Below are 71,200 nucleotides of genomic sequence, written 5' to 3'. Positions count from 1 at the left end.
TCCAAGGGCAGCACGGTGGCCTAGTGGTTAGCACAGCTGCCTCACGGCGCTGAGGTCCCAGGTTCGATCCCGGCTCTGGGTCACTGTCCGTGTGGAGTTTGCACATTCTCCCCGTGTCTGCGTGGGTTTCGCCCCCACAACCCAAAAATGTGCAGAGTAGGTGGATTGGCCACACGAAATTGCCCCCTTAATTGGAAAAAATAATTGGATAATCTAAATTTATAAAAAAAAAAAGATGGACTGACTTCCAGCTCCAGAACACCTCAGAACCTCTACTAATCTCCAGTATAATTGGAAAATTTTCCTTCAATGATTTAATCTATTTCTGGAAAGTAATGACATGACCGTTGCGCAAATTATCGCAAAATTTGAAGAAGTGTGAAGAGTCAGTCTGGTGAGATGCTCGAAAGACTTAAATTTCATAATAGGTGCCAGAGATTTGGAGAATCAATCATTTATTTTATTGCAGACCTCCAGGTACTAGCACAAGGCTGTAATTATGCTGATCTCAGAGATGCTATGATAATAGATCAATTAATTTACGGACTATCTGATAAAACATTAGTGAAAGAACTTTCACAACAACAGTATCTAACTCTAGAAATCGCGATTAAACAGTGGGTAGTGCATGAACACAAAATAAATCAGTACCTTCAATTTATGCAAAGAAAAAACTTACCACGAGGCAGAGGCAGGATCTCACTCGATGCAACAGCACTTTCTGATTGGCAGCCATCTTGAGAGAGAGCGTTCCAACCAATACGCACATGAGCACTTCTCAGATTTAAAAACGGCAAAATACACTTGCATGCAGTTGCGAAAAGAGTGCACAGTCAAGGAAGTTCGGACGGCACATGCGCAATCGATTCCTCGCTTTACGTCACCAGCGTCATGATGTCAGAGGACCCGGACCACGCCCACTTAAAAGGGAAATGCTCGAAAATTGCAAAAAATAAATTTAAAGCGACAAAACACAAACTTTTTTCCTCGAACGACAGAATGAAGCCCGAGCCTCCACCCACAGTTAAAGATTACCTCCGCAGCACCCTGGAACAATCAGTTTGCAACACCCAAAGAGGAGAGCACAATTACAAATCCAAAGTAAAAAGAGAGGATTTGTTCATTGATGATTACTACTGAGATGATGAGTTCCTCATTGGACATAGAAATACCAGTGACAAATCCGAAATGAAAAGAGATGATTTGTTCATTGAAGACTACTGCTCAGACATGGATGAGTTATTCGGAATTGATGGTCATTGCAACAGCACCACGGTTGAAAAGCTCAACACGAATCTTCTCAGGGTAGATGAATCCAATACCCTGATCGTCGATACATTGGATGACAGCAATATCCAAGAATAAGGCGATGCCACGCAGAGAGCACAAATGGACTCCACAGAGAGAACACTGCACGACTCCACAGAGAGAGCGATGAAAGACTCCACAGAGAGAGCAATACAGGCCTCCACGGCGACAGACTCCAGAATGGAAACAATTAAAGACTCCAGAGCGACAACCGTGCACGAAGAAGACTATGAAGGTCTATGCACCTTATCTGATCAACCAGCAGCAGACTATGAAAGTCTACTCAGCTCATTTAACCGGCAAGAAGACACTGAATGTCTATCCACTGTGTGTGAAAACAGTGATAAAGTGATCACACCCGACATACAGAGTTTGCAGGATCGCAGTGAGACTGACAGATCTCAGCTCGTCTATACAGAAGCACAGAGTAGGACTACTCTTGGATCTTGAGACCACGTCAATTGAAATCTTGAAGATTTTGACTCCAGAAGAGGAGCACCAAGAAATCAAAGGTGATTCAAATGAACCAGAAATAACTCCTGAAAAGGAGCATAAAGTGATCACAGATGATTGAAATGTACCGGAAATGTCTCCAGCAGAGGGGCACCAAGGAAACAAAGGAGTGCAATCAAATCCACCACAAATGACTGACGTCATGAACATCAATACAACATCTCAGAATTCTCAAAAGGAACGCTCAATGTAACAGACACCACAAAGGACACTGACGCCAATAACTGTGACAATTATTCAAATTGTCCACACGGAACACTCATTGAGTGAAACAAGAAGCACAACAACAACACAAACTACAAGAACACAAAAACAACAAGAAGCAAAACAATGACAAGAGTACAAACATGCCATGGCATGACAAAGAATCTCACAAATTCACATTTGCTCCACAACAAACAAGCAAACCAGCTTTCAAGAAGGATGACATACAGAATCAATACCACACACAAGAAAAAGTCCAGGTCAGATGACAAAGATGACATACAGAATCAAGACCACATGCACAGGAAAAAGTCCAGGTCAGACGACAAAGATGACATACAGAATCAATACCACAAACACAAGAAAAAGTCCAGGTCAGACAACAAAGATGTAGCACAGCATCGCTACCACAAGCATAGAAAACAAAAAAGTATAAATCAGACAACAAAGTGATTTGAACGTTCAAACATCTCATTGCTGACTTCTGGGTTACTTAAACACAGGAACACTGATGACGTTCACAAAGATATAACAACATCAACATCACCACTTCAACAACAGAAGAAGAAAGCAACTCAACCGAATAAATTCATGAAGTTTGGACTCACAGACTCTTTTTTTATTGAGATTGGACTCATAGATATTAATTGGCTTTGTATAATCATCATTATCATCACAAATAGTACACAGCATTATTTGTCTACCTGCCTCAAGAAAACTGCATCCATTAGCAAGTTTGCAGATGATACTAAGATTGGTGGAGTTGCAGATAGCGAGTTGGACTGTCAGAGAATACAACAAAATATAGATAGATTGGAGAGTTGGGCAGAGAAATGGCAGATGGAGTTCAATCCAGGCAAATGCGAGGTGATGCATTTTGGAAGATCAAATTCAAGAGCGGACTATATGGTCAATGGAAGGGTCTTGGGGAAAATTGATGTGCAGAGAGATCTGGGAGTTCAGGTCCATTGTACCCTGAAGGTGGCAACGCAGGTTGATAGAGTGGTTCAGAAGGCATACAGCATGCTTGCCTTCATCGGACGGGGTATTGAGTACAAGAGTTGGCAGGTCATGTTACAGTTGTATAGGACTTTGGTTCGGCCACATTTGAAATACTGCATGCAGTTCTGGTCGCCACATTACCAGAAGGATGTGGATGCCTTGGAGAGGGTGCAGAGGAGGTTCACCAGGATGTTGCCTGGTATGGAGGGTGCTAGCTATGAAGAAAGGTTGAGTAGATTAGGATTGTTTTCATTGGAAAGACGGAGGTTGAGGGGGGACCTGATTGAGGTCTACAAAATTATCAGAGGTATGGACAGGGTGGATAGCAACAAGCTTTTCCCAAGAGTGTGGGTGTCAGTTACAAGGGGGGTCATGATTTCAAGGTGAGAGGGGGAAAGTTTAAGGGAGATGTGCGTGGAAAGTTTTTTACGCAGAGGGTGGTGGGTGCCTGGAACGCTTTACCAGCGGAGGTGGTAGAGGCGGGCACGATAGCATCATTTAAGAAGCTTCTAGACAGGTATATGAATGGGCGGGAACAGAGGGAAGTAGACCTTGGAAAATAGGAGACAGGTTCAGATAAAGGATCTGGATCGCCGCAGGCTGGGAGGGCCGAAGGGCCTGTTCCTGTGCTGTAATTTTCTTTGTTATTATGTTTGTTCAATTTTCTTTACAACATACAGAAAATATGTAACACAAGAAAAAAGGCTGGATGTAGTGATTTCTGTATGCGCATGTACACAAGGGGTCAATGTATAATCAGCAGCACCACATGATCACTAGAGGGCCAGACCAACAGGGATACAAAAAGCAACCACATTGTGTCTCCCTCAGTCTCTCTCTCTCTCGCGCTTACTCGCTCTCTCTCTCGGGTGCACTGTGATCAGGGTAATATTAGAATACTACAGACAGTTAGTGGAGTTACATATAGTTACTGTTGTTGGATGTTGTTAACCTTATCATTAGTATCAAAGTTAAAGTAAAGAACTCATGCACTTGCTGTTATAGTTACTGAATAAACCTTTATTGTAACTGGACAAGTTAGAGTCTTCTTCATCACCATCAGCCAAGGATTGAGTAGCACTGGTTACCTATCACACAGGTAGCTAGAAATGGAAAGAGACCGAAGAGGGGGCCAGAAGGCCCACCCGCCCAACAAAGCCATATTAAATAATCTTTATTAGTGCCGCAAGTACGCTTACATTAACACTGCAATGCAATTACCTAGTCACCACACTCCGGCACCTGTTCGCTACACGGATGGAGAATTCAGGATGTCTAATTCACCTAACAAGCACGACTTTCGTGACTTGTGGGAGGAAACCGAGCATCCGGAATAAAATCACGCAGACACGAGGAGAACGTGCAGATTCTGCATAGACAGTGACCCAATCTGAGAATCGAACCCAGGACCCTGGCAGTGTGAAGAAACAGTGCTAACCACTGTGCTGCGAATAATATGGCCAACAGTAACAAAACTATACATCGAACTGTCTCGTTCACCTATTGTACAATGTACAGATGTAAAAATTGAGTAAAGTAATATAAAAGGGGCAGGGGAGTTGGTGATGGGTAAGGGGGGGGGGGGGGGTAGGGACTTGGGGGTTCCCTCCAATGTTTGGCTTTTGTAAATTGTATCTGGTCTACACAGACGTGTTTATTTTGTATTGTATAAAATGAGAAACCTGAATAAAAACATTTTTTTTTTAAATCTGTCATTTTGGGTGAGTTTGGCAGAGAATCTCTCCCGTTTTTTTCAGTGAGAACCGCAATGGTATTTACCCAAACTTAGAGCATGATCTTACCAAAAACAAAGCGTTACTTCTGGGCACCTTGGCACTGCCGGCCTGGCAGTATCCATGCCAGCACCACCTGGGCACCCTGGCAGTGCCAGGCTGATGACGAGGTGGCAGTGCCAGGGTAGCCAAGTGGCACTGTCAGGGTGCAAGGCTGGTAGTGCAAAGGTGCCCAGGTGGCATCAGTGCTAGGGTGCCACCCTGTCCAGTTACCTGGGGCGGGTCACTGATCGCCTGTGAGATCCCCGCCCACCCTCCCCAAGTGCTGTTCGACCTGTCCCCGTTTGTGGGCCCCACATCTCCCACCCACAGGCAATTTCACTCTCCCCCACCCCACCCCAACCAAATGAGGTCACTCGGCTATGGGGTAGCTGAGGGACCCTCCTTTTCATGCCTCTTTTGAGCCCCACCCCTCCATTTCAGAACCCCCCCCCCCATTACCCCTCCCCAGCCCCAACCATTAGGCGATCTATTCATTTTTTTTTTTAAATAATTTTTATTGAGATTTTCAAAAACATATCAAAAACAGAAAATAACAACAAGAATACAGTATTAACAACAACAAAAAGAAAAACACACTAACCCCCAAAACCAACCCCCCCCCCCCCCCCCCCCCCCCCAGTAACTACAAAAAGAAGAAATAGATAAACACCCGGCCAATTCAATAAACATATATACACATTTCTCCCTTCCCCCGAAACAAACCCCCCCCCCCCCCCCTCTCCCTTCCTCCCCCCCCCCCCCCTCCCCCGGGTTGCTGCTGCTGCCGGCCTGTTTTCCTACTGTTCTGCCAGGAAGTCGAAGAAAGGCTGCCACCGCCCAAAGAACCCCTGTACTGATCCCCTCAGGGCAAATTTCACCTTCTCCACTTTGATGAACCCCGCCATATCATTGATCCAGGCCTCCATGCTTGGGGGCCTCGCATCCTTCCATTGAAACAAGATCCTCTGCCGGGCTACTAGGGACGCAAAGGCCAGATCGGCCTCTTTCACCTCCTGCACTCCCTCCTCCACTGCAACCCCAAAAATTGCGAGTCCCCAGCCTGGCTTGACCCTGGATCCTACCACCCTCGACACCGTCCTTGCTACCCTCTTCCAAAACTCCCCCAGCGCTGGGCATGCCCAGAACATATGGGCGTGGTTCGCTGGGCTCCCCGAGCACCTAGCACACCTGTCCTCGCCCCCGAAAAACCGACTCATCCTCGTCCCAGTCATGTGGGCCCTGTGCAGCACCTTGAACTGTATGAGGCTAAGCCTCACACAGGAAGAGGAGGAATTCACTCTTTCCAGGGCATCCGCCCACGTCCCCTCCTCGATCTCCTCACCCAGCTCCTCCTCCCATTTACCCTTCAGCTCCTCCACCGAGACCTCATGCACCTCCTGCATGACGTGGTACACGTCCGAAATTGTCCCCCCTCCAACCCACACCCCCGAGAGCACCCTGTCCCGTACCCCACGTGGGGGCAGCAGAGGGAACCCCTCCACCTGCCGCCTGGAAAACGCCCTAACCTGCATGTACCTAAACATGTTCCCCGGGGGGAGCCCAAACTTCCCCTCTAACGCACCCAGGCTCGCAAACCTCCAATCCACAAACAGGTCCCTCAACCTCCTAATACCTACCCTGTGCCAGCCCAGAAACCCGCCATCGATGCTCCCTGGAACAAACCGGTGGTTCCCCCGTTTCGGGGACTCCATCGCGCCCCCCATATCCCCACTATGCCGTCTCCGTTGCCCCCAAATTTGAGGGTAGCCACCACCACCGGGCACGTGGTATACCTCGATGGAGGGAGCGGCAACGGTGCCGTTACCAGCGCCTCCAGGCTCGTGTCCACGCAGGACGCCATCTCCATCCTCTTCCATGCTGCCCCTGCCCCGTCCATTACCCACTTACGCACCATCGCTGCATTGGCAGCCCAATAGTACCCACAGAGGTTGGGCAATGCCAGCCCCCCCCCCCCCCCATCCCTGCCCCGCTCCAAAAACACGCTTCTCACCCTCGGAGTCCCATGCGGCCATACAAATCCCGTAATACTCCTGTTGACCCTCCTAAAAAAGGCCTTCGGGATAAGGATGGGGAGGCACTGGAACAGGAACAAAAACCTTGGGAGCACCATCATCTTGACTGACTGCACCCTGCCCGACAGCGGCAACATGTCCCATCTTTTGAACTCCTCCTCCATTTGCTCCACCAGCCTAGTGAGGTTAAGCTTGTGAAGGGCCCCCCAGCTCCTAACCACCTGGACTCCCAGGTACCTAAAGCTCCACCCCGCCCTTTTCAGCGGGAGCCTACCAATCCCCTCCTCTTGATCCCCCGGGTGCACAACGAACAGCTCACTCTTACCCAGGTTGAGCTTGTACCCAGAAAAGCCCCCAAATTCCCTAAGGATCTGCATCACCTCCGGCATTCCCCCCCACTGGATCTGCCACATAAAGCAACAAGTCATCTGCGTATAATGACACTCGCTGCTCCTCCCCACCCTGCACCAGACCCCTCCAATTCCTCGACTCCCTCAACGCCATGGCCAGGGTTTCAATTGCCAACACAAAGAGCAAAGGGGACAGGGGACACCCCTTCCTCGTCCCCCGGTACAACCCAAAGTACTTCGATCTCCTCCTATTCGTGGCTACGCTCGCCATCAGGGCCTCATATAGCAGCCTCACCCAACGAACAAACCCCTCCCCGAACCCAAACCTTTCCAGCACCTCCCACAAGTACCCCCACTCAACCCTATCAAAGGCCTTCTCCGCGTCTAATGCTACCACTATCTCCGCCTCCCCTTCTACCGCCGGCTTCATTATAACATTCAGAAGCCTACGTATATTGGTGTTCAGCTGCCTTCCCTTCACAAACCCCGTCTGGTCCTCATGAATGACCCCCGGCACACAGTCCTCTATCCTTGTGGCCAAGATCTTCGCCAACAGCTTGGCATCCACATTTAACAACGAGATCAGCCTATATGATCCACACTGTAGGGGGTCCTTGTCCCGTTTAAGGATCAAGGAAATCAGCGCCCGTGACATAGTCGGGGGCAAAGCCCCCCCCCCGCCCTCCCTTGCCTCGTTATAGGTCCTAACCAACAGGGGGCCCAACAGGTCTGTATACATTTTGTAAAATTCGACCGGAAACCCATCCGGCCCCGGCGCCTTCCCCGACTGCATGCTGCCTATCCCTTTGACCAGCTCCTCCAGCTCAATCGGCAGCCCCAGCCCCTCCACCTGTCCCTCCTCCACCTTCGGAAATCTCAGCCTATCCAAAAAGGTCCACCGTGGGCTCGGACCGGTAAAATACCCCATAAAAGTCCCTGAAGACCCCATTAATGTCTACCCCCCTTCGCACCACATTGCCTCCCCTATCCGTCACTCCACCAATCTCCCTGGCCGCCTCTCGCTTATGTAGCTGGTGCGCCAGCATCCTACTCGCCTTCTCCCCATATTCGTACACCGCTCCCTGTGCATTCCTCCACTGAGCTTCCGCCTTTCCGGTGGTCAGCAAGTCGAACTTGGCCTGAAGGTTACGCCGCTCCCTCAGCAATCCCTCCTCCGGAGCCTCTGCGTACCTCCTGTCGACCCTCACCATCTCCCCCACCAACCTCTCCCTCTCTCTTTGCTCTCCCCTCTCCCTATGGTCTCGGATGGAAATCAACTCCCCTCTAATCACCGCCTTCAATGCCTCCCAAACCGTCCCCAGCCGGACCTCCCCATTATCATTGGCCTCTAAGTACCTCTTGATACACCCCCGAACCCTCCCGCCCACCTTCTCATCCGCCAGCAGCCCCACCTCCAGGCGCCGGAGCGGGCGCTGGTCCCTCTCCTCCCCCAGCTCACCCAGTGCGGGGCATGGTCCAAAATGACTATGGCCGAATACTCGGCATCCTCCACCCTCAAAATCAGCCCCCTGCTCAGGACAAAAAAAATCGATCTGGGAATAGGCTTCATGCACGTGGGAAAAAAATGAATACTCCCTGGCCCTCGGCCTAGCGAACCTCCAAGGATCCACCCCTCCCATCTGGTCCATAAACCCCCTCAACACCTTAGCCGCCGCGGACCTCCTGCCCGTCCTGGACATGGATCGATCCAATGGGGATCCCCCCCCAATATCAGGCCCCCCGTCTCTAGATCCGGAATGCGGCCCAGCATGCGCCGCATAAAACCCGTATCGTCCCAATTTGGGGCATAGACATTCACCAGCACCACACGCTCCCCTTGCAACTTGCCGCTCACCATCACATACCTCCCTCAACTGTCAGCCACCACCTTTGACGCCTCAAATTACACCCTTTTTCCGATCAGAATCGCCACCCCCCCCGATTTTTTGCATCCAGCCCTGAATGAAACACCTGGCCTACCCAGCCCTTCCTCAATCGAACCTGATCCGCCACCTTCAGGTGCGCCTCCTGGAGCATAGCCATGTCCGCCTTCAGCCCCTTCAGGTGCGTAAACACCCGGGCCCGTTTGACCGGCCCATTCAGCCCCCTCACATTCCAAGTTATCAGCCGGATCAGAGGGCTCCCTGCCCCCCTCCCCTGCCGACTAGCCATAACCCGTCCCCTGCCCGCCCCAGGCCAGTGCCCCCCGCTCGGCCCGTTCCCCACGGCAGCAAACCCTCACCCCGGCCCCCCCGGCATACTCCAGCTCCTTCCTGGCCATTTCAGCAGCAACCTGGTACCCCCCCTTCCCCCCCCTCCCGCCCCCCAGTCTAGGACCCCTCCCAGCAGCGTTACTCCCTCCGTAGCACTCCCGTGAGCCAGCTAACTTCAGCTGACCCCGGCGACTCCCGCCACACCTCCGGCCCCTCCCAACGTGGGGCTACTCCTCCTCCCCCAGACCCATCAGCAGACCCTCCTCCTCCCCCTCCAGCTCTCGCGCGGGAAAAAAGCCCGCGCTTCTCAGCTCTGACCCCGCCCCCAACCACCCTCAGCGCGGGAAACAGAAGAAGAGCCCGTGCTTTCCCTCTGCCCGACCCCGCCCCCACAAAAAAGACAGCACCCCACCCGCCAAAGAACCAACACACAACCAGCTTAAAACAGCATAAAACAGTATAAAACAGCATAATACAGAGACCCTTCCGACCAAAAGTTAACACAGTTATTTACAAACCCCCGACCCTCAGTCAGAGTCCAACTTCTCAGCCTGCACAAAGGCCCACGCCTCCTCCGGGGACTCAAAATAAAAGTGCCGGTCCTTGAAAGTGACCCACAGACGCGCCGGCTGTAACATGCCAAACTTCACACTCTTTCTGTGGACCACCGCCTTCGTCCGGTTTTACCCGGCCCTCCGCACTCCAGTCCTGGTAGATCCGCACTACCGTGTTCTCCCACTTGCTACTCCGCTCCTTCTTGGCCCACCTAAGCACGCACTCTCGGTCAACGAACAGGTGGAACCGCACCAGCACCGCCCGTGGCGGCTCATTCGGCTTGGGCCTCCTGGCCAGTATTCTATGGGCCCCCTCCAGCTCCAGGGGCCCCTGGAAGGACCCAGCTCCCATCAGCGAGTTCAACAAAACGACCACATAGGCCCCCAGGTCTGACCCCTCCAGCCCCTCAGTGAGGCCCAGGATCCGCAAATATTTCCGCCTCGACCGGATCTCCATCTCCTCGAACCGCTTCTGCCACTTCTTATGGAGCGCCTCGCGCATCTCCAAATTTACCGCGAGGGCCGCGGCCTCATCCTCTCTTTCGGAGGCTTGTTGTCGGAGCTCCCGGATCTGCACCCCCTGGGCTGCCTGCGTCGCCAGCATCTTGTCCGCATTCGCCTTCAGAGAGTCTAACAGCTCCTGAAAACATCGCTGGAGAGTCTCCAGCTGCATCTGCGCCCACTGCCTCCATTCCTCGAGGCCTCTGCCGGCCGCCATCTTGATTCTCTTCCCCCACATTTTCTTAGGCGCTGCCGCCGCTATTTTGCTGGCCCCTCTCCTGGTCAAGACCATAGACCACTGGGGATCCGCTGCAGACACCTTCCCACGTCGGGAACCGTCGAGCAAGTACCGCTGGGGGCCCTTAAAAGAGCCCAAAGGTCCATTCCTGGTGGGAGCTGCCGAATGCTCCCGCATAGCCGCAACCGGAAGTCAGGCGATCTATTCATACCCGCCCTTCATACACCCATCCTTTCATGGGCATGCCCCCCCTCAGGTGCTGACGCTGGCAGTGCCACCCTGGCACCTGAGTGCCCTGGCACTGCATATTTGTCTGGGTGCCAGAGGGAGAGCCAGGGTGCCATCCTGCCCTGTCGCCGACCACCCATGAGTCTCCAATCGCCTGCGAACACCCCCCTCCCCCAGGTGCCATTACGCCTGGGCCCCGTTTCTGTGAACCAGTGCTAAACGGCGCCATGGCGACGTCTCCCAGGCCAGGCTGCCAGTTCCCGGACCTCGGGGGACTTGGGCCCCGCCATATTTAAATGAGCCAAATGGATCATTTGAGATGTATATCCGGATGCTGCCCAGTGAGGGCGAGATCCAGATTGTGACGTCTGACGAGATCTCGCGAGGCGTTCCGAGCGTCGCAAATCTAGCGAGAGGCCTCTTCCCAGGTTTAATGGCCTTGTCACGTCACCGAGTCGGGCACGCCAAAGCCGTTTGATCGTAGCCTCTATTGTCAATACCCACAAATAAACATACTCATTTTATTTTGAGCATTTATAAGAAAATTGTTTTAACATGCTTTCAATCACTTTCCTTATTTCAAGTATTCCATCCTCCATTACCAAGCTCACTGCTTAAATTTAATTCCAACAGTTGCTGTAAGGCTACAATGCCCTTAATGTAGAGGAACAATTTAAGTACTCTGTAGTTACTAATAAAATAAGTCATTTGGATAGTTTTCAAGTAAAAATGTGACCAACAATTTCGGCATGTCCCAAATCTTCTATTTCTTTTCTTTCTTTTTCCTCCTCCTTTCTATTGAATGACAGGATTGAGAAACATCATCTTCACCCGTGGCTGTTGCTTTCTTCTTAGCCTTCTTTCGTTTCTTCTGATCGTCGTCCCAATCCTGCTCATTTTGCTTCTCTGATGACTCATTTACTGCCGAGTACTGTTCAACCTGAACATCTTCTGATTCAACAAATCCTGTCAGCATCTCCTCTGCAGCGTTTTTACTTTATTGGGATTTAATTTTTACTTCTTCGAATAAATTCAAATCATCTCCCTCGAGTTCCTGAACAGCACTGCTTCGATCGATCTCATGCCCTGTTTTTGATTTTTTCAGTTGAGCCATCCTGTTGGCAAAGTACTCCTGCACCGTAATAGAACTAGTCACAGTATTTATTTCCTCTGTGGCACTGGTGGCCTTTGGGTCATCAATAGGCACTAAACAGGCATCGTTCTGAAAAACATGAACATACGGCATTAAACAGACTTGTGCTGGAGACAAAATGCAGTTTAAGTTTCTGCATGACCATGTAGTGAAAATATTACAAAAGGCAAATTATAACTTCCACAAGATTCAATGTGCTTACAGCAACCTATGCCTGGCACATGTAAAGAAATCTTGCTCAAGCATCAGTTTGTTATTTGTATTTAGTTAAGTCAGTAATGATGAACAAGTTCAGTTCTTAAAGGTACAACATGAACAGAAACTTCTGGAAATATTTGGGCAGCACCGGTAGAGAAACAGCGGGGCGATTCTCCAGGCGCATTGCGCCCAGCGCAAATTCTGCAAAGTCGGGAAAATCCCGGGAGAGGCCTGAAAAGGGATTTGCGCCGGGTGTCAATCAATTTCCGATGCTCCTTGACCGCTCCAGATGCCGTGATCAGGTTCGTGCCCAACACCCTTATTTAAATCTGCAGGTTCTGTTTTAAGCCGGATTCTCCTGGTTCCTGGAATTCTCCCACCCGCCGGTGCAATGTGTAGCCAGACTGATGGAGATTAGAAGTGATATCGCTTCTCGGCCTTTTGGCCAAGATCAAGAGCAGCATCTGCTCTGCCTTGTGGCTCAGATCTGGTTTGTCTCACTTGTGGGGACCATGAATTGGATTCAATTTGAATTTGAATTGGTTTTTGGAGCAGGCAAGGAGTTGGATTTGGGGTTCGCCCCTGTCCACAGTCTGAGCCCTCACTTTATAACTCAGTAAAAGTAATTTAAAAAAATGAAGTGATGACCACGCAGATGAGGGTGGGTTCAGAGACCATTGTAGCCCTCAGCTGGTCAGAAACATGGCAGTGCAGTGCCCTGGCACCTTGGCAGTTCTAACACGGGGTGGTGCATTTTGCCATCCCCATAGCGAGCTGTCACTCACCTGGGGGGGTGCTGGTACTGGCAATGGGGCGGTGTGGGGGGCTGAGCGTTTGTCTGAGATCAGATCTTCCTTGAAGAATTGTGCCCCGATCTCGGAGGAGCCGGACCTGCCGCCGTCTTCAGCTCTGCGCCCCCCAATCAGGGTGCAGCTCACCCCAACCTCCAAACAACATTCTAATTGTACGTAGATTGCGATCTGCATTGCGCCAAACCACCCGGCAGGAATTGACCTCGGTTCCCACCAGAGACACACTTAGAAATGTTTTGGGAGAATTGCTCCCGTAGTCAATGTTTCAGGTTGGTAACCTTTTGTTGGGAATTGGAAGACATTAGGAATATAACAAGTTTTAAGGTGCTGGGGAGAGGAGGGGAGAACAGAACAAAAGTCTGTGATAGGTTAGAAGGCAGAAGTGACTAAAATGATAAAAGGGTCAATAATACAAGTTGAAAGGGGACCGGAATTGGATAAGAAACAAAAGATGGGTCGAGAGGAGCTGTAAATTGCAACAGCACGATTATTACCAGCTCCTGCTATCCAAAAAACGAGCAATAATTGTGATCTCAAAATGTTGAACTCCTTATTGAGTCCAGATGGTAAATGCTCATGGGGCGCTATTCTCAGGTTTCTTTGGAGCTTCATTGGAAGAGCATTGGAGACTGAGAACAGAGCCAGAATGGGAATTGAACATAGAAATAATGTTGCACGTCAATATCACTTATCACCAAGTCAGCTCCATTCTGGCATCATCAACAGGGACATCTTTGCCCGAGTAAAATGAGCCCAGCACATTCACCAGTTGCCATGATCAAACAGCACAAAACACGTGATGGAAAGTGTAGTGATGCGACCATCAATTCACTCTGAGACATGAGTTGGAATAAACTGGCTTTAATCGGCTTACAACTGAGCCTGCCTGCGACTGTGCTGAACTGAGGACGGACTCGCAGGACCGCAGCACCTATACTTCCTGAAGGGGGAGGAGCCCTGTACATGCTCCTCATGCTCCTATGCAGGGGGCTCCTGGTTGTCCAATGTTACAATCCCTGTGGGGGAACCAAAAACCAAAATAACCAATTTTTAAATAATTAATTCACAGGATGTGGGCATCGCTAGCCAGCAATTATTGCCATCCCTAATTGTCCTTGTGAGGGTAGTGGCAAGCTGTCTTCTTGCACTGCTGCAGCCCATAAGGAGTAGGTGCACACACTGTACTATTAGGGAGGGAGTTCCAGGATTTTGCCCCAGTTACAGTGAAGGAACGGCGATATCTTTCCAAGTCAGAACGGTGAGTGACTTGGAGGGGGGACTTCCAAGTGGTGATGTTCCCAGGTTACTGCTGCCCTTGTCCTTTTAGATGGTAGTGGTCTTGGGTTTGGAAGCTGCAATCTAAGATGCCATGGTGAGTTCCTGCAGTTCATCTTGTAGATGGTACACACCACTGTTACTGTGCATCGGTGGTGGAAGGAGTGAATATTTGTGGAAGGGATGCCAATCATGCAGGCTGCTTTGTCCTTGATGGTGTCAAGCTTCTTGACTGTCGTTGGAGCTGCATTCATCCAGGTAAGGGGAAAGCATTCCATCACATTCTCAACTTGTGCCTTGTGGACCGTGGTTCCATTGAATGTCATGGGCAATGGTTAGAATCTCTCTTATTGGGGATGGTCACTTCCTGGCACTTGTGTGGCATGAATGTTACTTGCCACTTGTCACTCCAACCCTGGATATTTTCCAGGTCTTTTTGCATTTGGACATGGACTGTTTCATTATCTGAGGAGTCACAAATGGAGTTGAACATTGTGAAATCACCAACAGACATCTCCACTTCTGACCTGTCTGTCACTGTCTGTGCGGGGTCTGCATGTTCTCCCAGTGTCTTCGTAGGTTTCCTCCGGGTGCTCCGGTTTCCTCTCACAAGTCCTGAATGATGTGCTTGATATGTGATTTGGACATTCTGAATTCTCCCTCAGTGTACCCGAACAGGTGCCGGAATGTGGCGACTAGGGGATTTTCACAGTAACTTCATTGCACTGTTTATGTAACCTTGCGTGTGACAATGAAGATTTTATTACTATTCCTGCCAAACTGGACAAGTTCACATTTTACCACATTACACTCCATCTGCCAATTGTTTTACCCACGCATCCAACCGGCCTATATCCCTTTACAAACTCTCTACCTCATCTTGACAACTTACTTTCCTTCCTATCTTGGTATCATCAGTAAAGTTAGCTAACATTCATTTTGTCCCTACTAGGAACATGGGAAGACTTTTTTGTCAAAATTGCCGAGAATGGTTGGGGCAAATTTCCATTCGAGATTTTCAAGGAGTATTCTCCTACCTAAACCTCAGAAACAGTGCGCATGACATCTGCATTTCATTAAGAATGTTCTCACTGAAACCTGCCACCTGCACCAGCCGCAACTGCAGCCACAGAGCAGGGCCAGAGGCTGTGAAGGTGTCTGTGGCCATGAACCCGTGTCAGCTCCTTCCAGATTGGAGATGGAGGTTTTTGTAACATCTCACAATTTGCTATCACTAGTTTTGTAAGGAAGGTCACTGACACTCTTATTCATTGAGTCATAGAGTTTTACAGCAAAGAAAAAGGCCCTTCGGCCCTTCATGACAGTGATGGCCATCAAGCACATTCAAGCACCAATCTATTCTAATCCCATCTTCCAGTACTTGGTCCTTAGCCTTGTACACTATGGCTCATCTGAATGCTTCTTAAATGTTGAGTGTTCTCGCCTCTATCACCCTTTCAGTCAGTAAGATCCACAATCACAACATCCTCTGGATCAAAAGATTTTTCCTCAAATCCCCTCCAAATATCCTGATCCATAAATCTATGCCCCTGGTTGGACTCTACTGAGGGGAAAGGCTTCTTCCTATCTACCTTCTGTGCTTCATAATTGTGTTCATCTCAACCACGTCCACTCTCAGCCTTCTCTGCTCTAAGAAATCCCAGCCTAACAAGACTCAGAAAACATACTTAACTCTGTAAACAGGGGCATTGAGTACAAAAACAAGGCAATCATGCAAAATCTTCACAATTCACCGGTTAGGCTTCAGGAGTATTGTAAGATATTCTGGTCAACACATTTTTGGAAGGATACGAAGACACTGGTAAGTTTACCAGGATGGTACCTATCTTGGTGCCATCAGTAAAGTTAGCTAACATACATTTTGTCCCTACTTCGGAATAGAGGGGACCTCAGTTGTGTGGAGTATGAAGAATGTAGGAATTTCAGATATATTATATATGTTTGGTGCAGTAAGGGTTAAAAGCCTGGGATCGTGTGTGACTACTGCAGTTATGTTTTTAAGAATCCTCATTTGAAAGTCAGCTTGGGTTTTTGGAGCCAGAGGTGCAATTAAAGCATCATAAAAGTTTGGGTTAATGGAATGTTATTTTCTATTCAGAAGGTTCCCTGGAGCGTAGATATTTAGAGGCACTGTGTTCAGCTTAGTGAGATTATGTAGTTAATGGGAGCCAGGGGTTAAAGCAATCAGATGTTAAGGTTTTCAGTGTTAGCTTTTGGCTGGAAGTTGAGCCGAGAAGGTTTCTGAAGAAATACAGTCAGAGATTCTGCATTACTCTGACAGGGTGTCAGGTCTCTTTCTTTCAAACAGTCTCAAAAGATCTCTCTTTCACAAAGTGGAGTATCCAAGACAACTCTATATAGCAAGCATTCCTGAGTGCTCACTGTATTTAAAAATGGATTGTGACCTGAGATAGTTTTGTTGTTTGAGTGGAAATAAAGATAGCAGTTAAGGGTTATTGTGTCACTGTATTAATTAGCATTGTTTAAGGGATAATTGTAAGATAATGTCTTTTTTCATGGTGTCACGGTAGCACAGTGGTTCGCACTGTTGCTTCACAGCACCACGTTTCCAGGTTCGGTTCCCGGCTTGGGTCACTGTCTGTGCGGAGTCTGCACATTCGTCCCGTGTCGGCGTTGGTTTCCTCCAGGTGCTGAAAGATGTGCGGATAGGTAATTTGGACATTCTGAATTCCCCCTCCGTGTACCCGAACAAGCGCCGGAGTGTGGCGACTGGCGCATTTTCACAGCAACTTCATTAACTTACATTAAATAGGTTAATGTAAGCCTACTTGTGACAATAAGAAAGATTATTATTATTGTTTGGACAGTGCCCTTATCAGGAGTGGCCCCTTTTAAATTTTGTCCCTGAGTTTGTTTCTTTTAGTATAATTAGCTGATTGACCTCAAAAGAGTTCAGGTGAGTACAGGTTGTGAGTATAAAAGGTGCTGCTCCCTGGTGGATGGGATGGTTCAGTTGTTTGGTATCATGGGGGATTTTGGAGTGAGAGCTTTGTTCCCAGTGCTGGTGTTAGTTGGAGTTGTTTGTTCCTCTGATACTTGGCAACAGTTTCGAGGCCAGAGGTTTCCATGGAGCAGAGTCAAAGCCACCTCTGTGCCTCAGAGAGTCCCTCTTCCTCCCTTTGGTTCCCATTTCCGTGTGTCTGAGGGTCAAAGTGTGTCTCCACTGCGGACTGTGATGGTGCAGTGTGCAGAGGACAAGCTGTTGGTCAGGGTCCAGCTGGATTTATTTGGAACCAGGCACCTGGTTAAAGCTGCTGACCTGACCCTGGGGGCAGCAGGCTGTCGGCCAAGCAGGATCTACTCTCAGAACCACACTGTCCTCTTTGACTATGGGCTCCATGAGTGTGGCAGCAAATTGCAGGTAATGTCAAACCTCAACTCTGGCTCTAAGCTTAGGCTGGAGATTGGGCTGCATTCTTTCTTCCAACACTTGGTGAGATGTCATTGATATTGAGGATACTGGTCTCCTATGTCTTTAAACCCCCAAACTAGCTTTCTATTCTGGATTGTTCTTTGCTTCCACTGGTCTGAGTCTCTTCAACCCCATTGGTCTGGAAGCTTTCCTTTGGTTCCTCTGAGCTTTTCCTCTTGTTGATTTTCAGCTCTATTTCCCCCTCATTCACATCAATTGAACTGGGGGTTAAGTTTCAGTCCAGTTTAATCCAATTGGGTTGGGTGTTAATGAATGGAATGGGAATTCTGATGGATTGGACCAAACAGAAAATCCACACTTCCCATTTTCCCAGTCATTGGAATCAATGGGGCCCTGGATTGAAACTGTTCAATTTCCAGGCTCCATATTATTAACTTGTGGCTCCTTTTTCTGTTAACTGAAGCTGTCCTTTTATTGAATCAATTCTCTGTTAATTTATCCTGGTCTTGTGCTAATTATCTCTTTATATAAATGGCTGGAGGTTGCTGAGCAACACTAATAACAAGATGAGGCTGAACAGCCCCTTCAGCCTGTTCCTCCTTCATTAAGACCAGGGCTGGATTTTCCACAATGCAATTTTTGTTCCAGTTAAGGGGCAATATAATGTGGCCAGTCTACCTAGCCTGCACATAAAATAAAATAGAACAGTACAGCACAGAACAGGCCCTTCGGCCCTCGATGTTGTGCCGAGCAATGATCACCCTACTCAAACCCACGTATCCACCCTATACCTGTAACCCAACAACCCCCCCTTAACCTCACAAGGGCACTACGGGCAATTTAGCATGGCCAATCCACCTAACCCGCACATCTTTGACTGTGGGAGGAAACCGGAGCACCTGGAGGAAACCCACGCACACACTGGGAGGACGTGCAGACTCCGCACAGAGTGACCCAGCCGGGAACTGAACCTGGGACCCTGGAGCTGTGAAGCATTTATGCTAACTACTGTGCTGCCCCTTTTGGGTTGTGGGGGTGAAATCCATTCAAACACAGGGAGAATGTGCAAACTCACTACAGACAGTGACCCAGAGCCAGGATTAAACCTGGGATCTTGGTGCTGTGATGCAGCTGTGCTAACCCCTTTCACCACTGTGCTGCTTTCTGATTCCATTTGTCCTGAATATCCTCAGTGATTGAGCGTTCCCAGCTTTCTGGGATAGATAATTAAAATGATTCATGAACTGCTAAATGAAGAAATTCTTTGTCATTTTTATCCTAAATGATTGACATCCCACTGCATAGACACACCAGCTGGGGCTCAGCAGCCTCTTTGCACTGACCATGTCAATCCCCTTGAGACTTGTATTAATTGGATGGGGTGAGTTCATTGTTAACCCCTGTGTAGAACTTTCTCATTTCAGATCAGTTCTTCATTCCTTAACCTGATGTCTTTCAGATGTCTGGAGATTTCCTGATCTACACCACCCACCTGACCCACAGCCCAGAGTATCATGGATCTGTCATTGTGAGAACGAATGGAGCTGAAGTTCCCATTGAGTGTCGTTACTTTAGGTGAGAATCTTTATTGGATGCCCAATAAGATCCACAGCTGTTGGTGTTCTCTGAAGTTGTCCTAAAATGACTCTGCTGTCTTTCCAGGAAGGGCAATGTGAGCAGTAACCCCATCAGGCCTACCTGGATCCCATTCAGCTCCACCAGGTCTGGAGAAGGACATCTTTTATTCTCTCTGCGCCTAATGAATGGTATGTGATGGGGAGTGATTTCCTGTCTTCACTCACTGGGAGTGACACCCACTGTCTCCAAACCTTGTCCTCTTGTTCTTCAGGTGACTGGCTTACAGAGCGCACTTCCACTGTCTACTACCTGGGTGACCTCATTCACATTGAGGCCTCTGTTTCAATAAGCAACCACATGCCCCTGAAGCTCTACATTGACCGCTGTGTAGCCACATTGAGCCAAGACAAGGATTCTACCCCGGGATACAGCATCATTGACTACAATGGGTAAGGAGCTCTCTGCTTTCTCCAGCTGCTCTCCTCTCACTGGCTTCACTTGATTCACTTCATGTCCCTTTTTAATCTATCTTCAGTTGCCTCCTGGACAGCCAAGCTGAGGACTCCTTTTCAACCTTTGTGTTGCCAAGTGGCGAGCGGGAGACGGACAAGCTCCGGTTTGACCTGGATGCATTCCGTTTCTTTGGAGATGACCGTTCCTTGGTAAGAGGAAACTGATCATTGGGGTCTGTGTTGGGAGGGAGGCATTAAATAACAGTGTTGATGTTTCCCTCAGATTTTCATCACCTGTCACCTGAAAGTAGCTCCAGTGGATCGGAGAGATTCCAGGAACAAAGCTTGTACTTTCCAAAAGATGCAGAATATGTAAGCTCTCGCGCTCTTCTGAGCTTTTGTGAAGAAGTGATGCACAATACAGTTTGTTGACTGATTTTTGTCTTGCTTAGCTGGACCCCATTGGAGGAATCGAGCATTGACATTTGTGCCTGTTGCCGTTTGGGTAACTGTGCCACAAGGGAGCTGCGATTTGGATCCAGAGGAAGGAGAGATCTTGTAGCTGAAGCTGGTAGGATATTGGTCCTCCTAGATGGTTGAGGTTTCCCCTTTCCCCTCGCTAACTGGAATGTTTGATATTGCAGAGAATGAAGTTGGATTGAAGTGGGAGGCTGAGGCTTCACTTGGACCCCTGATCATTCTGGATACTGATGTGACCAACCTGGCAACGGACTCCCTGATTGAGGGAAGGATGCAGGAGAGGTCCCCAAGTGGTGAGTTGGCTAACTGCTGGTTTCCATTTGCCCCTCAGTGTTTCCTTCACTAACCATTGGCTTCTCATTGGTTTGTAGGTGTGGAGTCTGAGGTGGTCCTGATCGTGACCCTGACTGTGACAGCTGTCTCTCTGATCTCTGCTTCATTGATCACCTTGTTCCTGTACAGGAAACGCAATCCAACTCTGTTCACCCAGTGATCAAATTAATTATCAATAAAGCAGTGATTCCTTGTGTCTGGGAGCTGATTGGTCTCTGCATTTGGTTAGTCTGAGTCCATGGAAATAATGACTGGGGTTTGTGCGTTCCAAGAACCACATCTCCTCCTTGAATGGTCATTACTTGAAAGGGTTGTTTCTGTGGGGGCTGTTAATTTTCTGTATTTCAGTCCCCCTCTTTCTCTTCCCACCCCTGTTTGGCCAGAGTGTGACCACAGTGTTGGGGAGGGGATGTGAGCAGGTCTAGGACCTCCTTGTGGAGCTATGCCTGGTGGGTGTTTCTGTCTTCTCTCCCCAGGAGATCACCCGCCTCCTGAAGAGGGGGAACATTGTGTGACTGAGAACTGACGTGCTGATCCCCAGATCTGATCTGGTGCCTGAACTTCATTCAGGTCTCTGATATCTAACTGTTTGCTGGTAAGTGATACAAATAGAATCTGATAACTGCATGGTTTTTAATTGCGGCTAATGGAACGGTAGCCCCTCTGATCTGATTGTTCTGCTTTCAAGCTCTCATCAGGATTTGGGAATCGAAGATTCGAACATCAAAGGAGATAGGTATATACCGCAAGGCAAGAATTATAGCTGGGAGAAAGGTAATTATGATGCTATTCGGCAAGATTTAGGATGTATAGGATGGGGAAGGAAACTGCAGGGGATGGGTACAATCGAAATGTGGAGCTTTTTCAAGGAACAGCTACTGCGTGTCTTGATAAGTATGTACCTGTCAGGCAGGGAGGAAGTTGTCGAGCAAGGGAACTGTGGTTTACTAAGGAAGTTGAAGCACTTGTCAAGAGGAAGAAGGCTTATGTTAGGATGAGACATGAAGGCTCAGTTAGGGCACTTGAGAGTTAGCCAGGAAGGACCAAAAGGGAGTTAAGAAAAGCGAGGAGAGGACACTAAAAGTCGTTGGCGGATAGGATCATGTCCTAAGGCTTTCTATAGATATATCAGGAACAAAAGAATGACTAGAGTAAGATTAGGGCCAATCAAGGATAGTAGTGGAAAGTTGTGTGTGGAATCAGAGGAGATAGGGGAAGCGTTAAATGGATATTTTTCGTCAGTGTTTACACTGGAGAAAGACAATGTTGTCGAGGAGAACACTCTGGTTCAGTCGACCAGGCTAGATGGAATTGAGGTTCAAAAGGAGGAGGTGTTAGCAATTTTAGAAAATGTCAAAATAGATAAGTCCCCTGGGCCAGATGGGATTTATCCTAGGATTCTCTGGGAAGCCAGGGAGGAGATTGCAGAGCCTTTGTCCTTGATCTTTATGTCGACAGGAATAGTGCCGGAAGACTGGAGGATAGCAAATGTTGTCCCCTTGTTCAAGAAGGGGAGTAGAGACAACCCTGGTAATTATAGACCTGTGAGCCTTACTTCGGTTGTGGGTAAAATGTTGGAAAAGGTTATAAGAGATAGGGTTTATAATCATCTTGAAAAGAACAAGTTGATTAGCGATACTCAACACGGTTTTGTGAAGGGTAGGTCATGCCTCACAAACCTTTATTGAGTTTTTTGAGAAGGTGACCAAACAGGTGGATCAGGGTAAAGCTGTTGATGTGGTGTGTATGGATTTCAGTAAGGCGTTTGATAAGGTTCCCCATGGTAGGCTATTGCAGAAAATAAGGAAGTATGGGATTGAAGGTGATTTAGCGGTTTGGATCAGTAATTGGCTAGCTGAAAGAAGACAGAGGGTGGTGGTTGATGGCAAATGTTCATCCTGGAGTTCAGTTACTAGTGGTGTACCGCAAGGATCTGTTTTGGGGCCACTGCTGTTTGTCATTTTTATAAATGACCTGGAAGAGGGTGTAGAAGGATGGGGTAGTAAATTTGCAGATGACACGAAGGTCGGTGGAGTTGTGGATAGTGCTGAAGGATGTTATAGGATACAGAGGGACATAGATAAGCTGCAGAGCTGGGCTGAGAGGTGGCAGATGGAGTTTAATGCAGAAAAGTGTGAGGTGGTTCACTTTGGAAGGAGTAACAAGAATGCAGAGTACTGGAGTAACAAGAATGCAGAGTACTGGGCTAATGGCAAGATTCTTGGTAGTGTAGATGAACCGAGATCTTGGCATCCAGGTACATAAATCCCTGAAAGTTGCCACCCAGGTAAATAGGGCTGTTAAGAAGGCATATGGTGTCCTAGCCTTTATAAGCAGGGGGATTGAGTTTCAGAACCACAAGGTCATGCTGCAGCTGTACATAACTCTGGTGTGGCCACACCTGGAGTACTGCGTGCAGTTCTGGTCACCACATTATAGGAAGGATGTGGAAGCTTTGGAAAGGGTTCAGAGGAGATTTACTAGGATGTTGCCTGGTATGGGGGGAAGGTCTTACGAGGAAAGGCTCGGGGAATTGAGGTTGTTTTCGTTTAGAGAGGAGAAGGCTGAGAGGTGACTTAATAGATAGTCAGAGGGTTAGATAGGGTGGACAGTGGGTCTTTTTCCTCGGATGGTGATGACCAATGCGAGGGGACATAGCTTTAAATTGAGGGGTGATACACATGGGACAGATGTCAGAGGCAGTTTCTTTACTCAGAGAGTAGTAGGGGTGTGGAACTCCCTGCCTGTAACAGTAGTAGACTCACCAACTTTAAGGGCATTTAAGTGGTCACTGGATAGACATATGGATGGAAAATGGAATAGTGTAGGTCAGATAGGCTTCAGATGGTTTCACAGGTCGGCGCAACATCGAGGGCCAAAGGGCCCGTACTGCGCTGTAGTGTTCTATGTTCTATGTACATCTTGTTCTGAGCAGGCTTGATGCTGATTGGCCAGAATGAAGAATGGGGCATAAGAGCTAAGGTTGAATCTTCCTGTATTAAAGATTGAGGCATTGAAGGACTTGGTCGGGTGGGTCTGCAAGAAATAATCCCCTCGTAGGTTATTAAGAACAAGAGCAACTGAACCAGTCCATTTCATCAGGGATAAGATGAGCTTGGATTGACCCTGAAGAGATTGAGGAAGAGGGAGTTGTGATCTGGCTCGGTTCCCAGCTTCGGTCACTGTCTGTCTGTGTAGAGTCTGCACATTCTCTCCATGTCTGTATGGATTTCCTCCGGGTGATCCCGTTTCCTCCCACAGTCCAAACATGTGCAGGTTCAGTGGATTTGTCATGCTAAATTGCTCTGTAGTGTCCAAATATTAGGTGGGATTGCTAGGTTATGGGGTTAGGGTGGAGATGTGGGCTTGTGTAGGATGCTCTTTCAGGAGCTGACGTAGACTTGGATGGGCTGAATGGCCTCCTGCATTGTAAATTCCATGACTGATTTTAAAGAAATTTTAATACTATACCATAATCCCTATTTGTGTGAAATGATTCTTTGAGTGAGTTATCCTTTTCCACTCAGTTGTACAAAATTAAAATAAAATATTGGGTTTCTGTCCAGTATCCAGCCCCTATTGATGTCTGGTCTGACATCAGCATAGAGACTGGAGATGCTGGGATTGTTTTTGGAAATAAGGAAGTTTAACAGAGACCTAGTACACATATTCAAAATAGAGGTTAAAATAGTTTGCTCAAGAACTTGTAGGGAAATGGCGTATGCTTGGTAAAATCTGAAACGCATGATCTGAACTATGAAAGAGCAACTGGATATGTTCTTCAAGGGGTTAATTGAAGGGATAAGGGGAAAATCTGGAGTGGGACAATCTGGGTCGCACTTTCAAAGAAGAAGCACAGGCATGATGAGCAGAATGGCCTTGGTCATAATATGCACACATGCACATCATGAGATACAGACAGCCAATAACACAGGACAGCATACAACCAATCACCAGGCAGAACATTAGAAGGTGGTTTCCCACTATAAAACACACAAGGCATCAACACTTCGCCTCTTTCCACTGGTGCCAACTGTAGTGACAGTCTCGATGTATATATCAGTTAGCACCTTCTACACATGGCTCAGAGCTAGTCATGACTAGTTAATTATAGTAAGCATGCTTAGATTAGTGGAGTGTAAACCCACAGCAAACTGTGCACTGATTAACAAGTTCAATAAAGCATATTGAGTTAACATCACAGTTTGGAGTCTACATTCAAGTACAACTGCATCTAGTTGCAGTCCATGTTACCCAAGGGTGAATAATACGACAGCCTCTTTCTACACAATGGGATTTGATTATTTTAATTGAAATATTTCATTTTTCACTGGTCTGTATTGTTGCCTATCCACTGTATATCTTATGTCATTTTTTGATTGACTCATTAGATAATATAACTTTTCAGGTATGGCAATCCCAAATTCATGGTCAGCAATGCCACAAAACGAGAGATGAGCAAATAGAAATGCCAAAGTTACAATCGAGTTCTTAAATAAATCTTCTGAGCTGAGATGAGCTGTCTAGCGAATGAACCTGCTCTGGCCTAGATTGATACCACACTTGGCTGAGGATTTGATCATCACATTGGCTGAGAGGAGCAGCCCACCAGAATAAAAACTCTCCCCATTCACTGGTTTTCGCAATGGTTAATCATCTATTGCAGTTGGTACAAATTAGTGACAGTGTAGCCACCTCGGATGGCCACTTCCAGATTCCAAAATGGAGGCCTGCAAAGAACACAGGGAAAAATGGTCAGGAACAGGGAAACAAGCAGGTGCAAGGTTTTCTGTATATTAAGACTCGCAAAACCCCAGACAGACCCAAAACCAGCAACCATCTACATATTAATGAGCAATCCCCAGGAACAATTAGATACATTGAAACGATCGGGACCAAACCAGACTCCCTGGCGCCAGGGATCACTAGAGTAGTGATACAGTGCAAGGCTGATAGCACAACTTCCAGTATCTGCACATCCATAGTTAAATGTGGAAGTTCAGAATGAATCCCTGTTTCTCCACAGGGTTTGCTGTCCAAGTTTTATCATTAGGAAGGGGACTTAAATTCTATCAAATACCAAAATCTTTTCAATAAGGCCAAAACTAGTTAAAACGTTGAAATAAATAGTACGATCTAGATCAAGTTACCAGGGAGGGTCATGGAAAAGACTAGAATAAATGTAACATAGCTCTCTCAATTAGGACCTCACTGGTCAGGATCTTAACTCTGAAATGTCAATACCATTGAGAAGATCCAAACCGATCTTCATCCCCAAGGCCTTTATTCAAGGATTAGACAAAATGATTGTGGCGTTTGTGTGGGCAAGAATCCTTAAAAATACACTGCAGAGAAGAAATATGGGAGGCTTAGCCCTTCCGAACCCGCAATACCACCAAAGCCACAGCCGAGAGAGTGAGGGGGTGAGTAAGGGAGCCGAGCAACGAATGGGTGAAATGGAGGAGTCCTCCTGTACAGGAACAACTCTCCCAGCCCCAGCCACGACAGTGCTCCCAACCACCCTGGCAAAGTACACATCCAGCCCAGTGGTGGTAGCCATGTTAAAATCTGGATCGAGATGAGACAGCACGTCGGCTTAACCGGGATGTCCACCATGGCCCACATATGCCGTAACCACAAATTCCCACCAGCCATGCTTGACGCCATTGTTAAGACGTGGCGGCAGACTGGGGGGACGCTAGCGATTTGGGACTTTTACATGGGGGCAGACTCACAACCCTGGACCAGCTGACAGGAAGACTGGAGCTACCGAACGGACAGGAGCTCCAACACTTGCAAATCAAAAACTTTTTCCGCAAGGAGACGGCGAGGTACCCCCGGGCCCTAAGAGACACATTGCTGGAGGAACTGATAGACGTGGACAGTATTGAGAAGGGGAACTGTGGGGACATTTAGGGACAACTGTTAGGAAGGTGAGAACACCATTACATGGAGCAAGACAGACGTGGGAGGACGAACTAGGGACAAACATAGGGTGGGGACTCTGGAGTGAAGCACTGAGCAGGGCGAACTCCACCACCGCTTGCACAAGGCTATGCCTCATGCACTACAAAGTGTTGCACAGATTGCACCTAACCAGAACCCACATGACCAGGTTCTTCCTGGAGGTGGAAGACCAGTGTCAATAGTGCCAGGGAGGCTTGGCAGACAACACCCACAGGTGGGAGGAAGGGGAGCAGCAAGGGACGTACCCAGGGAAAAATCAGTAGGGGACACTGTTGTAGTGATCTCTGTATGTGCATGTACACTAGGGGTTAATGTGTAATCAGCAGCACCACATGATTACTAGAGGGCCGGACCAACAGGGAGATAAAAAGCAACCACATTGTGTCTCCCTCAGTCTCTCTCTCTCTCGGGTGCACTGTGATCAAGGTCATGTTAGAATAGTACATATAGTGGAGTCACATATAGTTACTGTTGTTGGATCGTGTTAACCTTATCACTAGAATCAAAGTTAAAGTAAAGAACTCATGCACTTGTTGTTATAGTTACTCAATAAACCTTTGTTGTTACTGGATGACTTCATCAAGAATCTTCATCAAGATTCAGAAGATCTTGCCATCAACCAAGGATTGAGTATTACTAGTTACCTATCACACAGGTAGCTAGACATGGTACCAGGTGAGTGGCTTTAACAGAACTAGTTAGATAAGGTTAAACAACAAGAGAAAAAAAAATTTGAATAAATATTCGACCACGGAAGGCATCGCAGCATTCGGACATCTCTGGCAAAACAAAAAAACCGGTAAGATGGACTCACTTCCAGCTCCAGAACCTCTGGTAATCTCCAGTATAATTGGAAATTTTTCCTTCAACAATTTAATCTATTTCTGGAAATTAAGGACATGACCGCTGTGCAAATTATCGCAAAATTTGAAGAACACTGTAAGAGTCAGTCTGGTGAGATGCTGGAAAGACTAAAATTTCATAATAGGTGCCAGAGATTTGGAGAATCAATCATTGATTTTATTGCAGACCTCCAGATACTAGCACAAGGCTGTAATTACTTAAACCACTTAAAAGGGAAATGCTCGAAAATTGCAAAAAAGAAATTTAAAGCGACAAAACACAAACATTTTTCCTCCACCCACAGTTAAAGATTACCTCCGCAGCACCCTGGAACAATCAGTTTGCAACACCCAAAGAGGAGAGCACAATTACAAATCCAAAGTAAAAAGAGAGGATTTGTTCATTGATGATTACTACTCAGATGATGAGTTCCTCATTGGACATAGAAATAACAGTGACAAATCCGAAATGAAAATAGATGATTTGTTCATTGAAGACTACTGCTCAGACATGGATGAGTTATTCGGAATGTATGATCATTGCAACAGCAACACGGTTGAAAAGCTCAACACGAATCTTCTCAGGGTAGATGAATCCAATACCATGATCGTCGATACATTGGATGACAGCAATATCCAAGAATAAGGCGATGCCACGCAAAGAGCACAAATCTACTCCACAGAGAGAGCGATGAAAGACTCCACAGAGAGAGCGATACAAGCCTCCACAGCGACAGACTCCAGAATGCAAACAATTAAAGAGCGACAACCGTGCATGAAGGAAACTATGAAGGTCTATCCACCTTATCTGAGCAACCCGCAGCAGACTATGAAAGTCTACCCAGCTCATTTAACCGGCAAGAAGACACTGAATGTCTACCCACTGTGTGTGAAAACAGTGATAAAGTGATCACACTCGACATACAGAGTTTGCAGGGTCGCAGTGAGACTGACAGATCTCAGCTCATCTGGACTGACGCACAGAGTAGGTCTACTCTTGGATCCATTGAGACCACGTCAATTGAAATCTTGAAGATTTTAACTCCAGAAGAGGAGCACCAAGAAATCAAAGGTGATTCAAATGAACCAGAAATAACTCCTGAAGAGGAGCATAAAGAGATCACAGATGATTGAAATGTACCGGAAATGTCTCCAGCAGAGGGGCACCAAGGAAACAAAGAAGAGCAATCAAATCCACCACAAATGACTGACGTTACGAACATCAATACAACATCTCACAATTCTCAAAAGGAACGCTCAATGTAACAGACACCACAAAGGACACTGACGCCAATAACTGTGACAATTACTCAAATTGTCCACACGGAACACACATTGAGTGAAACCAGAAGCACAACAACAACACAAACTACAAGAACAACAAAAACAACAAGAAGCAAAACAATGACAAGAGTACAAACATGCCATGACATGACAAATGAATCTCACAAATTCACATTTGCTCCACAACACACAAGCAAACCAGCTTTCAAGAAGGATGACATACAGAATCAATACCACACACACAAGAAAATGTCCAGGTCAGATGACAAAGATGACATACAGAATCAATACCACATGCACAGGAAAAAGTCGAGGTCAGACATCAAAGATGTAACATAGCATCACTACCACAAGCATAGAAAACAAAAAATTATAAATCAGACAACAAAGTGATTTGAACGTTCAAACATCTCATTGCTGACTTCTTGGTTACTTAAACACAGGAACACTGATGACGTTCACAAAGATATAACATCATCAACATCACCACTTCAACAACAGAAGAAGAAAGCAACTCACCCGAATAAATTCATGAAGTTTGGACTCACAGACTCTTTTTTTATTGAGATTGGACTCATAGATATTAATAGGCTTTGTATCATCATCAATATCATCACAAATAGTACACAGCATTATTTGTCTACCTGTCTCAAGAAAACTGCATCCATTATGTTTGTTCAATTTTCTTTACAACATACAGAAAATATGTAACACAAGAAAAAAGGCTGGATGTAGTGATTTCTGTATGCGCATGTACACAAGGGGTCAATGTATAATCAGCAGCACCACATGATCACTAGAGAGCCGGACCAACAGGGAGATAAAAAGCAACCACATTGTGTCTCCCTCAGTCTCTCTCTCTCTCTCTCTCTCTCTCTCTCGCTTACTCGCTCTCTCTCTCGGGCGCACTGTGATCAGGGTAATATTAGAATACTACAGACAGTTAGTGGAGTTACATATAGTTACTGTTGTTGGATCTTGTTAACCTTATCATTAGTATCAAAGTTAAAGTAAAGAACTCATGCACTTGCTGTTATAGTTACTGAATAAACCTTTATTGTAACTGGACAAGTTAGAGTCTTCTTCATCACCATCAACCAAGGATTGAGTAGCACTGGTTACCTATCACACAGGTAGCTAGAAATGGGAAGAGACCGAAGAGGGGGCCAGAAGGCCCACCCGCCCAACAAAGCCATATTAAATAATCTTTATTAGTGCCGCAAGTACGCTTACATTAACACTGCAATGCAATTACCTAGTCACCACACTCCGACACTTGTTCGCCTCACTGAGGGAGAATTCAGGATGTCTAATTCATCTAACAAGCACGACTTTCAGGACTTGTGGGAGGAAACCGAGCATCCGGAATAAAATCACGCAGACACGAGGAGAACGTGCAGACTCTGCATAGACAGTGACCCAATCTGAAAATCGAACCCGGGACCCTGGCGTTGTGAAGAAACAGTGCTAACCACTGTGCTGCCCATAATATGGCCGACAGTAACAAAACTATACATCGAACTGTCTCGTTCACCTATTGTACAATGTACAGATGTAAAGATTGTGTAAAGTAATATAAAAGGGAAAGGGGAGTTGGTGATGGGTAAGGGGGGGGGGGGTAGGGACTTGGGGGGTTACCTCCAATGTTTGGCTTTTGTAAATTGTATCTGGTTTACACAGACGTGTTTATTTTGTATTGTATAAAATGAGAAACCTGAATAAAAACATTTTTTTTTTAATTCTAAGTGTCATTTTGGATGAGTTTGGCAGAGTATTTCTCACCGTTTTTTTCAGTGAGATCCGCAATGGTATTTACCACTTAGAGCATGATCTCACCAAAAACAAGGCGTTACTTCTGGGCACCTTGGCACTGCCGTCCTGGCAGTATCCCTGCCAGTGCCACCTGGGCACCCTGGCAGTGCCAGGCTGATGACGAGGTGGCAGTGCCAGGGTAGCCAAGTGGCACTGTCGGGGTGCAAGGCTGGTAGTGCAAAGGTGCTTGGGTGGCATCAGTGCCAGGGTGCCACCCTGTCCAGTTACCTGGGTCGGGTCACTGATCGCCTAGTGAGACCCCCGCCCACCATCTCCAAGTGCTGTTCGACCTGTCCCCGTTTGTGGGCCCCACATCTCCCACCCACAAAAATTTCACTCTCCCCCACCCCACCCCAACCAAATGAGGTCACTCGGCTATGGGGTAGCTGAGGGACCCTCATTTTCATGCCTCTTTCAAGCGCCTCACCTCCATTTCAGGACCCCCCCCATTAAACCCCCCCCCCACCGTTAAGCGATCTATTCATACCCGCCCTTCATACACACAAATGCGTTTTCCGCACAAACAGACTGGCCATCCTCGGTGACAGAGTTTCAGATCATCCTCAGTGGCAGAGTAATCGCTTGCAGGGCCTTCCATGTAGGCCAAAGGTGGCGGCTCCCAGGACCCGCACGTGGAGTCGGGGTCCCAAGGTGGCGGCACCCAGGACCCGGACGTGGAGCCGGGGCCCCAAGATGGCGGCGCCCATGGCCCGCACATGGCGTCTGGAGCCCAATATGGCGGCGCCTGTGCGACCCTCGTGGCGGCTGGGGGCAGTGTCAGCGACGTCTGCGGGCCGGTCGGGGCAGCTGGGAGCGCGGGTTGGGAGGATCGTGGGGCCGTTGCGGGAGCCGGGAGGCAGGCCGGAGAGGTTGGTGCGCGACGTGGGGCCTTGGGGGGACCTGGGGGGGGGGCGATCCGCGGTCGCTGCGCGGAACAGCAGCGACCGACTTGGTCTGGCAGACCACCGCGTAGTTGCCCTTCTTCCCGCAGCTCATACACAGAGCGGAGCGGGCCGGGCAGCGCGGGCGGGGGTGCCTGGAGGGACCACAGAAATAGCAGCGGGGCCCCGATAGTTTGTCGGAGCGACCCTCGGCGCAGGCTTGGAGGGGGGTCGGGGTCCACGGAGGATGGGGGTGGCGCGTGCCATGAAGTCCAGGGGGTTGCTGCGCGGCCCAGGGCGTATGCGCGGGCATTCAGGTCAGCAACCTCCAGGGAGGTTGCAAGAGTCCGTGCCTCAGCTAGGCTGAGGGCGTTCTTCTCCAGCAATCGTTGGCGGATAGAAGGGGACTACATGCCAGCAACGTAAGTGGCTCTGATTAAAAGTTCCATGTGCTCAGTCACCGAAACTTGGAGATATGCGCACGTTCTCCCTAGAGCTGCGAGGGCCTGGTAAAGCCCGTCGAGTGACTCACCAGGGAACTGTTGTCTAATAGTCAGGAGATGCCGTGCGTATACTTGACCGTCCGGAGAAAGTGTCCTTTGAGTATCTCCATGACCGCATCAAAGTCGCCTTCGTCCTCGATCATTGCGTAGACCGATATGCCCACGCATGAGTGGAGGATGTGGAGTTTCTGCTCCTTGGTGGGCTTGCCGGCTGCAGTTGTCAGGTAACTATTAAAACACGCCTGCCAGTGTTTAAAGATTGCAGACGGATTTGCAGCATGCGGGCTGGTGCGGAGGCAGTCAGGCTTGATGCGAAGCTCCATTCCAAAATTCTAGCTGATTAAATTGATGTACCATCAATTCGACTCAAGACACAATTAGGATCCGAACTGTGGCTTTAATCAGCTAGTTGTTAGCCCGGTGGTCGACTACAGAGAATGGCCGACCGCCGTGAACTCTGGGTCCTTATACCCCGCCTCGGAGGCGGGGCCTACTTTCCTCTCGACCAATTGGAGAGCAGTCAAGTGACTAGTCCCAACCAATCGGATGAGAGGCACATGACCAGCCAGAGCCAATGGGAAGCCAGTGCTCTGCACCAATGGCAGTGCTCATATCCATACCACCACACCTACCCAGCCCTTCCTCAGTCTAACCTGGTCCGCCACCTTCAGGTGCGTCTCCTGGAGCATAGCCATGTCCGCCTTCAGCCCCTTCAGGTGCGTAAACACCCGGGCCCGTTTGACCGGCCCATTCAGCCCCCTCACATTCCAAGTTATCAGCCAGATCAGAGGGCTCCCTGGCCCCCTCCCCTGCCGACTAGCCATAACCCATCCCCTGCCCGCCCCAGGCCAGTGCCCCCCGCTCGGCCCATTCCCCACGGCGGCAAACCCCCAACCCCGGCCCCCCCTGCATACTCCAGCTCCTTCCTGGCCATTTCAGCAGCAAACTGGTACCGCCCCATCCCCCCCGCACTTCCCCCCCCCCAGTCTAGGACTCCTCCCAGCCACGTTACTCCCTCCGTAGCACTCCCGTGAGCCAGCTAACTTCTGCTGACCCCGGCGACTCCCGCCACACCTCCGATCCCCCCCCAACGTGGGGCTACTCCTCCTCCCCCAGACCCATCAGCAGACCCTCCTCCTCCCCCTCCCGCTCTCGCGCGGGAAAAAAGCCCGCGCTTCTCAGCTCCGACCCCGCCCCCAACCACCCTCAGCGCGGGAAACAGAAGAAGAGCCCGCGCTTTCCCTCTGCCCGACCCCGCCCACGCAAAAAAGACAGCACCCCACCCGCCAAAGAACCAACACACAACCAGCTTAAAACAGCATAAAACAGCTTAAAACAGCTTCAAACAGCATAATACAGAGACCCTTCCGACCAAAAGTTAACACAGTTATTTACAAACCCCCGACCCTCAGTCAGAGTCCAACTTCTCGGCCTGCACAAAGGCCCACGCCTCCTCCGGGGACTCGAAATAATGGTGACAGTCCTTGAAAGTGACCCACAGACGCGCCGGCTGTAACATGCCAAACTTCACACTCTTTCTGTGGAGCACTGCCTTCGTCCGGTTGTACCTGGCCCTCCGCTTAGCCTACTCCACACTCCAGTCCTGGTAGATCCGCACTACCGTGTTCTCCCACTTGCTGCTCCACTCCGCACTCTCGGCCAGCGAACCGGTGGAACCGCACCAGCACCGCCCGTGGCGGCTCATTCGGCTTGGGCCTCCTGGCCAGTATTCTGTGGGCCCCTTCCAGCTCCAGGGGCCCTGGAAAGACCCAGCTCCCATCAGCGAGTTCAACAAAACAACCACATAGGCCCCCAGGTCTGACCCCTCCAGCCCCGCCGTGAGGCTCAGGATCCGCAAATTTTTCCGCCTCGACCGGTTCTCCATCTCCTCGAACCGCTCCTGCCACTTCTTATGGAGCGCCGCATGCATCTCCACCTTTACCGCGAGGGCCGCGGTCTCATCCTTTCTTTCGGAGGCTTGTTGTCGGAGCTCCCGGATCTCCACCCACTGGGCTGCCTGCGTCGCCAGCAGCTTGTCCGCATTCGCCTTCAGCGAGTCTAGCAGCTCCACGTTTATCTCCTGAAAACATCTCTGGAGAGTTTCCTGCTGCACCTGTGCCCACTGCCTCCATTCCTCGAGGCCTCCGTCGGCCGCCATCTTGATTCTCTTCCCCCGCTTTTTCTTAGGCGCTGCCACCGCTATTTTGCTGGCCCCACTCCTGGTCAAGACCATAGACCACTGGGGATCCGCTGCAGACACCTTCCCACGTCGGGAACCGTTGAGCAAGTACCGCTGGGGGCCCTTAAAAGAGCCCAAAGGTCCATTCCTGGCGGGAGCTGCCGAACGTGCAGCTTAGCTCCGCATAGTCGCAACCGGAAGTCAGGCGATCTATTCATACCCGCCCTTCAAGCACCCATCCTTTCATGGGCATGCCCCCCCTCAGGCGCTGACGCTGGCAGTGCCACCCTTGCACCTGAGTGCCATGGCACTGCCAAGTTGCCTGGGTGCCAGAGGGAGAGCCAGGGTGCCATCCTGCCCTGTCGCCGACCACCCATGAGTCTCCAATCGCCTGGGGAACCCCCCGCTTCCCCAGGTGCCGTTACGCCTGGGCCCTGTTTCTGTGGACCAGTGCTAAACGGCGCCATGGCGAAGTCTCCCAGGCCAGGGCTGCTAGTTCCCGGACCTCGGGGGAGTTGGGCCCCGACATATTTAAATGAGCGGAATGGATCATTTGAGATGTATATCCGGATGCCGCCCAGTGAGGGCGAGATCCAGATTGTGAGGCCTCACGCGATCTCGCGAGGCGTTCCGAGCGTCACAAATCTAGCGAGAGGCCTCTTCCCCGATTTAATGGCCTTGTAACATCACCGAGTCCGGGCGCGCCAAAGCCGTTTGATCGTAGCCTCTATTGTCAATACCCACAAATAAACATTCTCATTTTATTTTGCGCATTTATAAGAAAATTGTTTTAACATGCTTTCAATCACTTTCCTTATTTCAAGTATTCCATCCTCCATTACCAAGCTCACTGCTTAAATTTAATTCCAACAGTTGCTGTAAGGCTACAATGCCCTTAACGTAGAGGAACAATTTAAGTACACAGTAATTAGTAATACAATAAGTTATTTGGATAGTTTTCAATTAAAAATGTGACCAACAATTTCGGCATGTCCCAAATCTTCTATTTCTTTTCTTTCTTTTACCTCCTCCTTTCTATTGAATGACAGAATTGAGAAAACCTCTACTTCACCCGTGGCTGTTGCTTTCTTCTTTGTCTTCTTTCGTTTCTTCTGATCCTCGTCCCAATCCTGCTCATTTTGCTTCTCCGACGACTCATTTACTGCCAAGTACTGTTCAACCTGAACCTCTTCCGATTCAACTTCTCCTAAAGGACAAATATTCTGGTTGAGTAACACCGAAGGTTTCGCTCTGCTTTTTCTGGAGTTTCTTTTAGTCTGGTAATTTTCCTTAACTGGGCTGTCTTCTATCAGACCACTATTTAGTTCTCCATCACCTTCACCCTCGACTTGCTTTGTGGGGAGAGACAGTTGGTTGAAGTTACAAATCCTGTCAGCATCTCCTCTGCAGCGTTTTTACTTCGTTTTGGATTTAATTTTTACTTCTTTGAATTAATTCAAATCATCTCCTTCGAGTTCCTGAACAGCACTGCTTCGATCGATCTCATGCCCTGTTTTTGATTTTTTCAGTTGAGCCATCCTGTTGGCAAAGTACTCCTGCATCGTAATAGAACTAGTCACAGTATTTATTTCCTCTGTGGCACTGGTGGCCTTTGGGTCATCAACAGGCACTAAACAGGCATCGTTCTGAAAAACATGAACATACGGCATTAAACATACTTGTGCTGGAGACAAAATGCTGTTTAAGTTTCTGCAAGACCATGAAGTGAAAAGATTGCAGAACACAAATTATAACTTCCACAAGATTCAATGTGCTTACAGCAACCTATGCCTGGCACATGTAAATAAATCTTGCTCAAGCATCAGTCTGTTATTTGTATTTAGTTAAGTCAGTAATGTTGAACAAGTTCAGTTCTTAAATGTACAACATGAACAGAAACTTCTGGAAATATTTGGGCAGCACCGGTAGAGAAACAGCGGGGCGATTCTCCAGCCGCATTGCTCCCAGCGCAAATTCTGCGAACTTGGGAAAATCCCGGGAGAGGCCTGAAAAAGGACTTGCCAATCAATTTCCGATGCTCCTTGACCGCTCCAGATGCCGTGATCGGGTTCATGCCCAACACCCTTATTTAAATCTGCAGGATCTGTTTTAAGCCGGATTCTCCTGGTTCCTGGAATTCTCCCACCAACCGGCGCAATGTGAAGCCAGAGTGATGGAGATCAGGGGCGGCATTCTCCCCTACCCGGCGTGACGGAGGGTCCCGGAGTAGGGGAGTGGCACCAACCACTCAGGGGTCGGGCCTCCCCAAAGGTGGGGAATTCTCCTTTGGGGGCCAGCCCCGCGCCGGAGCTGTTTGCACAAGAAGACCAGCAGGGCTGGCCGAAAGGCTTTCTCCGGTCCGCGCATGCGCTGGCCGCTGACGTCATGCGCTGCTGGCCGAAAGGCTTTCTCCGGTCCGCGCATGCGCTGGCCGCTGACGTCACTGCCGGCGCATGCGCGATGTGGGGTTCTCTTCCGCCTCCGCCATGGCGGAGGCTGTGGTGGACGCGGAAATATATAGTGCAGCCAGGGCACTGGCGCGGACACTGAGGGGGGGGACCCCGATCACGGGCCAGGCCACCGTGGGGGCACCCCCCGGGGTTCGATCGCCTCCCGCCCCCCAGGACCCCGGGGGCCTGCTCGCGCCGCTGAGCCCGCCGTTCCAGAGGTGGTTTAAACCTCGGCGGCGGGAGAGGCCTCCCAGCGGCGGGACCTCAGTGCCCTGGCTGCACTAGTTTCTTCCGCGTCCGCCACGGCCTCCGCCATGGCGGAGGCGGAAGAGAACCCCACATCGCGAATCACCGCAGGGGCCTCTCCGTTCGGAGTGCCGAGGTTCCCGCCACCGCCACTTCCCGGGTGGCGGAGAATCTCTGCCACGGTGGGGGCAGGATTTTAGTCGCCCCCAGGCAATTCTCCGACCCTGCTGGGGGTCGGAGAATATCGCCCCAGAAGTGATATTGCTTCTCGGCCTTTTGGCCAAGATCAAGAGCAGCATCTGCTCTGCCTTGTGGCTCAGATCTGGTTTGTCTCACTTGTGGGGACCATGAATTGGATTCAATTTGAATTTTAATTGGTTTTTGGAGCAGGTAAGGAGTTGGATTAGGGGTTCACCTCTGTCCACACTCTGAGCCCATAAAAAAATGAAGTGATGACCATGCAGATGAGGGTGGGTTCAGAGACCATTTTAGCCCTCAGCTGGTCAGAAACATGGCAGTGCAGTGCCCTGGCACCTTGGCAGTTCTAACACGGGGCGGTGCATTTTGCCATCCCCATAGCGAGCTGTCACTCACCTGGGGAGGGTGCTGGTACTGGCAATGGGGCGGGGTGGGGGGCTGAGAGTTCCTGAGATAAGATCTTCCCAATTATGCAGGCTGCTTTGTCCTGGATGGTGTCAAGCTTCTTGACTGTCTTTGGAGCTGCATTCATCCAGGTAAGTGGAAAGTATTCCATCACATTCCTGACTTGTGCCTTGTGGACGGTGGTGCCATTGAATGTCATGGGGCAATGGTTAGAATCTCTCTTATTGGGGATGGTCACTTCCTGGCACTTGTGTGGCATGAAGGTTACTTGCCACTTGTCATTCCAAGCCTGGATATTTTCCAGGTCTTGTTGCATTTGGTTTTTAAGAATCCTCATTTGAAAGTCAGCTTGGGTTTTTGGAACCAGAGGTGCAATTAAAGCATCATAAAGGTTTGGGTTAATGGAATGTTATTTTCTATTCAGAAGGTTCCCTGGAGCGTAGATATTTAGAGGCACTGTGTTCAGCTTAGTGAGATGATGTAGTTAATGGGAGCCAGGAGTTGAAGCAGTCAGATGTTAAGGCTTTCAGTGTTAGCTTTTGGCTGGAAGTTGAGCCGAGAAGGTTTCTGAAGAAATACAGTCAGAGATTCTGCATTACTCTGACAGGGTGTCAGGTCTCTTTCTTTCAAACAGTCTCAAAAGATCTCTCTTTCACAAAGTCGAGTATCCAAGACAACTCTATATCGCAAGTATTCCTGAGTGCTCACCGTATTTAAAAATGGATTGTGACCTGAGATAATTTTGTTGTTTGAGTGGAAATAAAGATAGCAGTTAAGGGTTATTGTGTCACTGCATTCATTAGCATTGTTTAAGGGATAATTGTAAGCTATTGTCTTGTTTCATGGGGCGTGATTCTCCGCACCCGGGAGAAATCGTGAGGCTGGCGTCAAAAACGGGCGGGTGTGACGCCAGCCTCCGCCCCCCCAACCGGGAACCGATTCTGGTCCCCGGTCGGGGCTAGCATCCCGCGGCCGTGAACTCCGGCATCGCGGGCTTAAAGAATTTCGTTAAGCCCGCTAGCCAGAGTTAGCGACGGCTGACGCGTCAGATGACGTCAGCCGCGCATGCACGTTATCACGCATTTGGACGTTATCACGCATTTGCGTGAAACCCGCGCATGCGCGGGCCGGTATGCCCCTCAGCCGCCCCGCGAATGGATACAGCGGGGCAGCGGAAGGATAAAGAGTGCGTGGGGTAAGTACCCACTGCCCGCGATCGGTGCCCACCGATCGTGGGCCCATGGCACCCTTGGCACGGCCGTGGTACTGCCGTGCCAATCGGTGCCATGGTTCCCCAGATCGGGACTTTACGGCCGTTTTTACGAACGGTCAGACCAGGTGTGTTTGACGTTCATAAAAACGGTCGTAAAGGGCTTGGAATTCGGCCCATCGGCCAGCTAAGAATCGCTGCTCGCAGTAAAAAAACGGCGGGCAGCGATTCGTGTCGGGAGGCGGGCTTGGGGGTGGAGAATAGCGGGAGGGCGTCGGACCAGCGTGGCCGTAAAAATTTACGCCGCCCGCTATTCTCCGCACCGTCGTGAGTGCGGAGAATTGCGCCCTCTGTGTCACGGTTGCATAGTGGTTAGCACTGTTGCTTCACAGCACCACGTTTCCAGGTTCGATTCCCGGCTTGGGTCACTGTCTGTGCGGAGTCTGCACGTTCGTCCCGTGTCGACGTTGGTTTCCTCCAGGTGCCGAAAGATGTGCGGATAGGTAATTTGGACATTCTGAATTCCCCCTCCGTGTACCCGAACAAGCGCCGGAGTGTGGCGACTGGCGCATTTTCACAGCGACTTCATTAACTTACATTAAATAGGTTAATATAAGCCTACTTGTGACAATAAGAAAGATTATTATTATTGTTTGGACAGTGCCCTTATCAGGAGCAGCCCCTTTTAATTTGTCCCTGAGTTTGTTTCTTTTATTATAATTAGCTGATTGACCGAAAAGAGTTCAGGTGAGTACAGGTTGTGAGTATAAAAGGTGCTGCTCCCTGGTGGACAGGATGGTTCAGTTGTTTGGTATCATGGGGGATTTTGGAGTGAGGGCTTTGTTCCCAGTGCTGGTGTTAGTTGGAACTGTTTGTTCCTCTGATACTTGGCAACAGTTTCGAGGCCAGAGGTTTCCATGGAGCAGAGTCAAAGCCACCTCTGTGCCTCAGAGAGTCCCTCTTCCTCCCTTTGGTTCCCATTTCCGTGTGTCTGAGGGTCAAAGTGTGTCTCCACTGCAGACTGTGGTGGTGCAGTGTGCAGAGGACAAGCTGCTGGTCAGGGTCCAGCTGGATTTATTTGGAACCAGGCACCTGGTTAAAGCTGCTGACCTGACCCTGGGGGCAGCAGGCTGTCGGCCAACCAGGATCTACTCTCAGAACCACACTGTCCTCTTTGACTATGGGCTCCACGAGTGTGGCAGCAAATTGCAGGTAATGTCAAACCTCAACTCTGGCTCTAAGCCCTGGCTGGAGATTGTTCTACGCTCTTTATTCCAGCACTTGGTGAGATATCATTGATATTGAGGATACTGGTCTCCTGTGTCTTAAACCCCCAAACTAGCTGGATTGAAACTATTCTTTTTCCAGGCTCCATATTATTGCCAACTTGTGGCTCCTTTTCCTGTTAACTGAAGCTGTCCTTTTATTGAATCAATTCACTGTTAATTGATCCTGGTCTTGTGCTAATGATCTCTCTTTGTTTAAATGGCTGGAGGTTGCTGAGCAACACTAATAACAAGATGAGGCTGAACAGACTCTTCAGCCTGTTCCCCATTCATTAAGACCAGGGCTGGATTTTCCACAATGCAATTCATTTTTGTTCTAGTTGAGGGGCAATTTAATGTGGCCAGTCCACCTACCCTGCACATCTTTTGGGTTGTGGGGGTGAAATCCATGCAAACATGGAGAATGTGCAAACTCACCACAGACACTGACCCAGAGCCAGGATTGAACCTGTGACCTTGGTGCTGTGATGCAGCTGTGCTAACCCCCCTCTGCTACTGTGCTACCCTTTGATTCCATTTGTCCTGAATATCCTCAGTGACTGAGCATTCCCAGCTTTCTGGGATAGATAATTAAAATGATTCATGAGCTGCTAAATGAAGAAATTCTTTGTCATGTTTATCCTAAATGATTGACACCCCACTGCCCCCCCCCCCCCCCCCCCCCCCGCATAGACACTCCATGTGGGGCTCAGCAGCCTCTCTGTGCTGACCATGTCAATCCCCTTGAGACTTGTATTAATTAGATGGGGTGAGTTCATTGTTCACCCCTGTGTAGAACTTTCTCCTTTCAGATCAATTCTTCATTCCTTAACCTGGTGTCTTTCAGATGTCTGGAGATTTCCTGATCTACACCACCCACCTGACCCACAGCCCAGAGTATCATGGATCTGTCATTGTGAGAACGAATGGAGCTGTCGTTCCCATTGAGTGTCGTTACTTTAGGTGAGAATCTTTATTGGATGCTGAATAAGATCCACAGCTGTTGATGTTCTCTGAAGTTGTCCTAAAATGACTCTGCTGTCTTTCCAGGAAGGGCAATGTGAGCAGTAACCCCATCAGGCCTACCTGGATCCCATTCAGCTCCACCAGGTCTGGAGAAGGACATCTTTCATTCTCTCTGCGCCTAATGAATGGTATGTGATGGGGAGTGATTTCCTGTCTTCACTCACTGGGAGTGACACCCACTGTCTCCAACCCTTGTCCTCTTGTTCTTCAGGTGACTGGCTTACAGAGCGCACTTCCACTGTCTACTACCTGGGTGACCTCATTCACATTGAGGCCTCTGTTTCAATGAGCAACCACATGCCCCTGAAGCTCTACATTGACCGCTGTGTAGCTACATTGAGCCCAGACAAGGACTCCACCCCGAGATACAGCATCATTGACTACAGTGGGTAAGGAGCTCTCTGCTTTCTCCAGCTGCTCCCATCTCACTGGCTTCACTTGATTCACTTCATGTCCCTTTTTAATCTATCTTCAGTTGCCTCCTGGACAGTAAAGCTGAGGACTCCTTTTCAACCTTTGTGTTGCCAAGTGGCGAGCGGGAGACGGACAAGCTCCGGTTTGACCTGGATGCATTCCGTTTCTTTGGAGATGACCGTTCGTTGGTAAGAGGAAACTGATCATTGGTGTCTCTGTGTTGGGAGGGAGTCATTAAATAACAACGTGCTGATGTTTCCCTCCAGATTTTCATCACCTGCCACCTGAAAGTAGTTCCAGTGGATCGGAAAGATTCCAAGAACAAAGCTTGTACTTTCCAGAAGATGCAGAATATGTAAGTGTGCGCTCTCTCTCTCTCCGATGGGTTTTTGTGGAGAAGTGATACACAACGCAGTTGGTTGACTGGTATTTTTTTTCACGCTTAGCTGGACCCCATTGGAGGAATCGAGCATTGACATTTGTGCCTGTTGCCATGTGGGTAACTGTGCCACAAGGGAGCTGCGATTTGGATCCAGAGGAAGGAGAGATCTTGTAGCTGAAGCTGGTAGGATATTGATCCTCTAGATGGTGGACGTTTCCCCTTTCCCCTCTCTAACTGGAATGTTTGATATTGCAGAGAATGAAGTTGGATTGAAGTGGGAGGCTGAGGCCTCACTTGGACCCCTGATCATTCTGGATACTGATGTGACCAACCTGGCAACAGACTCCCTGAATGAGGGAAGGATGCAGGAGAGGTCTCCAGGTGGTGAGTTGGCTGACTGCTGGTTTCCATTTTCCCCTCAGTGTTTCCTTCACTAACCATTGGCTTCTCATTGGTTTGTAGGTGTGGAGTCTGAGGTGAATCCTGAGCGTGACCCTGACTGTGACAGCTGTCTCTCTGATCTCTGCGTCATTGATCACCTTGTTCCTGTACAGGAAACGCAATCAAACTCTGTTCACTCGGTGATCCAATTAATTATCAATAAAGCAGTGATCAAATGAATTATCAATAAAGCAGTGATTCCTTGTGTCTGGGAGCTGATTGGTCTCTGTATTTGGTTAGTCTGAGTCCATGGAAATAATGACTGGGGTTTGTGCACCCAAAAGCTGCAAGAACCACATCTCCTTGAATGGTTCTTATTTGAAAGGGCTGTTTCTGTGAGGGCTGTTAATTTTCTGTATTTCAGTCCCCCTCTTTCTCTTCCCACCCCTGTTTGGCCACATTGTGGGGAAGGGGATGTGAGTAGGTCTAGGACCTTCTTGTGGAGCTGGGCCTGGCTGGTGTGGCTGTCTTCTTCTCTCCTTAGGAGATCACCCACCCCCTGAAGAGGGCGATCACTCTATTCCCAGGGTGTTCACCCCCACCCCTCTCGAGAGGGGGAACATTGTGTGACTGTCGAGAACTGACATGGTCTGATCTGGTGCCTGAACTTCATTCAGGTCTCTGATATCTAACTGTTTGCAGGTCAGTGGTACAGATGGAATCTGATAACTGCATGGTTGTTAAACGAGGCTAATGGAACGGTGGCACCTCTGATCTGATTGTTCTGCCTTTCAAGCTCTCCTATCAGGATTTGGGAATTGAAGATTCAAACATCAAAGGAGACATCTTGTTCTGAGCAGGCTTGATGCTGATTGGCCAGAATGAAGAATGGGGCATAAGAGATGAGGTTGAATCTTCCTGTATTAAAGATTGAGGCTGATTGGAGGCATTGAAGGATTTGGTTGGGTGGGTCTGCAAGAAATAACTCCCTCACGGAGTGAAGAACAAGAGCAACTGAACCTGTCCATTTCATTGGGGACAAGATGAGCCTGAAGAGATTGAGGAACAGGGAGAGTCCAAGAGGGATTGTTGTGACCTGGTTCGGTTCCCAGCTTCGGTCACTGTCTGTGCGGACTCCGCACATTCTCCATGTCTGCATGGATTTCCTCCGGGTGATCCAGTTTCCTCCCACAGTCCAAAGATGTGCAGGTTCAGTGGATTTGTCATGCTAAATTGCTCTGTCGTGTCCAAACGTTAGGTGGGATTGCTAGGTTACGGGGCTAGGGTGGAGGTGTGGGCTTGTGTAGGATGCTCTTTCAGGAGCCGACGTAGACTTGGATGGGTTGAATGGCCTCCTTCTGCATTGTAAATTCTATGACTGATTTTAAAGAAATTTTAATACTATACCGTATCCCTATTTGTGTGAAATGATTCTTTGAGTGAGTTATCCTTTTCCACTCAGTTGTACAAAATTAAAATAAAATATTGGGTTTCTGTCCAGTATCCAGCCTCTGTTGATGTCTGGTCTGACATCATAGCGACTGGAGATGCTGGGATTGTTCTTGGGCATAAGGAAGTTTAACAGAGACCTAGTGCACATATTCAAAATAGAGGTTAAAATAGTTTGCTCAAGAACTTGTAGGGAAATGACATATGCTTGGTAAAATCTGAAACGTATGATCTGAACTTTGAAAGAGCAACTGGATATGTTCTTCAAGGGGTTAATTGAAGGGATTAAGGGGAAAATCTGGAGTGGGACAATCTGGGTCGCACTTTCAAACAAGTAGCACAGGCATGATGAGCAGAATGGCCTTGGTCATAATATGCACTCATGTATATAAACAGGCTGTGACAGCCAATAACACACAGGACAGAATACAACCAATCACCAGGCAGAACACTAGAAGGTGGTTTCCCACTACAAAACACACAAGGCATCAACACTTCGCCTCTTTCCACTGGTGCTAACTGTAGTGACAGTCAGGGTGTATATATCAGTTAGCACCTTCTGCACATGGCTCAGAGCTAGTCTTGACTAGTTAATTATAGTAAGCATGCTTAGATTAGTAGAGTGTAAACCCATAGCAAACTGTGCACTGCTTAACAAATTCAATAAAGCATTATTGAATTTGTTAACATCAGTTTGGAGTCTACTTTCAAGTACAACAGACTCCAGTTGCAGTCCATGTTACCCAAGGGTGAATAACACCACAGCCTCTTTCTACACAATGGGATAAGATTATTTTACTTGAAATATTTAATTTTCACTGGAGTTTGTATTGTTGCCTATCCACTGTGTATCTTAAGTCATTTTTTGATTGACTCATTAGATAATGTAACTTTTCAGGTATGGTAATCCCAAATTCATGGTTAGTCAGCAATGCCACAAAACGATAGATGAGCAAATAGAAATGCCAAAGTTACAATCGAGTTCTTAAATAAATCTTCTGAGCTGAGATGAGCTATCTAGCGAATGAACCCGCTCTGATCTAGATTGACACCACACTTGGCTGAGGATTTGATCATCAAATTGGCTGAGAGGAGCAGCCCACCAGAATAAAAGCTCTCCCCTTTCACTGATTTTGGCAATGGTTAATTATCTATTGCAGTTGGTACAAATTAGTGATAGTGTAGCCACCTCGGTTGGCCACTTCCAGATTCCAAAATGGAGGCCTGCAAAGAACACAGGGAAAAGTGGTCAGGCACAGGGAAACAAGCAGGTGCAAGGTTTCCTGTATATTAAGACTTGCAAAACCCCAGACAGAACCGAAACCAGCAACCATCTACATACTAATGAGCATTCCCCAGGAACAATTAGATACATTGAAACGATCGGAACTAAACCAGACTCCCTGGCGCCAGCGGGAGCCAGGACAAAGGAAGGCCAACGGACACATAGGAACCGCCCAGTGATCAGGGAACAGCTCCAGTATTGGAGAAATCGATTCAAGTGATTGGGACTTGGTCGAATTGATTGGGACCAGGCCTGGGGTCCGCCCAAAAGGGTGCGAAACCGCTGGGGGCTATAAAACAGAGCTCCAAGTTCAATTTGTTCTTCTTGGCAGGGTCTCTCAGCAGCTCAAAACAACTCTTGACCGTGACTCTCAACAAGGAGAGACCTGCCCAGCAGCTTCACCAACCAAGTAAGTCTCCAGTCAATGCACGCTTACGAGATAGGCGCTACTAGTCCATACCACCCTGCAGCCTCAGAATCGAACGAAAGGCCAATGTTCCCCTGACCTGGTGGGCCATTTCCAAAGCTATGTATAGGTCTTTTAGTGTTAGAGATAGTCTAGTAAGTAAAGTTGTATGCATGAGTAGTGATTGACTGTGTATAATAAATGTGTTTTGATTTGAAACTTATTAACTGGTGTATTGAGTTATTGATCAGCACTTGGCTTTGAACCTCGTGGTGGTATCAGAAAGATACCTGGCGACTCTAGAGAAAAGGTTATTAAACAGAGCAATTAAGTAAAAGCACAATTAGCAACAACAGGCAAAGCAATGCAAACTGTATATGATCCATTGAAAGCAATGGCCTCACCTTTCTTAGATATATTTATCTATAGTGGCCTAGAATTTGTAACAGTGACAATATCACTATTTGCACCACTACAGTGCAAGGCTGATAGCACAACTTCCAGTATCTGCACATCCGTAGTTAAATGTGGAAGTTCAGAATTAATCCCTGCTTCTTCACAGGGTTTGCTGTCCCAGTTTTATCATTACGAAGGGGACTGAAATTCAATCAAATACCAAAATCTTTTAAAAAGGCCAAAACTAGTTAAAACGTTGAAATAAATAGTACGATCTAGATCAAGTTACCAGGGAGGGTCACAGCAAAGACTAGAATAAATGTAACCTAGCTCTCTCAATTAGGACCTCACTGGTCAGGATCTTAACTCTGAAATTTCAATACCATTGAGAAGATCCAAACCGATCTTCATCCCCAAGGCCTTTTTTCAAGGATTAGACAAAATGATTGTGGCGTTTGTGTGGGCAAGAATCCTTAAAAATACACCTGCAGAGAAGAAATATGGGAGGCCTAGCCCTTCCGAACCCGCAATACCACCAAAGCCACGGCCGAGAGAGTGAGGGGGTGAGAAAGGGAGCCGAGCAAGGAATGGGTGAAAATGGAGGAGTCGTCCTGTACAGGAACAACCCTCCCAGCCCCAGCCACGACAGTGCTCCCAACCACCCTGGCAAAGTACACATCCAGCCAAGTGGTGGTAGCCATGTTAAAATCTGGAACGAGATGAGACAGCACGTCGGCTTAACCGGGATGTCCACCATGGCCCACATATGCCGTAACCACAAATTCCCACCAGCCATGCTTGACGCCATTGTTAAGACGTGGAGACAGGCTGGGGGGACGCTAGCGATTTGGGACATTTACATGGGGGACAGACTCACAACCCTGGACCAGCTGACAGGAAGACTGGAGCTACCGAACGGACAGGAGCTCCAACACTTGCAAATGAAAAACATTTTCCGCAAGGAGACGGCGAAGTACCCCCTGGCCCGGATAGACACATTGCTGGAGGAACTGATAGACGTGGACAGTATTGAGAAGGGGAACTGTGGGGACATTTAGGGACAACTGTTAGGAAGGTGAGAACACTATTACATGGAGCAAGACAGATGTGGGAGGACGAACTAGGGACAGACATAGGGTGGGGACTCTGGAGTGAAGCACTGAGCAGGGCTAACTCCACCACCTCCTGCACAAGGCTAATCCTCATGCAGTACAAAGTGGTGCAGTGAGCGCACCTCACCAGAACCCACATGAACAGGTTCTTCCCGGAGGTGGAAGACCAGTGTGAATGGTGCTATGGAGGCCTGGTGGACCACAGATACAGGTGGGAGGAAGGGGAGCAGCAAGGGAAAAATCAGTAGGTTGTAGTGATCTCTGTATGTGCATGTACACAAGGGGTTAATGTGTAATCAGCAGCACCACATGATCACTAGAGGGCCGGACCAACAGGGAGATAAAAAGCAACCACATTGTGTCTCCCTCAGTCTCTCTCTCTCTCGGGTGCACTGTGATCAGGGTAATGTTAGAATAGTACATATAGTGGAATCACATATAGTTACTGTTGTTGGATCGTGTTAACCTTATCACTAGAATCAAAGTTAAAGTAAAGAACTCATGCACTTGTTGTTATAGTTACTCAATAAACCTTTGTTGTTACTGGATGACTTCATCAAGAACCTTCATCAAGATTCAGAAGATCTTGCCATCAACCAAGGATTGAGTATAACTAGTTACCTATCACACAGGTAGCTAGACATGGTACCAGGTGAGTGGCGTTAACAGAACTAGTTAGATAAGGTTAAAAAACAAGAGAAAAAAATGTGGATAAATGTTCGACCACGGAAGGCATCGCAGCATTCGGACATCTCATAGATGTGATGATAATAGATCAATTAATTTACGGACTATCTGATAAAAATTTAGTGAACAAACTTTCACAACAACAGTATCTAAAACTAGAAATCGCGATTAAACAGTGGGTAGTGCATGAACACAAAATAAATCAGTACCTTCAATTTATGCAAAGAAAAAACGGCGCCAAAATTTACCACCAGGCAGAGGCAGGATCTCACTCGATGCAACAGCACTTTTTGATTGGCAGCCATCTTGAGCGAGAGCGTTCCAACCAATACGCACATGAGCACTTCTCAGATTTAAAAACGGCAAAATACACTTGCATGCAGTTGCGAAAAGAGCGCACAGTCAAGGAAGTTCGGACGGCACATGCGCAATCGATTCCTCGCTTTACGTCACCAGCGTCATGATGTCAGAGGACCTGGACCACGCCCACTTAAAAGGGAAATGCTCGAAAATTGCAAAAAAGAAATTTAAAGCTACAAAACACACATTTATTTCCTCGAACGACAGAATGAAGCCCGAGCCTCCACCCACAGCTAAAGATTACCTCCGCAGCACCCTGGAACAATCAGTTTGCAACACCCAAAGAGGAGAGCACAATGACAAATCCAAAGTAAAAAGAGAGGATTTGTCCATTGATGATTACTACTGAGATGATGAGTTCCTCATTGGACATAGAAATAACAGTGACAAATCCGAAATGAAAATAGATGATTTGTTCATTGAAGACTACTGCTCAGACATGGATGAGCTATTCGGAATTGATGGTCATTGCAACAGCAACACGGTTGAAAAGCTCAACACGAATCTTCTCAGGGTAGGTGAATCCAATACCATGATCGTCGATACATTGGATGACAGCAATATCCAAGAAGAAGGCGATGGAACGCAAAGAGCACAAATCGACTCCACAGAGAGAACACTGCACGACTCCACAGAGAGAGCGATGAAAGACTCCACAGAGAGAGTGATACAAGCCTCCACGGCGACAGACTCCAGAATGGAAACAATTAAAGTGCGACAATCGTGCATGAAGGAAACTATGAAGGTCTATCCACCTTATCTGAGCGACCAGCAGCAGACTATGAAAGTCTACCCAGCTCATTTAACTGGCAAGAAGACACTGAATGTCTACCCACTGTGTGTGAAAACAGTGATAAAGTGATCACACTCGACATACAGAGTTTGCAGGGTCGCAGTGAGACTGACAGATCTCAGCTCGTCTGCACAGACGCACAGAGTAGGTCTACTCTTGGATCCATTGAGACCAGGTCAATTGAAATCTTGAAGATTTTAACTCCAGAAGAGGAGCACCAAGAAATCAAAGGTGATTCAAATGAACCAGAAATATCTCCTGAAGAGGAGCATAAAGAGATCACAGATGATTGAAATGTACCGGAAATGTCTCCAGCAGAGGGGCATCAAGGAAACAAAGAAGTGCAATCAAATCCACCACAAATGACTGACGTCACGAACATCAATACAACATCTCACAATTCTCAAAAGGAACGCTCAATGTAACAGACACCACAAAGGACACTGACGCCAATAACTGTGACAATTACTCAAATTGTCCACACGGAACACTCATTGAGTGAAACCAGAAGCACAACAACAGCACAAACTACAAGAACAACAAAAACAACAAGAAGCAAAACAATGACAAGAGTACAAACATGCCATGGCATGACAAAGAATCTCACAAATTCACATTTGCTCCACAACAAACAAGCAAACCAGCTTTCAAGAAGGATGACATACAGAATCAATACCACAAACACAAGAAAAAGTCCAGGTCAGATGACAAAGATGACATACAGAATCAATACCATATGCACAGGAAAAAGTCGAGGTCAGACAACAAAGATGTAACATAGCATCACTACCACAAGCATAGAAAACAAAAAATTATAAATCAGACAACAAAGTGATTCGAACGTTCAAACATCTCATTGCTGACTTCTTGGTTACTTAAACACAGGAACACTGATGATGCTCACAAAGATATAACAATATCAACATCACCACTTCAACAACAGAAGAAGAAAGCAACTCAACCGAATAAATTCATGACGTTTGGACTCACAGACTCTTTTTTTTATTGAGTTTGGACTCATAGATATTAATTAGCTTTGTATAATCATCAATATCATCACAAATAATACACAGCATTATTTGTCTACCTGTCTCAAGAAAACTGCATCCATTATGTTTGTTCAATTTTATTTACAACATACAGAAAATATGTAACACAAGAAAAAAGGCTGGATGTAGTGATTTCTGTATGCGCATGTACACAAGGGGTCAATGTATAATCAGCAGCACCACATGATCACTAGAGGGCCGGACCTACAGGGATACAAAAAGCAACCACACTGTGTCTCCCTCAGTCTCTCTCTCTCTCTCTCTCTCTCGCTCGCTCTCTCTCTCTCGTTCTCTCTCTCTCTCGCTGACTCGCTCTCTCTCTCGGGCGCACTGTGATCAGGGTAATATTAGAATAGTACAGATAGTTAGTGGAGTTACATATAGTTACTGTTGTTGGATCTTGTTAACCTTATCATTAGTATCAAAGTTAAAGTAAAGAACTCATGCACTTGCTGTTACATTTACTGAATAAACCTTTATTGTAACTGGACAAGTTAGAGTCTTCTTCATCAAGATTGAGAAGACCCCACCATCAACCAAGGATTGAGTAGCACTGGTTACCTATCACACAGGTAGCTAGAAATAGGAAGAGACCGAGAAGGGGCCAGAAGGCCCACCCTCCCAACAAAGCCATATTAAATAATCTTTATTTGTGCCGCAAGTACGCTTACATTAACACTGCAATGCAATTACCTAGTCACCACACTCCGGCACCTGTTCGCTACACGGATGGAGAATTCCGGATGTCTAATTCACCTAACAAGCACGACTTTCGTGACTTGTGGGAGGAAACCGAGCATCCGGAATAAAATCACGCAGACACGAGGAGAACGTGCAGATTCTGCATAGACAGTGACCCAATCTGAGAATTGAACCCAGGACCCTGGCAGTGTGAAGAAACAGTGCTAACCCCTGTGCTGCGAATAATATGGCCAACAGTAACAAAACTATACATCGAACTGTCTCATTCACCTATTGTACAATGTACAGATGTAAAAATTGAGTAAAGTAATATAAAAGGGCAGGGGAGTTGGTGATGGGTAAGGGGGGGGGTAGGGACTTGGGGGTTCCCTCCAATGTTTGGCTTTTGTAAATTGTATCTGGTCTACACAGCCGTGTTTATTTTGTATTGTATAAAATGTGAAACCTGAATAAAAATATATTTTTTTAATTCTCCGTGTCATTTTGGATGAGTTTGGCAGAGAATCTCTCACCGTTTGTTTCAGTGAGAACCGCAATGGTATTTACCCAAACTTAGAGCATGATCTCACCAAAAACAAAGCGTTACTTCTGGGCACGTTGGCACTGCCGGCCTGGCAATATCCCTGCCAGCACCACCTGGGCACCCTGGCAGTGCCAGGCTGATGATGAGGTGGCAGTGCCAGGGTAGCCAAGTGGCACTGTCAGGGTGCAAGGCTGGTAGTGCAAAGGTGCCCAGGTGGCATCAGCGCCAGTTGCCTGGGTAGGGTCACTGATCGCCTGTGAGACCCCTGCACCCCACCCTCAAGTGCTGTTCGACCTGACCCCGTTTGTGGGCCCCACATCCCCCACCCACACGTAATTTCACTCTCCCCCACCCCACCCCAACCAAATGAGGCCACTCGGCTATGGGGTAGCTTAGGGACCGTCCTTTTAATGCCTCTTTCAAGCCCCTCACCTCCATTTCAGGACCCCCCCCATTAACCCCCCCCCCCAACCGTTAAGCGATCTATTCATACCCGCCCTTCGTACACACATCCTTTCATGGGCATGCCCCCCCCCCCCTCAGGCACCGATGCTGGCAGTGGCACCCTGGCACCTGAGTGCCCTGGCACTGCCAAGTTGTCTGGGTGCCAGAGGGAGAGCCAGGGTGACATCCTGCCCTGTCGCCGACCACCCATGAGTCTCCAATCGCCTGGGGAACCACCCCCCCTTCCCCGGGTGCCGTGACGCCTGGCCCCCGTTTCTGTAGACCAGTGCTAAACAGCACCATGGCGACGTCTCCCAGGCCAGGCTGCTAGTTCCTGGACCTCGGGGGAATTGGGCCCCGACATATTTAAATGAGCCGAATTGACCATTTGAGATGTATATCTGGATGCTGCCCATTCCCCGTTGGGTTACGGGTATAGCGTGGGTTTGAGTAGGGTGATCATGGCTCGGCACAACATCGAGGGCCGAAGGGCCTGTTCTGTGCTGTACTGTTCTATGTTCTATGTTCTATGTTCTGAAAAACATGAACATACGGCATTAAACAGACTCGTGCTGGAGACAAAATGCTGTTTAAGTTTCTGCATGACCATGAAGTGAAAAGATTGCAGAACACAAATTATAACTTCGACAAGATTTAATGTGCTTACAGCAACCTATGCCTGGCACAAGTGAAGAAATCTTGCTCAAGCATCAGTCTGTTATTTGTATTTAGTTAAGTCAGTAATGATGAACAAGTTCAGTTCTTAAATGTACAACATGAACAGAAGCTTCTGGAAATATTTGGGCAGCACAGGTAGAGAAGCAGCGGGGCGATTCTCCAGCCGCATTGCTCCCAGCGCAAATTCTGCGAAGTTGGGAAAATCCCGGGAGAGGCCTGAAAAAGGACTTGCTCCGGGTGTCAATCAATTTCCGATGTTCCTTGACCGCTCCAGATGCCGTGATCAGGTTCGTGCCCAACACCCTTATTTAAATCTGCAGGTTCTGTTTTAAGCCGGATTCTCCTGGTTCCTGGAATTCTCCCACCCGTCGTTGCAATGTGTAGCCAGAGTGATGGAGATCAGAAGTGATATCGCTTCTCGGCCTTTTGGCCAAGATCAAGAGCAGCATCTGCTCTGCCTTGTGGCTCAGATCTGGTTTGTCTCACTTGTGGGGACCATGAATTGGATTCAATTTGAATTTGAATTGGTTTTTGGAGCAGGCAAGGAGTTGGATTAGGGGTTCGCCCCTGTCCACACTCTGAGCCCGCGCTTTATAACTCAGTAAAAGTCATTTTAAAAAATAAAGTGATGACCATGCAGATGGGAGTGGGTTTGGAGACCATTGTAGCCCTCAGCTGGTCGGAAACATGACAGCGCAGTGCCCTGGCACCTTGGCAGTTCTAACATGGAATGGTGTATTTGGCCAGCCCCATAGCTCACCGGGGCGGGGGGTTGCTGGTACTGGCAATGGGGCGGGGTGGGGGGTTGAGAGGGGGGGGTGCTGGTACTGGCAATGGGGCGGGGTGGGGGGCTGAGAGTTTTCCTGAGATAAGATCTTCCTTTATGAATGTTGCCCAGATCTCGGAGGAGCCGGACCTGCCGGCGTCTTCAGCTCTGCGTCCCTCAATCAGGGTGCAGCTCACCCCAACCTCCAAATAGGTAGATTACAAACTGCATTGCGCCAAACAACCCGGCAGGAATTGACCTAATTTCCCACCAGAGACACACTTAGAAATTATTTGGGAGAATTGCTCCCGTAGTCAATGTTTCAGGTCGGTAACCTTTTGTTGGGAATTGGAAGACATTAGGAATATAACAAGTTTTAAGGTGGTGGGGAGAGGAGGGGAGAACAGAACAAAAGTCTGTGATAGGTTAGAAGGCAGAAGTGACTAAAATGATAAAAGGGTCAATGGTACAAGTTGAAAGGGGACAGGAATTGGATAAGAAACAAAAGATGGGTCTAGAGGAGCTGTAAATTGCAACAGAACTATTATTACCAGCTCCTGCTGTCCAAAAAAGGAGCAATAATTCTGATCTCAAAATGTTGAACTCCTTATTGAGTCCCAATGGTAAATGCTCATGGGGCGCTATTCTCAGGTTTCTTTGGAGCTTCATTGGAAGAGCATTGGAGACTGAGAACAGAGCCAGAATGGGAATTGAACATAGAAATAATGTTGCACGTCGATATCACTTATCACAAAGTTAGCTCCATTCTGGCATCATCTACAGGGACATCTTTGCTCAAGTAAAATGAGCCCAGCACATTTCAGTCCGAGTTTCCATCAATGATTTCACAAACAACACAGGTACGCAGGGAACTCCTGGTTGTCCATTGTTACAATCCCTGTGGGGGAACCAAAAACCAAAATAACCAATTTTTAAATAATTAATTCACAGGATGTGGGCATCGCTAGCCAGCAATTATTGCCATCCCTAATTGTCCTTGTGAGGGTAGTGGTGAGCTGTCTTCTTGAACTGCTGCAGCCCATAAGGAGTAGGTGCACCCACTGTACTATTAGGGAGGGAGTTCCAGGATTTTGACCCAGTCACAATGAAGGAACGATGATATCTTTCCAAGTCAGAACGGTGAGTGACTTGGAGGGGGAACTTCCAGGTGGTGATGTTCCCAGGTTACTGCTGCCCTTGTCCATTTAGATGGTGGTGGTCTTGGGTTTGGAAGCTGCAATCTAAGATGCCATGGTGAGTTCCTGCAGTTCATTTTGTAGATGGTACACACCGACTATTACTGTGCATCGGTGGTGGAAGGACTGAATATTTGTGGAAGGGATGCCAATCATGCAGGCTACTTTGTCCTGGATGGTGTCAAGCTTCTTGACTGTCGTTGGAGCTGCATTCATCCAGGTAAGGGGAAAGTATTCCTTCACATTCTTGACTTGTGCCTTGTGGACCGTGGTTCCATTGAATGTCATGGGCAATGGTTAGAATCTCTCTTATTGGGGATGCTCACTTCCTGGCCTTTGTGTGGCATGAATGTTACTTGCCCCTTGTCACTCCAACCCTGGATATTTTCCAGGTCCTGTTGCATTTGGACATGGACTGCTTCAGTATCTGAGGAGTCACAAATGGTGGTGAACATTGTGAAATCACCAACAGACATCTCCACTTCTGACCTGTCTGTCACTGTCTGTGCGGGATCTGCATGTTCTCCCAATGTCTGCACGGGTTTCCTCCGGGTGCTCCGGTTTCCTCCCACAAGTCCTGAATGATGTGCTTGATATGTGATTTGGACATTCTGAATTCTCCCTCAGTGTACCCGAACAGGCGCCGGAATGTGGCAACTAGGGGATTTTCACAGTAACTTCATTGCACTGTTAATGTAACCTTACGTGTGACAATGAAGATTTTATTACTATTCCTGCCAAACTGGACAAGTTCACATTTTACCATATTACACTCCATCTGCCATTTGTTTTACCCACGCATCCAACCGGCCTATATCCCTTTACAAACTCTCTACCTCATCTTGACAACTTACTTTCCTACCTATCTTGGTGTCATCAGTAAATTTAGCTGACATTCATTTTGTCCCTACTTAGGAACATGGGAAGACTTTTTTGTCAAAAGTGCCGAGAATGGTTTGCTCTGACCAGCTCGGAGAGAGAGGAGGGTGAGGGGGAGGGGGAAGAACGATTCTGACCATGGATGGGGCAAATTTCCATTCGAGATTTTCAAGGAGTATTCTCCTACTTAAACCTCAGAAACAGTGCGCATGACATCTGCATTTCATTAAGAATGTTCTCACTGAAACCTGCCACCTGCACCAGCCGCAACTGCAGCCACAGAGCAGGGCCAGAGGCTGTGAAGGTGTCTGTGGCCATGAACCCATGTCAGCTCCTTCCAGATTGGAGATGGAGATTTTTGTAACATCTCACAATTTGCTATCACTTGTTTTGTAAGGAAGGTCACTGACATTCTTATTCATTAAATCATAGAGTTTTACAACAAAGAAAGAGGCCTTTCGCCCTTCGGCCCCTCGTGACAGTGCTGGCCATCAAGCACATTCAAGCACCAATCTATTCTAATCCCATCTTCCAGTACTTGGTCCTCAGCCTTGTACACTATGGCTCATCTAAATGCTTCTTAAATGTTGAGTGCTCTCGCCTCTATCACCCTTTCAGTCAGTGAGACCCACAATCCCAACATCCTCTGGATGAAAAGATTTTTCCTCAAATCCCTCCAAAACTCCTGATCCATAAATCTATGCCCCTGGTTGGACTCTACCGAGGGGAAAGGCTTCTTCCTATCTACCTTCTGTGCTTCATAATTGTGTTCACCTCAACCACGTCCACTCTCAGCCTTCTCTGCTCTAAGAAATCCCAGCCCAACAAGACTCAGAAAACATACTTAACTCTGGAAACAGGGGCATTGAGAAAAACAAGACAATCATGCAAAATCTTCACAATTCACCGGTTAGGCTTCAGGATTATTGTAAGAAATTCTGGTCAACACATTTTTGGAAGGATATGAAGACATTGGTGAGTTTACCAGGATGATACCTATCTTGGTGCCATCAGTAAAGTTAGCTAACATACATTTTGTCCCTACTTCAGAACAGTTGTGTGGAGTGTGAAGAATGTAGGAATTTCAGATATATTATATGTGTTTGGTGCAGTAAGGGTTAAAAGCCTGGGATTGTGTGTGACTGCTGCAGTTATGTTTTTAAGAATCCTCATTTGAAAGTCAGCTCGTGTTTTTGGAGCCAGAGGTGCAATTAAAGCATCATAAAAGTTTGGAATGGAATAATGGAATGTTATTTTCTATTCAGAAGGTTCCCTGGAGCGTAGATATTTAGAGGCACTGTGTTCAGCTTAGTGAGATGATGTAGTTAATGGGAGCCAGGAGTTGAAGCAGTCAGATGTTAAGGTTTTCAGTGTTAGCTTTTGGCTGGAAGTTGAGCCGAGAAGGTTTCTGAAGAAATACAGTCAGAGATTCTGCATTACTCTGACAGGGTGTCAGGTCTCTTTCTTTCAAACAATCTCAAAATATCTCTCTTTCACAAAGTGGAGTATCCAAGACAACTCTATATCGCAAGCATTCCTGAGTGCTCACTGTATTTAAAAATGGATTGTGACCTGAGATAGTTTTGTTGTTTGAGTGGAAATAAAGATAGCAGTTAAGGGTTATTGTGTCACTGTATTAATTAGCATTGTTTAAGGGATAATTGTAAGATAATGTCTTGTTTCGGGGTTTCACGGTAGCACAGTCATTAGCACTGTTGCTTCACAGCACCACGTTTCCAGGTTCGGTTCCCGGCTTGGGTCACTGTCTGTGCGGAGTCTGCACGTTCGTCCCGTGTCGACGTTGGTTTCCTCCAGGTGCTGAAAGACGTGCGGATAGGTAATTTGGACATTCTGAATTCCCCCTCCGTGTACCCGAACAAGCGCCGGAGTGTGGCGACTGGCGCATTTTCACAGCGACTTCATTAACTTACATTAAATAGGTTAATGTAAGCCTACTTGTGACAATAAGAAAGATTATTATTATTGTTTGGAGAATGCCCTTATCAGGAGCGGCCCCTTTTAATTTGTCCCTGAGTTTGTTTCTTTTAGTATAATTAGCTGATTGACCGAAAAGAGTTCAGCTGAGTACAGGTTGTGAGTATAAAAGGTGCTGCTCCCTGGTGGACAGGATGGTTCAGTTGTTTGGTATCATGGGGGATTTTGGAGTGAGGGCTTTGCTCCCAGTGCTGATGTTAGTTGGGGCTGTTTGTTCCTCTGATACTTGGCAACAGTTTCGAGGCCAGAGGTTTCCATGGAGCAGAGTCAAAGCCACCTCTGTGCCTCAGAGAGTCCCTCTTCCTCCCTTTGGTTCCCATTTCCGTGTGTCTGAGGGTCAAAGTGTGTCTCCACTGCGGACTGTGATGGTGCAGTGTGCAGAGGACAAGCTGTTGGTCAGGGTCCAGCTGGATTTATTTGGAACCAGGCACCTGGTTAAAGCTGCTGACCTGACCCTGGGGGCAGCAGGCTGTCTGCCAACCAGGATCTACTCTCAGAACCACACTGTCCTCTTTGACTATGGGCTCCATGAGTGTGGCAGCAAATTGCAGGTAATGTCAAACCTCAACTCTGGCTCTAAGCTTAGGCTGGAGATTGGGCTGCACTCTTTATTCCAACACTTGGTGAGATGTCATTGATATTGAGGATACTGGTCTCCTGTGTTTTTAAACCCCCAAACTAGCTGGATTGAAACTGTTCTTTTTCCAGGCTCCATATTATTGTCAACTTGTGGCTCCTTCTCCTGTTAACTGAAGTTGTCCTTTTATTGAATAATTCCCTGTTAATTGATCCTGGTCTTGTGCTAATGATCTCTCTTTGCATAAATGGCTGGAGGTTGCTGAGCAACACTAATAACAAAATGAGGCTGAACAGCCCCTTCAGCCTGTTTCCCATTCATTAAGACCAGGGCTGGATTTTGCACAATGCAATTCATTTTTGTTCCAATTGAGGGGCAATTTAATGTGGCCAGTCCACCTACCCTGCACATCTTTTGGGTTGTGGGGGTGAAATCCATGCAAACATGGAGAATGTGCAAACTCACCACAGACAGTGACCCAGAGCCAGGATTGAACCTGTGACCTTGGTGCTGTGATGCAGCTGTTCTAACCCCCCTTTGCCACTGTGCTGCCTTTTGATTCCATTTATCCTGAATATCCTCAGTGACTGAGAATTCCCAGCTTTCTGGGATAGATAATTAAAATGATTCATGAGCTGCTAAATGAAGAAATTCTTTGTCATGTTTATCCTAAATGATTGACACCCCCCCCCCCCCCACCCCCTGCATAGACACTCCAGCTGGGGCTCAGCAGCCTCTCTTGTGCTGACCATGTCAATCCCCTTGAGACTTGTATTAATTGGATGGGGTGAGTTCATTGTTCACCCCTGTGTAGAACTTTCTCCTTTCAGATCAGTTCTTCATTCCTTGACCTGGTGTCTTTCAGATGTCTGGAGATTTCCTGATCTACACCACCCACCTGACCCACAGCCCAGAGTATCATGGATCTGTCATTGTGAGAACGAATGGAGCTGTTGTTCCCATTGAGTGTCGTTACTTTAGGTGAGAATCTTTATTGGATGCCCAATAAGATCCACAGCTGTTGGTGTTCTCTGAAGTTGTCCTAAAATGACTCTGCTGTCTTTCCAGGAAGGGCAATGTGAGCAGTAACCCCATCAGGCCTACCTGGATCCCATTCAGCTCCACCAGGTCTGGAGAAGGACATCTTTCATTCTCTCTGCGCCTAATGAATGGTATGTGATGGGGAGTGATTTCCTGTCTTCACTCACTGGGAGTGACACCCACTGTCTCCAACCCTTGTCCTCTTGTTCTTCAGGTGACTGGCTTACAGAGCGCACTTCCACTGTCTACTACCTGGGTGACCTCATTCACATTGAGGCCTCTGTTTCAATGAGCAACCACATGCCCCTGAAGCTCTACATTGACCGCTGTGTAGCTACATTGAGCCCAGACAAGGACTCTACCCCGAGATACAGCATCATTGACTACAATGGGTAAGGAGCTCTCTGCTTTCTCCAGCTGCTCCCATCTCACTGGCTTCACTATTCACTTCATGTCCCTTAAATCTATCTTCAGTTGCCTCCTGGACAGCCAAGCTGAGGACTCCTTTTCAACCTTTGTGTTGCCAAGTGGTGAGCGGGAGACGGACAAGCTCCGGTTTGACCTGGATGCATTCCGTTTCTTTGGAGATGACCGTTCGTTGGTAAGAGGAAACTGATCACTGGGGTCTCTGGTTTGGGAGGGAGTCATTAAATAACAACGTGTTGATGTTTCCCTCAGATTTTCATCACCTGCCACCTGAAAGTAGCTCCAGTGGATCGGAGAGATTCTAAGAACAAAGCTTGTACTTTCCAGAAGATGCAGAATATGTAAGTGCGCTCTCTCTCTCTTTCTCTCTCGGTGATGGGTTTTTGTGGAGAAGTGATACACAACGCAGTTGGTTGACTGGTATCTGTTTTCACGCTTAGCTGGACCCCATTGGAGGAATCGAGCATTGACATTTGTGCCTGTTGCCGTGTGGGTAACTGTGCCACAAGGGAGCTGCGATTTGGATCCAGAGGAAGGAGAGATCTTGTAGCTGAAGCTGGTAGGACATTGATCCTCTAGATGTTGGAGGTTTCTCTTTTTCCCCTCTCTAACTGGAATGTTTGATATTGCAGAGAATGAAGTTGGATTGAAGTGGGAGGCTGAGGCCTCACTTGGACCCCTGATCATTCTGGATACTGATGTGACCAACCTGGCAACAGACTCTCTGAATGAGGGAAGGATGCAGGAGAGGTCTCCAGGTGGTGAGTTGGCTGACTGCTGGTTTCCATTTTCCCCTCGGTGTTTCCTTCACTAACCATTGGCTTCTCATTGGTTTGTAGGTGTGGAGTCTGAGGTGGTCCTGATCGTGACCCTGACTGTGACAGCTGTCTCTCTGATCTCTGCTTCATTGATCACCTTGTTCCTGTACAGGAAACGCAATCCAACTCTGTTCACCCAGTAATCAAATTAATTATCAATAAAGCAGTGATTCCTTGTGTCTGGGAGCTGATTGGTCTCTGCATTTGGTTAGTCTGAATCCATGGAAATAATGACTGGGGTTTGTGCGTTCCAAGAACCACATCTCCTTGAATGGTTCTTACTTGAAAGGGTTGTTTCTGTGGGGTCTGTTAATTTTCTGTATTTCAGTCCCCCTCTTTCTCTTCCCACCCCTGTTTGGCCACATTGTGGGGGAGGGGATTGTGAGTAGGTCTCGGACCTCCTTGTGGAGCTGAGCCTGGCTGGTGTGGCTGTCGTCGTCTCTCCCTAGGAGATCACCCACCCCCTGAAGAGGGGGAACACTCTATTCCCAGGGTGTTCACCCCCACCCCCCTCGAGAGGGGGAACATTGTGTGACTGTCGAGAATTGACATGAGCTGATCCCCAGATCTGATCTGGTGCCTGAACTTCATTCAGGTCTCTGATATCTAACTGTTTGCAGGTCAGTGATACAGATGGAATCTGATAACTGCATAGTTTTTAATTGAGGCTAATGGAACGGTGGCCCCTCTGATCTGATTGTTCTGCTTTCAAGCTCTCGTATCAGGATTTGGGAATTGAAGATTCAAACATCAAAGGAGACATCTTGTTCTGAGCAGGCTTGATGCTGATTGGCCAGAATGAAGAATGGGGCATAAGAGCTGAGGTTGAATCTTCCTGTATTAAAGATTGAGGCTGATCTGAGGCATTGAAGGACTTGGTCGGGTGGGTCTGCAAGAAATAATTCCCTCCCGGGGAGTGAAGAACAAGAGCAACTGAACCAGTCCGTTTCATCGGGGACAAGATGAGCCTGAAGAGCTTGAGGAACAGGGAGTCCAAGAGGGATTGTTGTGACCTGGTTCGGTTCCCAGCTTCGGTCACAGTCTGTGCGGAGTCGGCACAATCTCTCCATGTCGGCATGGATTTCCTCCGGGTGCTCCAGTTTACTCCCACAGTCAGGGTCAGTGGATTTGTCATGCTAAATTGCTCTGTAGTGTCCAAAAGTTAGGTGGGATTGCTGGGCTAGGGTGGAGGTGGGGGCTTGTGTAAGATGCTCTTTCAGGAGCTAACATAGACTTGGATGGGCTGAATGGCCTCCTTCTGCATTGTAAATTCTATGACTGATTTTAAAGAAATTTTAATACTATACCATATCCCTATTTTGTGTGAAATGATTCTGAGTGAGTTATCCTTTCCACTCAGTTGTACAAAATTGAAATAAAATATTGGGTTTCTGTCCAGTATCCAGCCACTGTTGATGTCTGGTCTGACATCATAGAGACTGTTGATGCTGGGATTATTCTTGGGCATAAGGAAGTTTAACAGAGACCTAGTGCACATATTCAAAATAGAGGTTAAAATAGTTTGCTCAAGAACTTGTAGGGAAATGACGTATGCTTGGTAAAATCTGAAACTCATGATCTGAACTATGGAAGAGCAACTGGATATGTTCTTCAAGGGGTTAATTGAAGGGATTAAGGGGAAAATTTGGAGTGGGACAGTCTGGGTCGCACTTTCAAAGAAGTAGCACAGGCATGATGAGCAGAATGGACTTGGTCATAATATGCACTCATGCATATAATGAGATACAGACAGCCAATAACACACAGGACAGAATACAACCAATCACCAGGCAGAACACTAGAAGGTGGTGAGCTTGTTGCATTTGAGTGCTACTGGGGGGCCTATAGAAAACTCCCAACAGGGTGACTTGGTAGAGAGTTTGGTGACTGAGGGAGTTAGGTGAGGAGGGAGTAAGGTGCTGCTTTCATTTCATTTCCTATATTTATCAGAGCGTGAAGGGAGTCAGGAGTTTAGAGTACAGCTGACTGGAAGCAGAGTCAGAGGGTGGAGGTCCAGTTGGTCCACGGGGCAGCTAATTCTGTAAAATAAGAGGGGATGGAGGCTAGGGCAGTTGCATGCTCCTCCTGTAGGATGTGGGTGGTGAGGGATACCACCGGTGTCCCCGCTGACTATATCTGCACGAAGTGCACCCAACTCCAGCTGCTCAAGAAACCGTATGCTGGAGCTGGATGAACTTTGGATCATCCGGGAGGCAGAGGGGGTTATCGAGAAGAGTTACAGGGAGGTAGCCACACCCAAGGTACTGACCAGAGTAGCTGGGTTACAGTCAGGGGTAAAGGAAACTAACAGGCAGACAGTGCAGGGATCCCTCGTGGCCGTTCCCCTTCAAAACAAGTATACCGTTTTGGATGCTGTTGGCGGGGGGGATGATGATGACCTACCGGGGGAAGGCCCCAGCGGCCAGGTGTCTGGCTCTGGGGCTCAGAAGGGAAGGGGGAGCATAGAAAAGCAATAGTAATGGGAGATTCAATGGTTAGGGGAATAGATAGGAGATTCTGTGGTCGCGAGCGAGACTCCCGAAAGGTATGTTGCCTCCCGGGTGCCAGGGCCAGGGATGTCTCGGATCGTGTCTTCGGGATCCTGAAGGGGGAGGGTGAGCAGCCAGAAGTCGTGGTGCACATTGGTACCAACGTCATAGGTAGGAAAAAGGGTGTTGAGGTAATAAACAAGTTTAGGGAGTTAGCCTGGAAGTTAAAGGCCAGGACAGACAAAGTTGTCATCTCTGGTTTGTTGCCGGTGCCACGTGATAGCGAGGCTAGGAATAGGGAGAGTGTGCAGTTGAACACGTGGCTGCAGGAATGGTGTAGGAGGGAGGGCTTCAGGTATTTGGATAATTGGAGCGCATGCTGGGGAAGTTGGGACCTGTACAAGCAGGAAGGGTTGCATCTGAACCAGAGGGGCACCAATATCCTGGGGGGGAGGTTTTCTAGTACTCTTCGGGAGGGTTTAAACTAATTTGGCAGGGGAATGGGAACCGGATTTGTAGTCCAGGAACTAAGGAAGCTGATATTCTGGACCCCAAAGCACGTAGTGATGCAGTGGGGAAGGTAACACTGACAAAGGAGAGTACTTGCAGGCAAGGAGATGGGTTGAAGTGTGTATACTTTAATGCAAGAAGCATTAGGAATAAGGTGGGTGAACTTAAGGCATGGATCGGTACTTGGGACTACGATGTGGTGGCCATCACGGAAACTTGGATAGAAGAGGGGCAGAAATGGTTGTTGGAGGTTCCTGGTTATAGATGTTTCAACAAGATTAGGGAGGATGGTAAAAAGAGGGGGGGGGGGGTGTGGCATTGGTAATTAGAGATAGTATAACAGCTGCAGAAAGGCAGTTCAAGGGGGATCTGCCTACTGAGGTAATATGGGTTGAAGTCAGAAATGGGAAAGGAGCAGTCGCCTTGTTGGGAGTTTTCTATAGGCCCCCCAATAGCAGCAGAGATGTGGAGGAACAGATTGGGAAACAGATTTTGGAAAGGTGCAGAAGTCACAGGGTAGTAGTCATGGGTGACTTCAACTTCCCAAACATTGAGTGGAAACTCTTTAGATCAAATAGTTTGGATGGGGTGGTGTTTGGGCAGTGTGTCCAGGAAGCTTTTCTAACACAGTATGTAGATTGTCTGACCAGAGGGGAGGCCATATTGGATTTAGTACTTGGTAATGAACCAGGGCAGGTGATAGATTTGTTAGTGGGGGAGCATTTTGGAGGTAGTGACCACAATTCTGTGACTTTCACTTTAGTTATGGAGAGGGATAGGTGTGTGCAACAAGGCGAGGTTTACAATTGGGGGGGAAGGGTAAATACAATGCTGTCAGACAAGAGTTGAAGTGCAGAAGTTGGGAACATAGGCTGTCAGGGAAGGACACAAGTGAAATGTGGAACTTGTTCAAGGAACAGGTGCTGCGTGTCTTTGATATGCATGTCCCTGTCAGGCAGGGAAGAGATGGTCGAGTGAGGGAACCATGGTTGACAAGAGGGGTTGAATGTCTTGTTAAGAGGAAGAAGGAGACTTGTGTAAGGCTGAAGAAACGAGGTTCAGACAGGGTGCTGGAGGGATACAAGATAGCCAGGAGGGAACTGAAGAAAGGGATTAGGAGAGCTAAGAGAGGGCATGAAAAATCCTTGGCAGGTAGGATCAAGTAAACCCCAAGGCCTTTTACACGTGAAATGTGAGAAAGACTAGAGCGAGGGTCGATCTGATCAAGGACAGTAGCGGGAGATTGTGTATTGAGTCTGAAGAGATAGGAGAGGTCTTGAACAAGTATTTTTCTTCAGTATTTACAAACGAGAGGGGCTATATTGTTGGAGAGGACAGTGTGAAACAGACTGATAAGCTTGAGGAGATACTTGTCAGGAAGGAAGATGTGTTGTGCGTTTTGAAAAACTTGAGGATAGACAAGTCCCCCGGGCCTGACTGGATATATCCAAGGATTCTATGGGAAGCAAGAAATTAAATTGCAGAGCCGTTGGCAATGATCTTTTTGTCCTCTCTGTCAACAGGGGTGGTACCAGAGGATTGGAGAGTGGCGAATGTCGTGCCCCTGTTCAAAAAAGGGAATATGGATAACCCTGGGAATTACAGGCCAGTTAGTCTTACTTCGGTGGTAGGCAAAGTAATGGAAAGGGTACTGATGGATAGGTTTTCTGAGCATCTGGAAAGACACTGCTTGATTAGGGATAGTCAGCACGGATTTGTGAGGAGTAGGTCTTGCCTTACAAGTCTTATTGACTTCTTTGAGGAGGTGACCAAGCATGTGGATGAAGGTAAAGCGGATGAAGGTAAAGCAGTGGATGTAGTGTACATGGGTTTTAGTAAGGCATTTGATAAGGTTCCCCATTGTAGGCTTGTACATAAAGTAAGGAGGCATGGGATAGTGGAAATTTGGCCAGTTGGATAACAAACTGGCTAACTGATAGTGGTGGTGGATGGCAAATATTCAGCCTGGAGCCCAGTTATCAGTGGCGTACCACAGGGATCAGTTCTGGGTCCTCTGCTGTTTGTGATTTTCATTAACGACTTGGATGAGGGAGTTGAAGGGTGGGTCAGTAAATTTGCAGATGATACGAAGATTGGTGGAGTTGTGGATAGTGAGGAGGGCTGTTGTCAGCTTCAAAGAGATGTAGATAGGATGCAGAGCTGGGCTGAGAAGTGGCAGATGGAATTTAACCCTGACAAGTGAGGTTGTCCATTTTGGAAGGGCAAATTAATGTGGAATACAGGGTTAATGGTAGGGTTCTTGGCAATGTGGAGGAGCAGAGAGATCTTTGGGTCTATGTTCATAGATCTTTGAAAGTTGCCACTCCAGTGGATAGAGCTGTGAAGAAGGCCTATGGTGTGCTCTTGTTCATTAGCAGAGGGATTGAATTTAAGAGCCATGAGATGCAGCTGTACAAAACCTTGGTCAGGCCACATTTGGAGTACTGTGCAGTTCTGGTCGCCTCATTTTGGGAAGGATGTGGAGGCTTTGGAAAGGTGCAAAGGAGATTTACCAGGATGTTGCCTGGTATGGGGGGAAGGTCTTACGAGGAAAGGCTCAGGGACTTTGAGGTTGCTTTCGTTAGAGAGGATAAGGCTGAGAGGTGACTTAATAGAGACATATAAGATAGTCGGAGGGTTAGATAGGGTGGACAGTGAGAGTCTTTTTCCTCGGATGGTGATGACCAACATGAGGGGACATAGCTTTAAATTGAGGGGTGGTAGATATAGAACAGATGTCAGAGGCAGTTTCTTTACTCAGAGTAGTAGGGGTGTGGAACGCCCTGCCTGCAACAGTAGTAGACTCGCCAACTTTAAGTGCATTTAAGTGAGCAAATAGAAATGCCAAAGTTACAATCGAGTTCTTAAATAAATCTCTGAGCTGGGATCAGCTATCTAGCAAATGAACCTGCTCTGGCCTAGATTGATACCACACTTGGCTGAGGATTTGATCATCAAATTGGCTGAGAGGAGCAGCCTACCAGAATAAAAACTCTCCCCATTCACTGGTTTTGGCAATGGTTAATCATCTCTTGCAGTTGGTACAAATTAGTGACAGTGTAGCCACCTAGGATGGCCACTTCCAGATTCCAAAATGGAGGCCTGCAAAGAACACAGGGAAAAATGGTCAGGAACAGGGAAACAAGCAGGTGCAAGGTTTCCTGTATATTAAGACTTGCAAAACCCCAGACAGAACCGAAACCAGCAACCATCTACATATTAATGAGCATTCCCCAGGAACAGTTAGATACATTGAAACGATCGGAACTAAACCAGACTCCCTGGTGCCAGCGGGAGCCAGGACAAAGGAAGGCCAACAGACACATAGGAACCGCCCAGCGATCAGGGAACAGCTCCAGTATTGGAGAAATCGATTCAAGCGATTGGGACTTGGTCGAATTGATTGGGACCAGGCCCGGGGTCCACCCAAAAGTGTGCGAAACCCCTGGGGGCTATAAAACAGAAACCCCGAAGTTCAATTTGTTCTTCTTGGCAGGGTCTCTCAGCAGCTCAAAACAACTCTTGACCGTGACTCTCAACAAGGAGAGACCTGCCCAGCAGCTTCATCAGCCAAGTAAGTCTCCAGTCAATGCACGCTATGAGATCGGCGCGACTAGTCCATACCACCCTGCAGCCTCAGAATCGAACGAAAGGCCAATGTTCCCCTGACCTGGTGGGCCATTTCCAAAGCTAAGTATAGGCCTTTTAGTGTTAGAGATAGTCTAGTAAGTGAAATGAAAATGAAAGTAGAGTTTTATGCATGAGTAGTGATTGACTGTGTATAATAAATGTGTTTTGATTTGAAACTGACTAACTGGTGTATTGAGTTATTGATCAGCACTTGGCTTTGAACCTCGTGGTGGTATCGGAAAGATACCTGGTGACACTAGAGAAAAGGTTATTAAACAGAGCAATTAAGTAAAAGCACAATTAGCAACAACAGGCAAAGCAATGCAAACTGTACATGATCCATTGAAAGCAATGGCCTCACCTTTCTTAGATATATTTATCTATAGTGGCCTAGAATTTGTAACAGTGACAATGCCACTATTTGCACCACTACAGTGCAAGGCTGATAGCACAACTTCCAGTATCTGCACATCCGTAGTTAAATGTGGAAGTTCAAAATGAATCCCTGTTTCTCCACAGGATTTGCTGTCCAAGTTTTATCATTAGGAAGGGGACTGAAATTCTATCAAATACCAAAAATTTCCCCCAAACCCTAGAGACGCAAGGGGCTCGGAGCACAAGGAACAGTAAGAGATGAGAATTAGTGAAAAAGTAGTACTGGAGAAATTAATGGGGTTGGAAGTGAATAAATCCCCAAAAGCTGATGATCTACATTCCAGAGTGTTGAACGAGGTGGCTGTAGAGATCTCTATTCCTCTTTCTAAATTCTCCTGACTCTATCTGGAACGGACAAATGTTTCCTTTTTACGTACCTATAGAAACCTTTACCACCGGCCATTTTTATGTAATTTGCTGGTTCACATTCAGATTCTATTCTCCCTTGCTTTCTCGGTGTCTTGGTCCTCTGCTCTATTGTAAAATCGTCCCAATCCTCAGGTTTATTCCTATTTCTGATAATTTTATCAGCCTTTTCTTTCAATCTTTTACAAAACTTCACTCCTAGGGGCTGGTTTAGCTCACTGAGCTAAATCGCTGGCTTTTAAAGCAGGACAGCAGCACGGTTCGATTCCGGTACCAGCCTCCCCGGACAGGCGCCGGAATGTGGCGACTAGGGGCTTTTCACAGTAACTTCATTGAAGCCTACTCGTGACAATAAGCAATTTTCATTTCATTTCAAATCTTTTAAAAAGGCCAAAACTAGTTAAAACGTTGAAATAAATAGTACGATCTAGATCAAGTTACCAGGGAGGGTCATGGAAAAGACTAGAATAAATGTAACCTAGCTCTCTCAATTAGGACCTCACTGGTCAGGATCTTAACTCTGAAATTTCAATACCATTGAGAAGATCCAAACTGATCTTCATCCCGAAGGCCTTTTTTCAAGGTTTAGACAAAATGATTGTGGCGTTTGTGTGGGCAAGAATCCTTAAAAATACACTGCAGAGAAGAAATATGGGAGGCCTAGCCCTTCCAAACCCGCAATACCACCAAAGCCACAGCCGAGAGAGTGAGGGGGTGAGTAAGGGAGCTGAGCAAGGAATGGGTGAAAATGGAGGAGTCCTCCTGTACAGGAACAACTCTCCCAGCCCCAGCCACGACAGTGCTCCCAACCACCCTGGCAAAGTACACATCCAGCCCAGTAGTGGGAGCCATGTTAAAATCTGGAACGAGATGAGACAGCACGTTGGCTTAACCGGGATGTCCACCATGGCCCACCTATGCCGTAACCACAAATTTCCACCAGCCATGCTTGACGCCATTGTTAAAACGTGGCGGCAGGCTGGGGGGATGCTAGCGATTTGGGACTTTTACATGGGGGCAGACTCACAACCCTGGACCAGCTGACAGGAAGACTGGAGCTACCGAACGGACAGGAGCTCCAACACTTGCAAGTCAAAAACTTTTTCCGCAAGGAGACGGCGAGGTACCCCCGGGCCCTAAGAGACACATTGCTGGAGGAACTGATAGACGTGGACAGTATTGAGAAGGGGAACTGTGGGGACATTTAGGGACAACTGTTAGGAAGGTGAGAACACCATTACATGGAGCAAGACAGACGTGGGAGGACGAACTAGGGACAAACATAGGGTGGGGACTCTGGAGTGAAGCACTGAGCAGGGCGAATTCCACCACCGCTTGCACAAGGCTATGCCTCATGCACTACAAAGTGTTGCACAGATTGCACCTAACCAGAACCCACATGACCAGGTTCTTCCTGGAGGTGGAAGACCAGTGTCAATAGTGCCAGGGAGGCTTGGCAGACAACACCCACAGGTGGGAGGAAGGGGAGCAGCAAGGGACGTACCCAGGGAAAAATCAGTAGGGGACACGGTTGTAGTGATCTCTGTATGTGCATGTACACAAGGGGTTAATGTGTAATCAGCAGCACCACATGATCACTAGAGGGCCGGACCAACAGGGAGATAAAAAGCAACCACATTGTGTCTCCCTCAGTCTCTCTCTCTCTCAGGTGCACTGTGATCAAGGTCATGTTAGAATAGTACATATAGTGGAGTCACATATAGTTACTGTTGTTGGATCGTGTTAACCTTATCACTAGAATCAAAGTTAAAGTAAAGAACTCATGCACTTGTTATATTTACTCAATAAACCTTTGTTGTTACTGGATGACTTCATCAAGAATCTTCATCAAGATTCAGAAGATCTCGACATCAACCAAGGATTGAGTATAACTAGTTACCTATCACACAGGTAGCTAGACATGGCACCAGGTGAGTGGCTGTAACAGAACTAGTTAGATCAGGTTAAACAGCAAGAGAAAAAAAATTTGGATAAATATTCGACCACGGAAGGCATCGCAGCATTCGGACATCTCAGGCAAAACAAAAAAACCTCAGAACCTCTGGTAATCTCCAGTATAATTGGAAAATTTTCCTTCAACAATTTAATCTATTTCTGGAAATTAAGGACATGACCGTTGCGCAAATTATCACAAAATTTGAAGAACACTAAGAGTCAGTCTGGTGAGATGCTGGAAAGACTAAAATTTCATAATAGGTGCCAGAGATTTGGAGAATCAATCATTGATTTTATTGCAGACCTCCAGGTACTAGCATAAGGCTGTAATTATGCTGATCTCAGAGCTGCTATGATAATAGATCAATTAATTTACGGACTATCCGATAAAACATTAGTGAACAAACTTTCACAACAACAGTATCTAAAACTAGAAATCGCGATTAAACAGTGGGTAGTGCATGAACACAAAATAAATCAGTACCTTCAATTTATGCAAAGAAAAAACGGCGCCAAAACTTACCACGAGGCAGAGGCAGGATCTCACTCGATGCAACAGCACTTTTTGATTGGCAGCCATCTTGAGCGAGAGCGTTCCAACCAATACGCACATGCGCACTTCTCAGATTTAAAAACGGCAAAATACACTTGCATGCAGTTGCGAAAAGAGCGCACAGTCAAGGAAGTTCGGACGGCACATGCGCAATCGATTCCTCGCTTTACGTCACCAGCGTCATGATGTCAGAGGACCCGGACCATGCCCACTTAAAAGGGAAATGCTCGGAAATTGCAAAAAATAAATTTAAAGCTACAAAACACACATTTTTTAACTCGAACGACAGAATGAAGCCCAAGCCTCCACCCACAGTTAAAGATTACCTCCGCAGCACCCTGGAACAATCAGTTTGCAACACCCAAAGAGGAGAGCACAATGACAAATCCAAAGTAAAAAGAGAGGATTTGTTCATTGATGATTACTACTGAGATGATGAGTTCCTCATTGGACATAGAAATAACAGTGACAAATCCGAAATGAAAATAGATGATTTGTTCATTGAAGACTACTGCTCAGTCATGGATGAGCTATTCGGAATTGATGGTCATTGCAACAGCAACACGGTTGAAAAGCTCAACACGAATCTTCTCATGGTAGATGAATCCAATACCATGATCGTCTATACATTGGATGACAGCAATATCCAAGAAGAAGGCGATGCCACGCAAAGAGCACAAATCGACTCCACAGAGAGAACACTGCACGACTCCACAGAGAGAGCGATGAAAGACTCCACAGAGAGAGCAATACAGGCCTCCACGGCGACAGACTCCAGAATGGAAACAATTAAAGAGCGACAACCGTGCATGAATGAATGAATGAAGGGCTATCCAGCAGCAGACTATGAAAGTCTACCCAGCTCATTTAACCGGCAAGAAGACACTGAATGTCTACCCACTGTGTGTGAAAACAGTGATAAAGTGATCACACCCGACATACAGAGTTTGCAGGATCGCAGCGAGACTGACAGATCTCAGCTTGTCTGGACAGACGCACAGAGTAGGTCTACTCTTGGATCCATTGAGACCAGGTCAATTGAAATCTTGAAGATTTTGACTCCAGAAGAGGAGCACCAAGAAATCAAAGGTGATTCAAATGAACCAGAAATAACTCCTGAAAAGGAGCATAAAGAGATCACAGATGATGTAACTGGACAAGTTAGAGTTTTCTTCATCAAGATTGAGAAGACCTCACCATCAACCAAGGATTGAGTAGCACTGGTTACCTATCACACAGGTAGCTAGAAATGGGAAGAGACCGAAGAGGGGGCCAGAAGGCCCACCCGCCCAACAAAGGCATATTAAATAATCTTTATTAGTGCCGCAAGTACGCTTACATTAACACTGCAATGCAATTACCTAGTCACCACACTCCGACACCTGTTCGCTACACGGATGGAGAATTCAGGATGTCTAATTCACCTAACAAGCACGACTTTCAGGACTTGTGGGAGGAAACCGAGCATCCGGAAGAAAATCACGCAGACACGAGGAGAACGTGCAGATTCTGCATAGACAGTGACCCAATCTGAGAATCGAACCCAGGACCCTGGCATTGTGAAGAAACAGTGCTAACCACTATGCTGCCCATAATATGGCCAACAGTAACAAAACTAT

General features: G+C 47.6%; 2 protein-coding genes, 2 non-coding genes and 1 pseudogene across 5 annotated transcripts; all 5 read left to right on the top strand.

Moving 5' to 3' along the window:
* The first annotated feature begins 12,695 nt into the window (after positions 1-12,695).
* On the top strand, positions 12,696-12,895 carry LOC119968121. Its single transcript, XR_005461134.1, has one exon. It is a non-coding gene; the product is annotated as a U2 spliceosomal RNA (small nuclear RNA).
* A 4,583-nt stretch (positions 12,896-17,478) lies between these two features.
* Positions 17,479-20,818, top strand: LOC119967445 (zona pellucida sperm-binding protein 3-like). The gene is made up of 9 exons (XM_038799997.1): positions 17,479-17,760; positions 19,232-19,347; positions 19,435-19,538; positions 19,622-19,799; positions 19,886-20,012; positions 20,086-20,174; positions 20,255-20,373; positions 20,447-20,575; positions 20,654-20,818. The coding sequence occupies exons 1-9, from the start codon at positions 17,575-17,577 to the stop codon at positions 20,773-20,775; spliced, it is 1,170 nt and encodes a 389-aa protein (XP_038655925.1). The 5' UTR covers positions 17,479-17,574; the 3' UTR covers positions 20,776-20,818.
* A 16,221-nt stretch (positions 20,819-37,039) lies between these two features.
* LOC119968115 lies at positions 37,040-37,264 on the top strand (annotated as a pseudogene).
* A 2,310-nt stretch (positions 37,265-39,574) lies between these two features.
* LOC119967444 (zona pellucida sperm-binding protein 3-like) lies at positions 39,575-59,833 on the top strand. Of its 2 annotated transcripts, none has more exons than XM_038799996.1 (9): positions 39,575-39,804; positions 40,705-40,820; positions 40,908-41,011; positions 41,095-41,272; positions 41,359-41,485; positions 41,564-41,652; positions 41,744-41,862; positions 41,935-42,063; positions 59,664-59,833. In XM_038799996.1, exons 2-9 carry the CDS (start codon positions 40,705-40,707, stop codon positions 59,783-59,785), a joined length of 984 nt encoding a protein of 327 aa, XP_038655924.1. In that variant the 5' UTR covers positions 39,575-39,804; the 3' UTR covers positions 59,786-59,833. The 2 variants fall into 2 exon arrangements, with proteins under 2 accessions (XP_038655924.1, XP_038655923.1); XM_038799995.1 differs by lacking the exons at positions 39,575-39,804; positions 40,705-40,820; positions 40,908-41,011; ... (3 more) ...; positions 41,744-41,862; positions 41,935-42,063 and adding exons at positions 56,926-57,331; positions 58,223-58,338; positions 58,426-58,529; ... (3 more) ...; positions 59,265-59,383; positions 59,457-59,585.
* Positions 52,355-52,539, top strand: LOC119968117. The gene has a single exon (XR_005461131.1). It is a non-coding gene; the product is annotated as a U2 spliceosomal RNA (small nuclear RNA).
* Positions 59,834-71,200: the final 11,367 nt, after the last annotated feature.

The sequence above is a fragment of the Scyliorhinus canicula genome, chromosome 6 (genome assembly GCF_902713615.1).
Source record: "Scyliorhinus canicula chromosome 6, sScyCan1.1, whole genome shotgun sequence".
Lineage (NCBI taxonomy): Eukaryota > Metazoa > Chordata > Chondrichthyes > Carcharhiniformes > Scyliorhinidae > Scyliorhinus > Scyliorhinus canicula.
Note: the sequence above shows the minus strand (reverse complement) of the source record. Positions and strands in the feature narration are given on the sequence as shown.

What these genes read in the sequence shown, in the direction of transcription:
- LOC119967445 (XM_038799997.1), top strand. Translation starts at nt 17,575, where the DNA reads ATGGTGCAGTGTGCAGAGGACAAGCTGTTGGTCAGGGTCCAGCTGGAT. An exon ending in AGTGTGGCAGCAAATTGCAG is followed by an intron (nt 17,761 to 19,231) that starts GTAATGTCAAAC and finishes GATGTCTTTCAG; the next exon opens with ATGTCTGGAGATTTCCTGAT. An exon ending in TTCCAAAAGATGCAGAATAT is followed by an intron (nt 20,175 to 20,254) that starts GTAAGCTCTCGC and finishes TGTCTTGCTTAG; the next exon opens with CTGGACCCCATTGGAGGAAT.
- LOC119967444 (XM_038799995.1), top strand. Translation starts at nt 56,936, where the DNA reads ATGGGGGATTTTGGAGTGAGGGCTTTGCTCCCAGTGCTGATGTTAGTT. An exon ending in AGTGTGGCAGCAAATTGCAG is followed by an intron (nt 57,332 to 58,222) that starts GTAATGTCAAAC and finishes GGTGTCTTTCAG; the next exon opens with ATGTCTGGAGATTTCCTGAT. An exon ending in AGATCTTGTAGCTGAAGCTG is followed by an intron (nt 59,384 to 59,456) that starts GTAGGACATTGA and finishes TTGATATTGCAG; the next exon opens with AGAATGAAGTTGGATTGAAG.